Raw genomic sequence first — 72,089 nt, forward strand, 5'->3', positions numbered from 1 at the left:
AGATGCTCCAAGCTGTGCTGTGGAGGTCGATAATAGCTTGAACTACTAGCGTGATACCTCAACTCTGTAGTGATTATTGCCTCTATTGCCTTAATGGGTGTTTTCTGAAAACTGCTATGATGTTTATGAATCTATCATTTTGTACATTTAACCTCCCTCTAGTCAACAAACTTCCATTTATGTACCATAATGCACAATTCTCAGCTTTCCTTCTCAAAAGCACTTAAAACCCAAAAGAGGAAATGAAATTTCACAAATTTCCAAAGCAAACGTGTACATATTTTCTCTCCCTCTCTCTGTCCTTGTAGCTACAGTGCAGACATGCGTGGGCGGTTATTGTTGTTTGATGGAGCTAATTTGAATATACGGCTGCTGCTTTTGCCTTTGGATTTATGCGATTTCTCCAAACAATAACGGGGGCATTTGTTTGCCTCTGAGCAAGAATGACTTTGAGCAATCATACTGACAGTTTTTACTTTACTTCACAGCACATTATGAACATTCAAGCTCTGACAATTACAAAACCTGTTTCTGCTGCATGCTTCAATTATTTGTTCTACCTTCTCTATTGTAATTCCTCATCTTCCTTGTTTTGTGTGACTCTTAAGGAGTTGCAGGACTACTGCATACTATAGGGTGTAACAGTATGTTGTATTTGCACGATACTAATTAAATATGTGAGGAACTCGACAACTCACCGCTTGTTTATTCAAACTCTGTTGAACAATGCAATAACCTGTTTGCTCTGGTTGTCACGTTGGGAAGTGTTGCATTTGTTTTGTGCTATTCTATAGAGCTAACTACTAGTTAGGGTGACCTCACTGAAAAAGACTACAAACAGCAGAGAGGGACAGTATGAATGTTTTCAAAAATCACAAAAACACCACTATCACACATGCGGGAGACTTACACCACCCACTGCAGAAGGAAGTATCATGGAGGACACCAGCCCCACCCATCACATGATCTTTCCTCACTCATTCCCTCGGGTAGATGCTTACAGAACATCAGAACTCAGAACAATTACTAGTAAGCACCTTACATGACTCGCAATGATTCATTATTTTGTGGGATTTCTAATTCTTGTTGTTAAATGTATTTAAATAGTTTGAAGGGAGTCTGAGAGAGCCAGAGCACATGCTTTACATTGCATATAAAGGGAGGCCATGGCACTTTTGAAGTAAACTTGAACCTGAAGTGTTAAGTTTACTTAGTGAGTGAGTAGCAGTGAGTGGTGACTTTAAACTCAAACTGACAATCAAACTTGTGATCGGTTGGTACAGCAGATTGTTGGTCTGATACAATATTCTTCATACTCTGGGAACATTAATGAGCATCTGTAAAATTGTTTCACATTTCTCTCACCTGACAACATCCTAACACAACAAGCAAACATGAATAGTGAGGATGGTAAAAGTTTTCTTAAATTAGACCAAAGATGCTTCCTTTGGCATCAGTTGGACATCAATAGAGATCAGCAGCAGGCCATTATATTCCAGCTATTCAGTTACAGTTCAGGTACATTCCTGTTTAGGGCAGAAAACCGTGGGCACCAGTCATCATCTGTGTGCCAGCCCAACAGGTTTGACTTTCCTTTCAGCATTTCCTTACATGAAAAATACTGCAGGGGTTAGAGGAGAAACCCAGAGCACAGTTCGGTTTCTAGTGTAACTTTCGTCTGCCTGCAGGCTTAATAAGAGATCCTTTTATATTTTATTCAATAGTGAGGTGTATTGTTACAAACTTCAAAAAGAAAAGAGTCTTACTGTAAACCACTGAGAGCTGTTGTGCTATTTGATATAAGCACAGGGTTTACATGATCAGTTGCAGCTCAGCAAAGCTCCGGTGAGCTTAGTGCAGCAGTGTTATACAGACCAAATCTGACTTCCTGTGTATTGACTCCTGACCTCACACTTGTGTAGCCTGTGTATTGTACTGAGCATTTGTTAAGTTCGTAGATGGTTTTTATGCTGCTATTGTTCATGTGCAGCATGGATTTCTGTTTCTTTTCAACAAAAATCAAAGGCATCCTTCAATAGATAAGCCTAACCCAGGTCTACTGTGTGTGTGTGTGTGTGTGTGTGTGTCTGTGCCAGTGTCAGTGTTAGCGTATGTATGTGTGCTAGAAATGTATGCTGATTTGCACATAAGTATGCAGCTGCAGTGACATGCACCAGCTTTGAAAGGGATAAATGAGCAAGTGGTGCCTTTGAGAACAGCGCAGCATGCGATTTCATTGACCTTTGACCTGTGGCAGTGAGTGTGTGTTGCACATAATTAATGTATTACCGTACACACATCTGTCAGTGATGTTGCCTCACTTGTTTGGGGTTAGAATGACAGTGAAATATCTTGCAAGCCACAAAGCTTCATATTAATTTCCCACACAAGTGCATTAACGTATATGCATTGAAGATAGAGGCCCTGTCTGCCAAGCACACACACAGACACTCAAAGTGAAGGTTAGCCAAGGACTGGGAGATATCTGATGCTGCACTGTGATTTTTCTAACCTCTTTGTTGATTTACAGCAGCTGAAGTGGGCACAAACACTCCGCTACGAAGCAGCACGATAAACTTATGACCATATCTCATAGCGTTGCCAGGGCTCAGCAAATGAAATGGATTTATCTCTATATCAGTGACTTATACTTGTAATGCATCATTGTATCTGGCTAAGGCAAAGTATCTCCATATCATCCCTCATACATTTATGGAATCTCTCCAGAAGGGCAATACTGTGAGAGAAAGGCAACACTGACAAGATGAGTTTCTTTGGTTTCAACTTGTAAAGGATTACTTTGACTGTATCCACTCTCTTGTTTCATGGAAAGATTGATGACACGTTTACGTCACTGCAACAGGGCTGGAGTCAATTAACTTAGCGTAGCATAGCAAGACTGGAAACAGGGGGAAACGACCAGCTAAAGCTCACTAATGGATACACTGTGTCTTTGTTTAATGTCTACACTTGAGGACTGCTTTGGGATTGGGATCCCCCAGGACCAGCGGGACCCAACACAAGTCTCGTGGAAGCAGGCAGTCAAAAAATAAGATGCGGGATTTAGGTGGGATGAAAATTGTAGAAATTAGTCGTTTATGTCTTGAAATAACTGCTGGTTTATTAAGAGGAAAACACCACATGAGCAGATGGGACATTAGGCAAGTCCCTTTACATGACTGTGAACTAGACTGAACTCCAGTTAATCCAGCGTTGCCATGGATACACATACAAGGTACAGTGGCTCAAAATGACCAAACAACAAGCGTTCACATTATTTTGCCACATTTTTATTAAAGACAAGTATAGATCTCTTCACTAATTCTACACAGTGTGTCTTTTTCCATTCCGAAGGGATACAAAATTATCTCAAAGTCAATGGAGCTCTACTGTGTGGGCAAGGGTGATGAGAAATCCAGTGGGGAGGTTTGGTAAAGGATTAAGAAAACAGTCCTGCGCAGGGATCTAGTGTACACAATGTTATTAAACAAGCAAGATACAACATCTTGACTGCTAAGCTTTAGAGACACAGGAAGGCACATTTTTGCCTAGTTAGGAGTGAGCCAGGCTAACTGTTCCCTCCTGACTCCGTGCTCTATGCAAAGCTACGTTTATCGACTCTGGGCTCTGGCACCCGCAGTCAATGCACAAATGTAAGAATGGCATCAACCTTCTCATCTAACTGTCAGGCAAAAAAAAATAATTTGCTTGTTTACCAAGATTCTTCAAGGGCTAATTGAAAATCTATACTCAAAGAGAGACAGTATTACTGTATAGCTATTCATAAATCCATAATAGAAGCCTTATTTTCAAACAAGAAAACACTTGCAGACGGGTGCTTTCTATAGCTGTGGTCAAGTCAGAAGAAAAATAAAACCCCTGAAAAACAACCCTCATTTTAGTACACAGCAGGCTTCTGGTGACGAATTTGATTTGCCTCTAATCAAGACAAGACTGCAGCAGATTGATTAGGATGGATGCTGGGGTTAAAAAAGAAGTGAGAGGTATTTTTATGTCTATTTTCTATGTGAGTGCATGTGTGACAGCTTTAACCCCCAGCTGCTGGAGGGACAGGTCTGTTTTTGCAGGTCTAAATTGGCTGTCAAAGCTGCCACAAACGACCCTTCACACCAGCGGTCCTCTCATATTTCTCATGTAATATGAACTGGGGAGAGAGGAGAGGGAGAAAAAATGCAATTACCGCTCCCTTTTGTATGTCATCCCTGCCATGTATTAAGGCAAAAATACAGAGCAGCTCTTGTTATAATGACTACCAAAACTAATTTGCCACTTGCACAACAGACACAGGTGTGTGGGATCCTATTACCTGAACCACATAAGATGTCAGAACTCCTCTACATGACATGCTATTACTCTCTATTCTGTAAAATTTGATAATAAGGGTACAAATCATAAACATAAGTAATGCTTAACTGATGAATGACTCATGATTAAATTCATGAATTAATCCAGGATGTATTATTAATCCCTGTGGCTCAGCATTAACAAAGTCAGTCTGACTTTATGTGATTAGTTTATATTTAATAGATCATCAATTGAGGAATGTTGATTCACAGTTACTTCATATACTCATTGATTTGCAACCAATTCAGCTTGATTCCTCTACAATAAACATTTAAGGCAGGACCATGCATTTGCTCAGGCTTTCTGATAAAAGAAAAGAAAAACATTTCCATAAGAATAGGTACTGCTGCTGCTATAAAATGTCACATGAAATGTCAATTAAGTCCATGAGAAGCCCAAAAGTGAAGCAATGAATTGATCCTACTAACAAGTATTGTCTTTTTTTAGCCTGATATATTTGATTTCTCTCTGTCATAGAGCTCTATTGTTGTCTAACAACTCCTGAAAACAAATGGCATTTTCACCCATGAACACAGGAGCTGTAGTTTATATTGAGTTTATCATGTGTATTGTCCTGCTGTCGTATATACTTGCTTGTGCACCAAATCTACAGTTGAAAGTATTCTCCTGTAAACACACTATTTAGTCCTGTTTGAGTATGATTCTCTAAAAACTGCAATGCCCATTGTTTCACAAACACATTCAACCTTTTTAAAATACAAAATACAATACAGTGCAACAGACAAAGAAGTCTGAAAATAATGAGACATTGATGCTTTTGGTCTTTTTATGGGATTGCTTGACAATAAAAATATAGACTATCACCAGCCCAAATCTTATAGGGATAATTCCATTTAATTTCATTTTAGATCTTTGTATAGACGTGACGTCCTCCATCAGCACAGAGTTCCATGGACATCTTGGCAAACAGCTCAAATTTCATATCCAGTCTTGTTTGATTTTGATCCTATATATCTGCTTTATTTTAACAAACAAAGGCATTCAGAAAGACTACTTTAATTCTAATTGTATGCTAAATTGCTCTGGATGAGAGCGTCAGCTGAATGCTTGAATTTGAAATTGACTGACAGCCGCCCACAGTGACAGACGGCTGTCTCCGCCCCATGTCTGCCCAGATTTTCTCATTATATGCGCCGCTATGACACAGCAGAGGTGATCGATGGCACCGCTCCCTCATCCTCGTGTGCTCCTGACAAGATTTATCATCTACCCTCCCCCATCTCCCGACTCCACAGCAACACCTCTTCCATCTCATCTGTGTATGTGTGGATAACAGAGGTAGGTCAGAATCAGGTGTGGAGCACTGCACATGTAAATAAAAGGTCTGAGGTAAACCTAATTCTAAAATGTTTGGGGTAAACCTCTTCGGAGAGTGGAAGACCACAACTGAGGACATTCCCAGACATGACGCTCTACAGTGTAGAGAGTCACTCTTGTGTGGTTCCTAAGCTCCATCTGATATTTGGCAAGAGTCCGAACGTCAGATGGAGCTTAGGAACCAGGAGCTTAGGAACCTGGTGGAAAGACATTTCCACCAGCTGATAGATCATAAGCAACGCTCTCGTTCACAAATTGAATAGGAGTGTCTTTCTTCTGCTGCTTTTCCTTCTCCCTTGACACAAGAAAGGGTGATTCACCAACCCAAGGGAGGTGGAAGAGGACTGATGACTTGTATGACACATGAACTTCTCACACTCTCATTACCCATGATCTATCATCAGCACCCAGCCGGCCTGTTCTCTTATAGCTGCAGTGTGGAGCCTCAGCTGATGAGTGACCACCAGATGAATCACAATTAGGCGCTTCTCCCCTCTCCTCTGTCGCCACAACGGCAGCTATATCACTGAGGTTATCAGTGCGAAGCAGCCCGGCGTGTAAATTAAACGCAGACAGAGACAGGAGCTGTCTGTCACCCTGTTCAGAGTGAGTGTATCCGTCTGTATCTCCACCTCCGAGCCATGGAAGCACCAAGGACGCACAGCAACCCATCACCATTCAGGAATCGTTCCCATTTCCCATCCCCTCTCCTTTCTTACTGTCTGATGATTATGTTCTTCATGAATAAATTTGGTTTTCACTGCACTGCTGTGCCACTTACTTCTGTCCTGGTTAAAGGGAAAAAAACGGCAACCATTAATAGGGACACAGGAATGCAGGGCACATAAAGAACATGCTCTTCCGCACTGGCAAACAATTGTCTGTTTGCTGTTTTTCTTAACAAGCGCAAACAACAAAAATATGTAATGCGTGCCAGGTGTGTATGTACATGTAGACACACACACTCGCTCATGCACACTCTCAGAGGCACAACTGCGATTGGATTTCCATACCTTCTTTTGGCATAATGAAATGCAGACGTGCTTTTGTGCTCCAGACAACTCAGCGCTGCTTTCCAGCATGCGATCACGGGATTACCATGTACTGCAAAGCAGTGCTGGTGCATGGCTGAGTCGTCTCAGTTGAAGGAGTTGAGAGACAGCATTTGACACAAATTGTAACTAATGTGAGACTCGTGATAACACATTTCATAGCTCTGAGAAAAACATTTTTACCATGTTCTTTTCAGTTTAAATAATGCCTACTTCAGCCTCAAGCAAAAATATTAAAAATGCATTTTGCCATTTACCATCATTACTTAGGTTGAGTGATGTCTTTGCAGTTTGGGTGAACTGTTCTTCCCACAATCAAGTGTGTATTAAATGAGAACACTTAACAACACTTTAATTACCTACAACCTTGCACATCAAAGTTTCTTTTAGAATATTTTAAGGGGATCCAGTGAGCATTAAATGCTTTTCCCTCATTAAATGTCACTAAGTTAAGCGCACGTATGAGTCATGCTGGGAGGGTTTAAATCATGTGGTAGCAGAAGCGTTGTCTCGCAGTAAACACATGCATTTAGAGTCTTAGCTCATTGCCATTAAAATGTATTAAAGTTTCTGACTTGCACTTTTATAAAGTAAATTTAAGCAATAGACATGAGTGGAGAAAAACATTTTACTGTATCACACATTTTAAGCAGTCACATTAATTAACCAAAGAGGGTGTATAGCAAGCTTTTTGACCTTTGTCACACGCCACTTGTCAGCAAAAACAAGGCCTAAAAGCGGACTCTTCCGCTGCTCTTTCTGCTACTAATTGGGCCCCTGAAACTACGGCTAGCCTGGTAATTGTGGCATTGTGCCTGAATTTACACTTCAGTGCTTTACCCTCCAGTGATTAAAATTCATACGAGGCTCAGGGGTTAGCAGTGTGTCTAAGTGGGTGTATTGGAGATAGAGGGCTTGTGGTTTCTTCTTACTATTGCCTTTTACTTCTATTTACGTGGGACACAAGAAGAGTACAGACCAAAGTTAATATTATGAATTATTATCCATTATCCTCATTTACATGTTTATTTGTCTGTTTCAAAATCTTTAATTATAACTTTTACTATAGAAGTAAAAATGTTTCACACGCATCCAATGTTTACTGGATTTACTTTACTTTACTTACTTACTACCTGACAGATGACTACAAGTTGCAGTACTACCTTATTAACAAAAGTTATTGTCCTGTATGCAACTTGTATCTTTTGTGCAAAAGTTAGTATCTTCTGCAAACAAGTTAGTGATACTAGAGATTTTACATTGTAGCAAACTCAAACATTTCACGTATCAGCAATGTAACTGTAGTGTTCCCAGAATTAGCCTGGCCCCAATACCTAGTTAGGTATTTAAAAATGGCTAGGCATAAAAGGATTTGAATTAAAGGAAAATTTGTTTGAATAAGTTGTTCTCAACAGAGCTGAAAGCAGCAATACCAGCCGAGTAATAGGCCTGTTCCCAGCTGGTACAGGGTGGGTTTTAGTGTCTTGCTCAGGGACAAATCACTAACACTGCCATTAATGGATAACCCTCCTGAACAACACTTGCACCATTTCCAGAGAAACAACAGAACCTTTCTTTTGGTCAAATGCATTGAAATGGCTCACGTTTACATTTTCAAGTCGTGCCACAAATTACAGCACTGAAAAGCATCCGAGATGACACATGCTTAGCAAAAAGTCTTAAGGAGGAGGTTGGATCAGTGGGTGTAATCAAAAGCCACATTTCTACCAACAGTGAATCTTGATTTCTTTTCACCATGAAGATTACTTCTCCCGAAACGTAACTTCTTTTGTTTGCTTCTTCCTAAGAATGGTGGCTCCGGGTGAGCAAATTGTTCATGATTCATTTAACAAATGTAATATTTTGTTTTTAAGGTACTGAGACTTAGTTTCCAAGAACATTTACACTCTCCCAGCTGGTAAAGTGATGAAAAGTGTAGCTTTCAACTAATTGACAATTGGAAATGTGGTGCAGAGAGAAACTTTTAAACATTTTAATATGGAGAAGAAATGGGAGTGGAATCCAAAAACAAATAAAATTGACATTTTGAGTGCTGTAATGCTCCAAAATACAACATAAACGCCCTAAACTATCAGATCTGACAGGGTCCTGCAGATGTTGGCAATCCTACTCTAATCTCAGTTTACAGTTTTCTGTCCAGGAGATTTTCTTTTTGTACCAAATTATTGAGGATCTATTCAACAGCTCTCACCGTCTCTCTCTTTAGGTTTTAGCGAAGCTGCCAAGAACTACTGGCTAATTTCCCACAGAAACCCACTGTTGGTCTTCAGCGACCCTGAGAAGGATTCTCACAGTTCCCTAATCATTTGCTCATCGCTTTTATCCTGTTAGCTGTTTATCTACTTCCGAAGCCAAATTCTCAGGTTGACTTTAATTTTTTCATCCCACTTGTGGGGAAATAAAGCCAGGCATTGTAAATTCCACTTTCTCTTTCATTCACTTTCTTTCTTCTCTCTGCTGTTGCAAGGAAGTATTTGCCAGCGTGTGATTCACAGCCCTGTAACTTGATTAAAGACAACGTTCTCAATGAAATTGCTTCAGGCAGGTACAGAATTGGCCTCACACATTCAAAAACAAATGGAACATTGTGTGCTTGTGTGTTTTTAACACTGGTACCCAACCAAGATCATTTACTAAGAAAGTTTCCTTACACAATTAAAGCATTCATAAAAACAGTTTTAACGTTAATTTATCATAATAGTGTTAAAGCAGTGCACAAGTATGTCAAAAATATTTCATGTGACTAATGACTTTTATTATCAAAAACGTTGATTTGACAAGGGATTTTTGGCCCATTTATGTAAGAGGAGGCAGATTCAACGTATTTATGCATCTAAGGGATAAAAACAAAACAAGTATGTTGGTTAAAAAAACTATTAAAATATTTTCAGTGACCTCGTGTCAAGAATCAGGAGATCTAAGTAAAGTGAAATCTGTGTAGACCCGCAGGATGAAGTGTAATAAATTCATTCTCGCTGGCTGCATCTCAACGACTGCTGATAGATGACTGATGTATAAATGCATTTAAAATACCGCTTTCTGTGCTGCGAACGTGTTTTTAATTTAAGAGAAACAACATTTGATTATTGCCTCACTGCGCAACGCTGCCATATCAATCATAAAAGGCAGTGTGAACAACAAACAAACATCAGCCTCAGTAGCTTAGCTGAGGAGAGGGGGAAAGCTAATACAGAGAGAGGCTGTGATTTTAAAGCAATTGTTCTGTGATTGAAGTACTCCCCAGCCCCAGGCTATCAAATAAAGTCTGATCCCTCTTCCTCTTTATCCCCCAAAATCTTTTAATGAGACCAAATCCTTTTAAATCATGCCCTAACTGCCAGTTATGGATATAACTGTGTATGTGTTTGTCAGTGTGTGCGAGTGTGTGCAGTCGAGCTCAGAGCCGTTTTCTCCTTCTGTCAGGGCGGAAAGGGAAGAGCAGCAGTTTCCTCTGGAGGAGAAATCACATCAAAGACATCAAAAGACTGAAAACATTCGGCCTGATATTGACGCTCCATGAGTATCATCTCCCAAGACCGACCAGAGTCTATGAACCGTGGCTAGCATAACCCAAATGCGTTTGAGATTATTAAGGCTGATCTGTAGCTGAACTTTAAATGAAACGATCTTTGTGTCCAATAAATTGCACTTGACAGACTGTAAGCTTTTACTAAGAAATAGCCCCGGAGTGGAATATAAAACTATGACCATAATATGACCCGAATATATACTCTAGATGAGTTTTAAATTCACATTTTATATTCTGAGTTTCCAGGCTGGTAATCATCGTTAATAAAAGGCAATTTAATTTCACCGCAATGGTAAATTGAGTGCCAACAACCAAAGTAATTTATCTTCCGGGGAAGTGTCCACAATTATTTAAAATGCATCAGTTAGCCTTAACGTTGCAACACGCTCACACACACACACACACACATTGGTGTCACTAGTGTATCCCACAGAAGGTTAACAAACAAGTGCTACTGTATAGCACAGAAATACAACTATATTTCATGTAGCATAATATAAATGTTGCCACACTTCAGGTGAGGAGAGGAATATTCAGAGGAAATGTTGCTGAGCAGAATCGCTTATCACTCTGATGAATTAGAAGGTGAAAGTAATGTTCCGATGATGAACACTGATGTACATTTTAAAACAGTTGTAATACTGATAAAGCACAGTTAAGGTGGATACAGTCCCTTTGTTACTTATCTTGACTGGTGGCAACACTGACGTACTGTTGTGGTGGAATGTACCACTTTACTTGGGGCGGCACAAAAATGGTATAATAGCCAGAATACTATCAGATGTTATCGATTATCATTTGTTACAGACAGTCATGTTCCCTGGAGGATGAACAATGATAACTTTGCTCCCCTACATTTCCCCTTACATCACAAATTTTCAGTTTTTTGGGAGAATGTATAATAACACTATTCAGTACTATACTTTTCTGTTCATATGTGTCACACTTTTCACCACTAATCTGCCAGTTTACAGTATAGACATTTATGGAACACTTAAATCTTGTCTGTCTGAGAATTTCATCAAATATGGCATCACAGCCTGATGAGTTTCACTTTGGGAGTCTTTGACAAGAATAAGGTTGAGAAGTCACTCAATTCAGTTTTAAAAGCCATCAACCACTGACATATTGTCTGCCCATCTGTATTCCATGGGAGCGATGAAGAGACAGAGGTTAGAATGAAGGCCATTTGCTTAAAAAGGGAGCATTGCATCATTCAACTTACTTTGCAATCCAAACAATATGCAAGTGATCTGTTTGGCTTTGGCTGCCTGTCCTTAGGTGACATTATGTTGAAGATCAAACTGAAAGGTAGTGATTTCTCTGCTTGCTCATTTCCACCCTGAAATGAAAGATGCAGCTTTTAATTTAACATTAATCACCTGAAAGATGTCAGAGGCTTTTTTATCTTGCTCCCCTGCTATTAGTCTTTTGTTTGGCTGATGTAAAGCCAGCATGGCCTAGGGTGACACATGATGATCTAAGCGCCAGAGGTAGTGTTGCATCTCCAACATCAAGCGTGCATAAGGTGTGTAGGCACAATTTGTTACTGAGAATCAAATGACTACAGCATAGGTGTTAATGCAAACGTTATATAATATGCAGAGTATCATACGTGACTTATAAACAGGATAGTCAATGCGCACTGATGAAATGACCTCCACATGAACCTCTATAGTTCTGACAACCATGATTCCCTTCTGTCTCTTCTTGGCAGTATGAAACTGGGAGGAGGATGAGTTTCTTCATCTGACCACTGGGTCAAAGGAAATGCATGATGACCCACATCAGCCACGGGTGTCTAACCCGTTTAATCTGTTATATCCTAAATAGCTGGTGTACAGGGCATCACTTCTCGGCTGATCACAAGGCAGAGCTGCTGTGCCTGTGACTAACAGCAAATGACCCCTGAAAGCTATAATTGTCTGTTCCTCTTTGTGCACGGGCAGATGGAGGTGTGGACTGACCTTGTTTTCACCTGTTTTAATGACCAAGTGTTCATCTAGGAGGGCCAGCGTGCTGTCTTTTAACTGCTGCCACCTCTGATGTCGGGAAGGACATGTCGGGAAGTTGAGGGAAAGGCTGAGTTTAAAGAGCTCAGGAGCCAATGAGCAGAAAGAGAAGGAAAAGGAGAAACTGCTTATACACATGTGAGCAGATGAGCCAACATAGTGGATAATTTCAGTTAATGTCACCTGTATTATTGCCTTACTTTTGTAGTTTTTGCAATCATTTCTTTTTATCATAATAACCTTGCACCTCCTAAATGAATTGCTATGCAACGTGGGATTATTACCAAGATTTTGGATGCACTCACTTCCGGTTTTACTTCCAAAAATGTGGTCTAGGTAATCTGGACAAAGGTTGTCTGATCTAACCAATCATTCCTTGCACTGCTGATGAATGACGGCATCATTTCCCCACCATCAGTGACAGAAATATGTCAATGAGGATTCTCAATCTAGAAGAGGTGCGATAGAGGTGAAAGGTCAATCTATAGCAGCTCCAGAGGCCTTTTTGAGGTCAGGTATTAGATCTAAAAAATCAAATTTTGTTTTATCAATTCATAATATTACAAGAAATTAGACATAATTTTTCAAGAACAAAGTTGTCAGTTTTAGAGAATGAAGTCAGGATTTTTTGAGGAAAAGGGTCCTGATAGAATAACTTCCTTCTAATGTGAAATGTCATATCTTATGCTTATAGGTTGATTTAATTACATGTGCATGTTTTAACATATTATTACATTTTCTCACTAAATTATGACTTTATTCTCATCATATTACAAGTTTCTCTTGATATATTATGACTTTGTTATGACACTGAATTATGGCTTTATCGTAATTATACATAGTGTTTTTTCCCACAATGTGGCCCAATATACAAGGATATTCATACTAATATATGAATCTATTAATAAGGTTAATTTTTTTGTGTTTTTTTTGTGCGTCTGTGTGCAAAACCTCAGCTCTTTCTGATCCAACATTGATCCAGTGTTGAAATAAATGAAATGAAATCTAGTAGGCTCTTCTGTGTGTTGGAAACAGATTGTTTACCATACTATTCAGTGACTGCAGGTTAAGTTACATTAACTTATCCTATGTCTCACAGCCCACAACACCCCATATCCATTATCCATTACCCAATACTTATACTGCCTCTTACTGACAAGCATGACACACAGACACCCGACAGTCCTCTATAATTTAGAGGGACAAAGGAGGAAAATGAGGGTCCCATTGAGAAGCAGGTGGGTGGGTTGAACTAATGAGTGAGCCTATTGTTGAGGATTACCACACTGTCACGGTGCAGGATCACAGTGAACAGCTCATCCCCAAGTTCTCACGAACGGCATCACCTGCATGTCACACACTCCTCAAGTGCTGACAGGCACAGACCTTTGGCAAGTATCGATATGTCTGGAAAACGCTTACCTTACCCCCCAGTGCAAAACCACTAAGACTGCAATTAAAGGAGGCATTTAAAAATGGCTGCACTCTGTCAAGTCACTATTTGAAAAACACCCTCTCTCTCTCACCCGTTGTGAATTTCTTTGAAAGCTCTGTGAGCTGTAGACAGCTGATGCTTTAATGTTGGCGGGCTTTCATGGCCAAACCAGCATGATGAAATACATTTTTCTCCACCACACACAAGTAAACATGCACATGCTCCTGTAATGCTGTTGTGCCGACAACATCACAGGAACAACTGATGACACTGACGAGAGAAAGAGTTGAGCTGCGCTGACAGGATGGTGAACACACTTCCACACCAAACAGCACATCATGAAAAATGATACACCATTCATGGCAGCAAAGCCTCCAACAGGTGTTATGACAGATGCTGCATGCGTTTATATAGTATCTCCATCCTTATTTCTTACAATCCCCTCAATTCAAAATAAAATCATGGGATAAATCATAGCATAAACGCGCACTGTAGGTAGGCTAAGAGAAGGATAGAAGGAGAAATGCAGTATTGACATGGATGGAAATGGATCATTTTTCTATTGATTTGTGCTCGCCTTCTGGCTGTGGAAGTCCATGGATTATCAGCTCCCTGTTTTAACATACACAGACCATTAATATGAAACATTTTTCCACATAGAAGAAATGTATCAACTGTGATTCTGTTTTACAATGAAAGTGAATGTCAGTGTTTGTGTTCCTTCTCGTTTAAACTGTGTCATATCAAGGTATCAATGCCATATATATATATATATATATATATATATATATATATATATATATATATATATATACACACAATATAAACTACAGTTTAATTAGAGAAATGTTTTCTGTGATTGTGTTTTATACTGTGTCTATTGTGAATACTATGTCTGTGTTCTGAGTATCTCTACAGCAGGGCTGTCCTAACTTTTTTCACTGAGGGCCACATACAGAAAAACATACAAAGGGCTGGGGCACTCACTAGAAGTGAGCTATATTGCTAACTTTAATCCACTGGAGGTGGCAGCACCAGAGCACCAGCATCAGCATCAGAGAGGGAAGCTTGAAATAGTCTGTGCTGGAGCCCTGGTTATCGAATCAACAGTCTTACCTCCACTTTCTTGACCCTCGGCGGACACCATAGATTCCTTTGCGCTCACCTGTCCCAGCTGGAGCTCCATCCATTGTACCTCCACACAGCTCGTCCCATGTAAGTCCCATCATGCCAACTGCATCTGGCACAGCCTCAAAAACATCCTCACCTGTCCTGGTGCTCTTTACACTGCTAACATCAAGCAGCTCCTCCGTAATGCAGAAGTGATCGTCATTAGTTATTAGCTGTGCTCTCATCGCACACCATGTCTGAAACTTTCTACACTTGTTTGCTCTCTTACGTTTCCTTAATTCCGCCATTTTGGGTCACCTGTAGCACATTTCTTCTTCGGTTACTCATTTTATAGAGAAGCTGCCTCGCTCAAGACCGTTACTCCACCTAGTGGTGACACTAAGAAGTACAATACAGTCCAGTGCAAGTTCCATGTGTGGGCCGTGTTACAATACATTTTTAGAATTTCCTGGACCACGGGCCACAGTTGGCCCGCTGGCCGTAGTTTGGACACCCCGCTCTACAGTGTCATATCATCAGTATTACTATGTAGGTTGGATGATGAATATATATGTCAAAAAGTTACATAAGTTACTTGGAGGTCAGGGGTGGCTCTGGATGAATGTGCAAAAGAAAGCCAATTGATAACATTGCTGATAAACTTTTAAGTTTTAGGGGGCTTATGTGGGCTATTAGAAATGTGCAAAGCAGTCTCATAATAACAATGTTGGCAAGCCTATTAATGCTGCATTCACCTCACACGGAAGGAACATATTTGTCATTTTCCAGCATATAAAACCAACTTCCAAGTCCTAACTCTGACCAGCTGATGGATGTGATTTTCTCAAAGCTCTAATACATCCAACTTGGCTTTCCACAATGGGGAAATGTCTGAAAAGCAAACAGGAATAACATTTTAATGGATGAAAAATTACCCATTTTTTTTATTGTAGCCCTTTTTTGCTCAACTCTTAATTCCTGTTTCTGGACTGGACTAATTAGCATTTATCTGCCTTTTGATGTTCTGACGAAAGGGAAAGCCAGCCAAACTCTGTTGGGATTTTATTGCAGGATCCAGCTCGTAATGGCATTTTAGGGCCAACTGGAAATGCAAAAAATTTAACACGCACAGTGAAAAAGTTACAAATTCAATTTTCCCAGACATAATGTGCTACTGTAGCCTTCAGTGTTAATATAAAACACTGCCATAATTGACCTGCATGCCATTGCTTTGAGGTTCTGAGTTCTGACTGTATCACCAAAGCTGTCCAATGTGTTAGTGCTGTAATTAGCACTTATTTTGGGGTAAACAGCATTGCACTTGGCTTTGGCACAGCTGCAAGAGATGACTGTGACTTTAAAGGGATGTGATGAGTTAGACCAATTAAATCCAGGGTCAAAAGTAAAGATCAGAGGATGTGTCACTTAAAATGTCACTTTGAAAGTAACACTGTGTTCTTTGCAAAGAGCGCAAAGGCTGCAAAGGAGTGTTAAATATTTAGTTCCACGAAATATACTAACAGAAAAAAAAAAGAAAATCTGGCTAAATTTAAAGTCAAACAAATACACAGTAAGTTATTACAGTTTTCTCCTGTGGCTGTTAAAAGTCTGTATATATATTGAGTTTACCCTGTCACTATATTTCACCCCAAGAGAAATCTAATAACCCGTATATATGCTGTATATTGTTCAGGTTTCTCATAAAAGCATTCCTCACTGGGACAAGCTTTAATGGCTGTTATTTATATTTGGGCTGGGCAGGTTTATTCTGTGCACCTACAGAAATCATTACACTTCCCCTTGGGAAAGGCTTTAGCAACGCATGTTTCACCCTGGCAGATGACTCAGCGATAATATGTTTCCCCTTTATCGGTTTTTTCCTTTGGTGTTATTGGTTACCTTCCACTGGGGTCATTAAAAAACAACTAGAGGAAACAAACAGAGGCCATATACTGGGGTTTTCCTTGCTGTGTAATGAGGAAGGAACTACTTCTAATTATGGAATCTACACAGACTGAAGCTTAGGGTGTGAAGCATTGATGAGCTATTAAGTATTTAAAACTACTTCAGTTGAAATGTGGAGCATATACGGCTTATGGAAAGAAAAATGAACTTAAGGATATTTACACTTTTGGTTCCAGTTTGTAAAGTTAGCAGGAACTGATATCGGAGGCTGCCAGCTAAAATGGCTGAATGAATATCCAGATGGCTGATTGGCATTTACATCATAGCATGAGTGCATGTGGCTGCGTTCGCAAACACAAAACAGACAGGTACATACATAGACACATCTCCATGAAATAAGCTTGTATGATGGTAAAATGCACTCCTCCTGTCTTTCTCCAGACCTTTCTGCCATCTCTCTTTGTCAAACACAAACACAAATGTTCCCTCCTCAAACAGCTGTTTCCGTGCCACAGACAGGTTTCCTTGGACCAAGACTCAAAGAGATGCAGAGACTCATAAGACACGTGAACATTTGGATTATACGCATCCATTAAAATCATGGCAAAAGCTACTGCTCACTGAAGCGTACACTGAGTGTAATGGATCCTTGAGGGGCTACAAGAAGTACAAAGTGGATCAAACAGAGGTTGGATCACATGCTCATCACATGCTCACACTCACTTGCTCTCTTACGTTTCCTTAATTCTGCCATTTTGGGTCACCTGTAGCAAATTTCTTCTTCGATTACTCATTTTATAGAGAAGCTGCCTCGTTACTCCAGAAAGGGAAAGGCAAGAGACAAAATGCTCGTATGAAGACTGAAAATTCTCTGAAAAAAAATCTAAATAAAATAAGTTAAGAATGAATTATATGAGATACTTTAAAATTAAAATAGAATATTAGCCAAAGAAATAAAATTTATAGCGTGGTTACAGTGCAAAAATAGCCCCAAACTTAATAAAGCAGTGGTAAACAAAAAACATTAATTTAAAAGAGGTTAGATTTAGTACAGACCTCAGATCTACCAGAGGTTTGTTCCAGATTTGTGGTTCAGAGGAACTAATGACTACTTCACTACATTTAGTTTAACCCTTGAAAGCAAAACAGTCCCAGATGACCAGAGAGGCCTGGAGGGTCAGTAATATCAGTGCAGATTAAAAAGGTATTTTGGGCCTTGAGAATTTAAAAATGAGTCCTTTTCTGAAACAAACAAGAGAAAAAAGATGCAAAAAACAACCAAGAAGGTATGAATAGCATTTTCCACATTTACAATGTTTGTTTGCATTTTCCACATTGTAATTTAAATGAAACATAATGTGGGTGCGAGCCCCCAGCTATGCTTTGTAAGAACTCTATTGGCAGCTATCTGCAAGAACTACAGATGTCAGATTACTATGGAGTCCAGTCAAATATAAATTGACTGTCTTAGTAGTAGGTTCTTTTTGCACTACTGCCTTTGGAGTATGATATTCATCATAAAATCCCAAAGAAACATTTTGACTGTCAGAGTCAATGCATATAATAGAAAGTGTCATTCAAAGTTGTAACGTTTTAGTGGCCTGTAGATGGATCAGAGGGTGATATAAATAGAGAGAGAGAAACCCATGCATCTGCTTTAAGAATGGCTTATCCACCTCTGCTCTCATTCACTCTGCCTCAATCATTAAACTTAAGTTGGGAGGGACTGATTAGACTAATTAAGAGTAAGGCCTAATCAAGTTTTAGTTAAGATGTTAAATTCCATACACAGTAATTGGTATGCATGGTATTAAAGACATTACACTGGATTTCCTTGCAAATGCAAAAGACTGCCAAGGAATAGAGTGGGTGTCTGTACCAGCACCCCAGTGAAATAATAAGGTGCACATAGGGGGAAGAGCAGGGACCCTGTTGATCTCAGGCATCTGCTCTATGTTTAAAATGGAAAGAGCAACAGAGGTGGAGCAGTTGGAGCATATAAAGTACACTACTGCTGTCAGAGAAAGCCTGGGAGCTCCAATTGAGGTGTTTCTGTTTTTATTTTTAGCCTGTGCTTGAGAGACAGGGTTTAGCTTATGGGAATCTTATAAAAGTGTATTCACAAAGTGTAATGACCTAAAATGTGGTCTCGGAGCGGTTAGTTGCTAAACAACATATCATGTTCATCCAATACTGATGAAGTTTTTGTGACTGCAATTCACAGGTGCAGTCAGACAGGAAATCATTGACATTCATGCACCTGGTCTACCACCTGTCACTGCTGGCAACTGAACAGGCAGCTCACTCACACATCTGTTTATGGTGTTGCAGAAGCTTCACATTCAAACCAGTGCCATAAAACTGAAGATTGTGTTTGTGTTTGCTATTTTTATTGAATCGACACCTTCACTGAGCCCCATTTAACAGCCTAAAGAACAACAATGCAGTGTTTCAAGTTCAATAAAAGTGATTTTATCAATGCAGCCATGACTGAGCACACAGCACGCAGGAAAACACACACGTTCACCAGTTCACATAGGTACACTTACATGTACAATACAACCCTTCACAAAACACTGTCAAACATTGAACTTCTTTTGTATTGTAATAAATAAATAAAAACACAAACATATATATATATATATATATGTATATACACATGGTACACATCAAAATACTGCCACTGCCTTCTTTTCCCATTAGGAAACTGCAACAGTAATTAAACCAATTCATCTTTCATAATGTCTGTACAAACATCAAGAGACACCTAAAGCATTGGCACAGGGACTTCTTTGCACATAAAAATGCCCATGAGAGATAATATGTAAATATACTAAATATACATGAATATTCAAGTGTAATAGTTTAGCAATAAGCATGATAGTATTAATAAGGCAACTTCATATTGTTCTGGGTGTTTGCAAAGATAATGTTAGGATCTTGAACCGTTTATAGCTTGTGTAAAAGTAAGGATTTTTATAAAGTAATGACAGGAAATAAAGAAAATAAGAAACAGACTAAGAGTCTACAGCCATGCTAGCGGCTCGGTGAGGCATACTAAGGCACAATGGTGCTTTGAGCTAAATGCACATGTTGACATGCTCACAGTGACAATGCTCACATGCTGATATTTAGCATGTGTAATGTTTGCCATAGGGTGTTAGCATGCTAACGTCTGCTGATTAGAACCAAAACAACTCTGTTGGTGGAGCTAGATGGAAAGTTCAGGGATCACCAAATTTATTATGATTTATCTCCAGGGGGGCATGAATGACATAAAAATGTTATGACAGTCCATCCTATAGTTGTCGAAGCATTTCATGCAATAACATAAATGCCAAATTCATGGTGGTGCAAGAGGAAAAGTCATTTGGATTAATCCACTTAAGACCATATCTCACATCCCATTCCACTGGAAAATGTTAATTGTTAAAATGATTACATAAGCACTTAAGGTGGTTTAACCCAACATGTTTTCTTTCTGTCTATTGTCCTGCACCACAACTTCCTTTCACTTTTTACAGAAAGAGTTGTGCTCAAAACATGCTTTCTTCAGGCTTTTGTAGTTGAAAATCACATCTGTGCTTATTTCTCTTAACAAGAAAGATGTGCCTCAGATAAAAATAAATAAATGATGGCTGCACACAGCGAGTCTGGAAAACATGGGGCCGAGACTGTCGCACCTCATCTTTCAATCCTAATGTGCTTCACGTTATGCTCGCCTTTTACATAAACAGAGCCTGTCTGATAAATGAAAGAGGAGCAGTTTACTCCGTGGCAAGATCATCCTCCACGAGACAGATGCCGCCTGATGTTCTGTTGATATTGGCAATAGACGGTTTCTCCTTTTGTGGTAAATTTAATAAATATAGCGCTCGAGGGACAAGATATGTGGGACCTGAGAAAGCGAGGCAGTGAGGGAGGGACAGTAAGAGGTAGAAGGGTGGGGGGACTGCAGGGACCCAGTCGATAAAGACCACACACACACACACACACACACAGACACAAATAACACAGAAAATAAAGAGACCTTGAACACCCAGTGGCGCCTCAAGCTAAGGTGCATGACACATGTGAGATGGATTCTGAAACAACTTCAATTTCTTTATCTCTGTCCTCATGTTTCCAGTAACTTTACAACAACGAGCACAAAAACAATCGCTAGAATATTTAAAAAGGCACGACAAAAGACTGTAAAATAGACAAATGCTTTCTGAAGTCAACCTGGATCTAATCCTGATGCCTCACAAATGTCTTCATCGTATTCCAAGTGCTGGGTTGGCTGTTTTAAAGTCTGCAGTGTATCAACATTCAGAGGTACACAATGGTTTCTTCACTGCCGTCCTCGCCACCGCTGTCAGTCTCCAAGGAAACCAGTGTGCTAAGGTCCACATGAGGGTCACTGGGATGCGGGACCACTGCATATGGGTCAGCTCCACTTGCTGTTGATGACCAGGCCTCCCCGATGTAGCTGTGACTGTTATGATCTGAGTGGGCACACAAAAAGCACAGTTATTGTACTGTGTAGAAGAAATGCAGCTCACACTGATAATAGAGTGACCAAATATAAACTGAGACTAAACAGAGACTTTATCATTTACTAACCACTGCTAAATAATCACCAGGACTTGTAGCCACTTCTTTAATGAGCTCAGTCTAATTGTTCAACCCACTCATCTGATCTCTCTAACTGCATATAGATCAACCACAGCTGCTGCACCTCAGCCTGCCGCTCCCTCCTGCGCCGGAGCATGAGACTGGCAGTGACAACAAAAAGATTTTCAAGCTATCAATCATTCCCCCTCTACTTACAGGTGCCACTTTCATCATTATCTTTGTCAACGTAATCAATCGTCACGGTCAGGAGTCGATGACACCTGCCTCCTCACACTTGAGAAGCAGAGATGGGAAACGAGGGTCCGGAAACAAGGTGGGATGAACAAAAATGTCAGTGTGAGCAGCCTTCAAGCAGATAACAAGGATTCAAACTCGTGAGTTGGCAAACATAAGGCCTGCTGAAATGTTTCTGAGCAAAATATATCCCTAACTTCAGGGGTGTTCCTTTTAAGAATCAATAACATTATTATTCAATTAAAGGAGATCTGAAAGAGAGTGTGATATTATGGGTGGCATCTAGTTGACGATGAATGTGTGTGTGTGTGCTTGCATTCTTAAATTTGCGTGCATGGTGGGTGCCGTCTAGCATTAGGGCAGGTGCGCTGTCATGGTAACAGATGGCGTGAACTATAAATTGCCTCATTGTGTCCCTGTAGGAAAGTGTCTCTGTCTGATTAATTATATAAGAGTCTGTTAGAGTAGCTCTGTTAGCCACTATATAGGCCCGTGCTCTGATAGATGAGACATTGGTGTGCAGCCAGATGATAACACTGAATCTCTGTCTTAATCCATGAAGTAATGCCACTTTAGTACTATTAATTTGTTGCAATATGCATGCTATTTATAGAAATAAAAAAAAAAGAAATTTCAAATAAATTTGAAACCAGTTGGCTAGAGTCCTTAGAGCAACTGTTGTGTTTAATATTTTTATTTTATGTCTTTTATTGTCTTGGTTGATGAGACAAAAAAGGTATGTTTTATTCTATTCTACACTAATCATGACAACATAATCATTAGTGTCATTTAGCCATTACTGCGCAGCCCGATACTTTGTTAGGAGGTCACAGATCAGGTTTGTGCATCACGCAGCATACTATACAAGGTGTGAATTAAACCACGTCCTGTAAAGAGCACACGTTTCATCTCCCTTTTCTTCCTCAACACTCTCCCTCCTTTGTATGAAAAGGTGAGCAACAAAAAACCGACGCGACTCATCAGATGAAACGTCATTTCTGCAAATTCCATCCAACTGGTTCCCCGAGATTACATTGTGCAAGGACAAATTATGGAAATCCTTTGAATGAAGAAAGGGTGTGTATTTGTGTGTGTGTATGTGTGAGTGCATGAGAAGAAATCTTCACATGCTCAGGTGAGGATGAGAAGACAGATCATATTTTGATCCATGTGACTGGCGGTACAATAGAGAATTTGCATTTGAAAGGGTTTCCTGTTCTTTTCATATGAAAAAAAAACGAGATACCAGGTTCCTTCACACACCATGTAGCGTGTGATTCAACATGAGGTCATAAAGCAGGTCTTAAAATCTGAGATTGCACATAAAATACTAAAATGACTCCTTTTAGACGTTTAACTCTAACGGTGAATTATTATGAAGATTGAGGAATATTATTCAGTGTCATCACAGGCCCTCATGGGATCCACTGAGGAATGTATTGTGGGTGGATAGCAGCTGTAAAGCACCCCTCGTTGTAGATTGCAGCCAAGTATACACCCCAGGCTTGTTAACAAGTGACTCCAGTTTCACTGGGGCTTGTGTGTGCTCAATAACGAGGAAAGGTTAATAAGCCGATCAATGAGGAAGAGATTGTGCTGCACGCTGTAGCTGGTAAACAATACCAGAAACTCTCCATCAGCTGCAGTTCACTCCCTTTTTTACGAGGGCTGAGGGACGAGACATATGTAACCTGTAATTTTCCCCGCATTCTGTGAATATGAGAATGAGCTTGTGCATGAATGGATTAGGGAATGGAGACAGGCAAACGTGAGAATGTAGCTGACAGGTTGCGAGAGAAACACAGATTAATATGTGTCTGCATCTCTCATTCCCCCCGCGCACCCCCTCCCCTTCGGCTGATGCGATGACAAGTCATGCTGTAATGAGTTTTATAAAGATTCTTTTAGATCGATGTCCCAATCAGTCAGCCATCGCCTGTGAACTGTGATTCACATGCTGTTGTCTGCCCTGCCAGTCGATAGATAGAGGAACCATTGATTTTCTTTTCCTTTGGCAGGCGAAGGCCCCGGCTGGCTGCTGGTGCAGGTGGAGGTGGTGGGAAGAAGCGGGGGTTTCTTTGTCAAGAGACACTGATTAACTGAGAGGAAGGACAGATAAGGCCTAACCAGGGATACAGCCTTGAGAGGAGTGTGTGTGTGTGTGTGTGTGTGTACAGTACGCTCTTGCATACTTGGGTGAAACGAGTGCAGGCAGAGGGTATGTTTACATTCTCACAGGTAACAGATTTCTCATTTACGTTGAGCTGCAGAGACAATACAATAACAGTGAACTACCGTCCAATACAAGAGGCACTTGAACTGTGTCATATCAAGCCATTAGCAGTAAGGTACAGGATATTAAACATAACCACTCAATTAGTAATTGCGCTACTTGATGCATTCGTTAGCAGAATTTTTTATGCCAGCTTACTTCCCTTCACAGAAGGTAACGAGCAAAATATAGCTTTAATAGATCTTAATTATTATGAAAATGAATGTAGTTACGTGGAAAAAGATCTAATCAGATAAGTTATTCTCTAGCTTTGGTTTCTTTTTTCAGTGGCTTTTATTGCTGTAACAGTTACCGTGTTAGAGCTCCCTATTGGTTGACCCACCCAAACAATATGTATTACAGAAGCAGGAGACAACAAATGGAAAAAATACAACAAAAAATGAAATATGAGTCCTCATGAGCCCCTAGTTGCCATTGAATTTGTTTTTTTTGCTGTGAAATTTCCCTCTATAACAGATGATAAAACATGAACTCATTGGTAATTCTTACCGCTGGGTGTATGCTGCAGTCCCAGCCTTCCTGTGGGGCTGTAGAGGTATCCTGTCCCCATCACCCATCCCTGTGAGTCAGAGTGTGGACTGTGGGGAGTCTTGGCTATGGGGGGCTGTCTGCTGTTGGATCTTGCCAGCAGGGTGTTGAGACAATTGTGCGCGCTGGGGTCGTTTCTTTTATGGTGGATGTGGCGGTTGTTGACGCTGGTGCTGGCGAACGCAGCCTCATTCACAAACACGGAGCCGTTACCAGCGTGGTCTCTGGACTGGCTTGGTGCTGAGTCCTGTGTGAGAGAGCAAATGTCACGCTCACATTCAACAACAGAGATGAAAGATATAGATGAAGCCACTCAAATGATGCTCATATTCTCTCGTATCTTTGAAATGCACTGATGCATTTGCATGAAGGGAAGAGGAAATACATTTCGTAACTGAATGAGCAAAACCTATAAAAGCCTCTGTTAAGAGACCTTAAGATGAAGTGCTCTCAATCGGTAACTGAAAATAATTATAAGGGTGTTTCACTTACAATCAAATTTCCCACTTACGTCTATTGGTATCTAGATCCTGGAAGAATATAACTAAAAGTGCTCGGGCAGATTCCGCTAGAGGTAAGTGGGGAAAAAAGGTTTAATCATTTCAGTGAAGTGACCCTTTAATATATGGTGAAAGGTGTTACTGCTGCAGCTTGCTTAAGGCTACAGCCCTTCCTCCTGTACCCTCCTAATACTCAGATGACCCATCTTCACATCATCATGGCCCTTCCTCTGCTGAGGGGAGGCAATACAGCTAATTAGAAACGACCCGAGAGCCGGTGTGTGTGTGTGTCTGTGCCTACGCCATTCGATCTGTCTCTGACCCCGTGAACTGCTGCCTCTGGCGAGAACATTAGCAGGGGAACATTAGGACCTCCACTGCCTCCGCACACCTTTGTGAAACCACTGCTGTTAATGCAGCCTCCACACTTACTAAAATAGATGAATGGAAATAAACAAGTCCACAAAAAGCCGTGAGAGCCTCATCACGTCTAGCCTTCAGGAGCCCAAGGTGCTGTGTAAATTAATGAGGGAGAGAGGGAATATTGTAACATGAGCCTGCTCATTTGTCTGCCCATTCAAGTGCTCGCTGTGTGCGTCTTTTGAACAGTCACACCTGCTGAACTGAGCAGCACAAAGCCGTACCCAGCAGAGGCTCGCATGGATGTATGTGCTATATTAGTTTCACCGCTGCTGCTCGTGCATGTGAGGTACAGTGAGACTCAAAGGGCACAGGGAACAGTGCTCCCTTTATCCTCCATGCCCTCCAGCAGCAGGGAACATTTCACCATAGTGTTTTTCAAGTGTCGATAATTTAAGTCCTTTCGGACACGATTGATTGGTTTCTTGGGCCGTGTGCCTCTGGTTTTAATTATTTTGTCGGAGCTTTTATTTGCAACGGTTTAATTATCATCAATCATTAAGATGTTTATTGGTAAGTGGGGCTGCTGGAGCACTAAGACAAATGATGCTGAAATTGCTCTCATTATCGCAGGTCATATATCAAGAGGGGATTGAGCTGCTCTGTGTAAATGAGTGAACTAACGTAACTCAGGCTGATAGCTGTGACTTCAGCCATGGTGCACTCCATAAACACTGCATATCTACCTCACACTCATGTCCAGGGTCGAGAGATTTAGTCAGGAGCATTGCTGAACTTTTGACTAAACATCGGAAGTTGTTTAAAAATCCAATGACAGTTGTATAGTTGTTGGTTGTGTGCCCCCCTTACCTGCTGCCCATCTAGAGGGATGACCATGTGAGGGATCACAGTGGGCAGACTCCTCTGCCGGCTGTGCCTCCAGGTCTGGACCAGCTTTTCCTGGTTCTCCAGCCGTTCGCGCTCCCTCTCCACGTTCCTCTGGCCCTCCCTGAGCCGCTCCAAGCTCTGCTGGTACTCCTCCAGCTGCTCATCCAACTCTTCCCTCTCACGCCGAAGCCTGTCGGCCTCCAGGTGGCACTGCCTCTCCCTCACCTCCAGCCTGCTCTCCTGCTCCTCCTGTTGGCTCTCCCTGGCCTGACACTCCCTCTCCCAGCGCTCCTTCTCTTGGCGCAGACGGTCTTGGAGCCGCTGAGCCGCCGCCACCTCCTCCTTCTGTTTCTCCAGGTTACGCTGCTTCTCCTGTTCTTGAAGGGTGTTGCAACGGATACTTGGAAGATGAGGTCGCTGGGCACGGGGGGAAGGGCGCCCGGTCTCTTGGAGAAGGAGCCTCTGGACCTCATAGCAGCTGTCCTGGATGGTCACCGTGGCCTGGCACAAAAAGGCAAATGGCACAGAGATGGGTTTCACAGAAATGCAAAGGCTCAACTACCACTTTAACCACATGTGCATCCTCACAACATTCAGTAAGAGAAGGTGATTTGAATTGCAAAAGTGATCCTGATCAGGCTTTACTGGGGGCTTTGACTTCTGATGTGTTAAAGCAAAAGCATCTCTTTAAATGGTGAAATGTTACCACCACCGGGAGTAGAATGGAGATCTTCAGATATGCAAGAAGAGATACAGAACTTTTCAAAACATCAAACTTACACAGATAGGCAAAAGTCCTCATGCAAATACACACACGTTCTGTCTGCACAAATTTACATTTTATACCAAAAACCTGTGTGACTAGCAGAACAAAAGGCCTTCCTATGTCTCTCAGCAGAAAACGATCAGTAGGATTCCTGCTCCTATAGCTCGCTACTTTTGGCTTCAAACAGCTGAGAGTAGTTGTCTTTTGCTGAAGCTGGAGTGTGCAGGCATAATAAAGCCTTTATCTTGACTGAGCATGACACTAACATAGCACATATAAGCTCCCTGTGAGAACAGAGGAGGTTTGTTTGTTTGCTGGCATGCTGATCAGATAATAAAACAGATGACGGCCATGAGCATGAGAAAAAGTAGCTGGTGATTAACTGGATATTGTGTGATGAACTCACCTGCAGACTGTAGAGTAACTGGGTCAGGCTTTGGACACTTTGAGCGACCTGTCAATGACCAAAATCACATAAAACATGCAGATTAAAGACCCTGCTGTGCTGCATACCTTTATAATTCTGAGGACTTCATGTAAATGTCACCATTTTCCTGTTAAATAATGAGGCAGACTTTACAAACTACTCACTGGGAAGTCGAAATAACTTCCTCTTATGGCAAATTAATGGAGAGGTTGCATTCATGCAGCATGTGCGCCCCCTTGAGGCCGCCTGGTGTCCTACCACACTGTTTAAGGTTAAATTATCACATTGAAGTCAGTAAGAAAATTATTCTCTCTTATTGGAGTCGTTTACCTCACAGGTCACCAAAAGCTACAAACAGCAGAACGACTGTGGCGCGGTAATTCGAATATGTCTCCATATCTATTTTTAATGGCGCAATACCTTTGGGAACTAAATGGACCTCTTCCCTTATTATGAACTTATCAATGATTCATCACATTAAGGCTGAAATGTAATTCCAATAGACTGTGCTGAATTATTAAAACAACTGCTGGCGATCTTGAACCACACATCTGTGAAGAAATGCGAAGAAGTGACGTTCAGATGCGGGCTGTAAGAGGCTGTAATGACCTATAATACCTCTGCAATACCACTGCGCCTTCACCATCACAACTACAGTAATGGGAAAAACATTACATCATATTGCTGCATCAATATTTAACTCCACAACACCCATTTAATTTACAATCTTTATTTCTATCATGAGGTCATACAAAATTGCCATGAGCTGAATACATATTGTATACCAGAGACTGTGCTGTACCTCGAGGTCGATGTCATTCGGGCCTGTTTTTTGCAGGAGAGTTGGGGAGTGAAGGACGAGGGCCTCAGACCAACTCCCCTCGCTGGCCTCAGCATTTTCAGGCGAGGCCTCAGAGTCTGTGGGGGGCTGCACAATTGCAGCAGGGCTGACAGGAAACACAGAGTCTGTGTCGGAGTCCAGGCTGTGACTGGATGGAGAACAGGCCTTGGATGACAGAGTAGCTTTCAGGTTCTCAGCTGGGAAACAAAAACAACACAAGTGTGAAACTTCGTCTGCTGCTCAATCAATTAAAACCATGAGAACAAAAAAAAACATGAGAGTGGGAGCTCTGTTGGAAGAGCATGATTCAATATTTTGTGACATCAAGGACAAAACAAATGCTGGAGGCAGCGTGGTAAAAAATATGGCTGACCATTTTCATATTTTCTGGGCTTGTCCCTTTCATTTTTCACGCTGGCAAGAGATTTCTAAAGAGATTTGGAATAGAGGTTATTTGCTCTTTTGTTAAATCAAACCTGAGAAAAATCCTGGATGAATTTGTACCACAGAATGTACAGCATATGTGCTTTAACATCCCTTTACTACTTGTTACTACACTTAACCACCATTTAGCATTTATAAGAAATACATAAACATTTAATAAATGGTTTACAACAATGGTTTACACAAGTATAAGTAGTTGTAAGTTGATATAAGTGTTAATTAATGTATTTGTCAAAAAATAGAACTCTAACCAGGAGGCTGGTTATAGACAAATAATGATGAATAATATAAAATGTCCTTATCTGCTTACATTATCGTTCGTCATAAACCTTTCATTAGTGTTTCATGTAGTGCCTATAAATGTTAAACAGATGGGTAAAGAAAAGTGTTGCCCATTACTTATTCATTTCTATTGATACTTTTGAATTCAATGCTAATATGCTCTATCTATTTTTTCTTTACAAACTTTTTTTACTGCACTGTATGCCTGTGTTTCCTCCTGCAGTGAACACTAAATGTAAAACCCTCCCTCACCCTCTTGCAGAGCTGCAGCCAGCAGCATGGCAGCCTGGGGCAGCTCCTCTGAGTGCGGCTGGATGAGCAGCCGCGGTCCGACTGGTGAAGCGTCCGCCCTCCCACTCAGGGCAGAGAGCTCCGCGTAGATCTGCAGCTTCTCGTCCAGGCTGGAGCAGATCCGCTGGTCCTGGCTCATCAGATTTTCTGATACACAAGTTCATAGGTTAAGTATTGTAAAATGGTAATTCAGGGGTAAAAAAATGATGTGGAGAATAACAAATAAATTATGTACAAGATTTCCAAATACCTTGGAATTTATGGATCTTCTGAATACGAGCCTCAGCAGCTCGTTTTTCCTCTTCAGATTCACTTGCGCATTCCTCTTCCTCTGGACAGCTGAGCAAGGAAAGCAGTAATTGAAGGTTAGACTGTTCACAAAAGTTGAAATCTGTAGTTCTCAGCATCTCTTCAGTTTACACACACACAGACAGTATAAACCACAGACTTACACACACCTCTCTACAGCCTCTCTAATGAGCCTCATCCAGGTGTTTCGTTCCTCTTTGGATGATGTGTGGACCTCGTACATTTCTGGCCCGGCGGCTGATGCACTGATCAAAAACATTCCTCTCTCCTCATTTGCAACTTCTCGCACTATTAACTTCTGCAGGGCAATGACTGGAGGCTTCTGATCCTGAAGCACGTAAAAAATGCAGAGGAATAATATATTACATGATGTGATAATGGAAGGATAAAAAACACAGCTGATTACTGCTGCAGCTTAGTTTTCTATGACATCAAACCGTACCACAGTGGCGAATGTATACTTCTGGTCCTTTTCTTGCAGAAAGATGAGTGTATCTGTGAGAAGGAGCCCCAGGACATCTGCGGAAGTGAGGATAAGCAGGAAAACATGTGTAAAAGGATGCACAAATATCATATTAACTGAACATCAAAGTAGGTGTCAGTGTCACCTTTAAGGCGCCCAGTGGCAGTCTTCCACAGAAGCACGCCCTGGTGTCTGAGCGTCTGTCCCGGCCCCATCATGTCCTGCTTGCGAAAGGTGTGGCCGTTTTTCAGCTTGGTTGCGCTGCGATTCTCCATGCGGTTCCACACCTCCTGTAACTTCTGATGCTGCTCATATTCACTGACGCTCAGGTCCACGGCTGCGATCACCTCTCGAATCTGAGCCAGTGCTTTTGAAAGGTCTGTGTGCTCCTCTGTTTCCTCTGAGGGATCAGGAAAGAGAAATATGTGACTACTGACAGGCACATCTTGTTTGACTGTGTATTTTAAATGGAATTATTGTGTATTATATTATGTTATTGAGAACGGCGTAGCTTCGGTGACCATATGACCGTGCAGCCACCAGATGGCAGTGCATGACTGACCTTGCGTGTACTGAAGGATCCTCTCCAGCAGCACTGGGTACTTTGTAATCCTTTGGGTCACGAGCAAGATGCACTCTGGGATCTCCCTCCGTCGCACCAAAGAATTGTTACCTTGTTGCTTGAAAAAGTAACATGAAGAATTATGCTACATCCCCCTGGGAGGGTACTGATGCTGTGGTTTAAATGCATTTCTAAAAAGGATGCTCTGAGACAGTTCTGTACCTTAATGAAGCTCTGAAATCTCTTGTTATGTTGCTGGAGCTCTTTGAAAAAGCTGACTGCTTCATTGTGGCGACTGCAGAATTCTCCATATACCTGCTTCATTTTCTCACTGTTCTCGTCTGAAAACTGCAGAAAAACACACACCTCCAGTGATTCACAGCCTTTCTGCTTTCCATCGATTGCACGATTCCATCGAGAAACACGCAGTAGACCAGCTAACCTGTTGGAGCAAGACGTCCCCTATTTGCTCGATGAGGTAGTTCCTGTGTCCATGCGGCAGGGCCGAGCTGTGTCGCCGCTCCTTCATGGCAGCAAAGAAGGCGTGGTGGAAGAGAAGCAGCTGGTCCAGACAGGGGAAGACCCGCTCCACCGCTTCTGGATCTAGCTGCACTTCCTCCTTCATACCTCGCCGGAAAACCTCTGCCATGATGTGAAGCGTCTGTAGATGGTGAAGCTCAGTCTGCATCAGCTCTGCATCAGAAGTTCAACATACACGTATTCAATGTGTGTGTCACATAAAAACATGTAATATATCACACCAGAAAGCCTTATCTGGTATTCAATCATAGCAATTTATGACAATTATATGTGATTACAGCAGTTTCATAGATGAAATACTGACATTGGCAGAAAGTGACACATTCCAGCGGTCTTCTTTCACAACTCTGACATCTGCTTACCATAGATAACATCCTGCCTCTTGACAGCTCGTTTGTCCTGCTTCTTGCAAAACTTGTGCTCTACTGTCAGACTCCACGACTCAGCCTCGTAATCGACAGCATCCACCGAGATGTCACTGTGGACATACGCGTCCACGCAGTCTGCAGAGAGAAAGAGGTATCGCATCAGAACTGCCAGGGTTCACTTCCATTGATCAGTGTTCATAACATTTACTAAAAAGAAACAGCATTTGCATTTACTCACAGATCACATTGTGCTGATGTGCACAAAATCTGATTTAAAAACTTATAATACAACCTGGGAGAAAATGGCGTTTTAAAAATGTTCAATGCAGCTAGTCTGTTTTCCAACCTTAGTACTTAGAGGGAATCTGTTGCATCGTCAGCAGTTTATTTGCATTTTCTGAGCTGTGCTGGTTGCAAAAGCATTCTGTGTATTTCATCCCTCAGCACCCACTCCCAGCAGGCAACAAACACATCAAAGTTTGTGTGCAGGACAAAAATTCCACGTCAAAATCAGAGTTGAGCTAATTTTTAGGTATTTTTCTGTGGAAATCTGTTAAAAATTGAATAAAATGAGCATTATGCATCTCACACCTTCTCCAAAAAATGAGTCAGTGGAGGTGGAGGACACTGGAGTCGGCAGGAGCTCATCTGATCGGCTGGTGACCTTCAAAGCATCAGACTCTGTCTCTGAGCTCTCGCTGAGCCGACTGTTAGACAGAGGAGAACATGCACAACCATTATTATTTTCATCAATATCCCCACATCATATTATGTTATTTTATCAAGAGCTTTGTGACCTGTCACTGCCTGGGAAACTCCCAGAGATGGGGCATGACAGGGTCGCTGTGTCTTTCTTCTCCTTAGCGGTCACGACAGGCAAAGAGGTAGAGCTGGGGATGGCACACTGAGGAGGACTGTCTCTCACTGTGAAATCTGTGAGAGAAGCAAAGGGAATCAACAATAATCATGTCTAGTTCAAACACAACAAAACATTACAAACAGGACATTTCACACACAACATGGTTAAGAGAACCTGACGGCAAATTTTTTAGTGACCGTAGACCCTGGTGCTGCAAACTCACTCTGTGGGAGGGATGCTGTCCTGTTCTTCACCATGGTAACCGCATACTTATCCTGAAATTTCTAAGTAATACACATGGGAGAGGCTGGTTACAGCACATAAAAAACTGACACAAGGACAGGTTGCGGTTGAGATGAGTAGTTCTGGCCATATTTCAAGACAGTACTCACTTTCAAACACGGGGGGACTGAGTCTTTACAGCCCTTATGGGCGATAGCAGTACAACCTGGGAAACACAACAATATTAAGCTTATGCGCATTTTTTCACAAAAAATATAATTGTAGGCTTCTTGAATTTAGACTATTACTTACTTGAGCAATGGAGCAGGTCTTTTCCAGAAGCTGGTTTCTCACACACCACACACACGGTGGGGCCTAAACAGGAGCCTGTGTTAAACCGATGTCCATTCAGATGCCTATCCTTGGCCTCTCTGTCCTTCCCTTTCCCCTTGGAAAACCACGCCAGAGACATAGGTGTGAATAGAGCAGCCATACAGAGAGAGGCAACACGTGCCTCAATTCATATACCTATTAACCAGGGTGAAGATCACTCTCAAGTTTCCATCTGTAGATGTGTGATCCTGGAATGAATCCCTGCCTTTTTCCAAACCGTAAGACAGTTCACTACCAAGGAAATGGAGCGCAGCATAAACAACAGATTCAGCTCAGGGAAAGCTGCCATTCTCTGTGCTGACTCAACAACAGAGGATTAATCATTAAAAGGAAAGAGGCCGGAGGCAGCTTGTTTGGTCTGTCACTCTGACCTTGAGTTGTTCCCAGAAAGATTTCCTGGTTTGTGTCTCACAGGGAGCAGAAAGAGTCACATGTTCCGCACCTGAGTCTAGACGTCAGATTCTGGCCTTTACAAAAGTCTCTACTAAATAGTGAAATTTACACACCTGCATTTAAGCTTTCAAGCTAAGCTGATAATGTAACATAGCATGTAAAACTGGTTTGTATGTTCAGCAAGAGCAAGTTTAATTTTTGTTCAGTTATTCCTTTTAGATGTTTTTGCCGAGTGTAACAGCAGAAGCGTTGACTGTTCGTGGTTTGGACTTACCTTGGTCTTGTTGCGCGTACTGGACATTCTGCTCTTGAGGAAACTGAACGTTCGGATGACTTTGTATTTCTCTGACTCCACCTTTGTTGGGATGTTGTACTTATCCAACTCCTCTTCCTCAATTCTGAAGAAAAAAAACAAATAATGTTGGTGAAATGTTCTTACATTACATTTGCGCTCTCTAACGTGTTAGTTGGTAAAGTCATCCTCATTTTCTTCTTGGTGAGTCTACAGAACATCAAAAGTTGGAGAAGTTTGACGGGCTTGTGTAAGTGCAGGCAGCAGGTCCATGTGAGTGTGAAATGCGCAGCTGTATATTCTTATATGCTCAAAGTGCTGGAGCATATAATGACCTGGGTCATTAGTTTAAGCTGCAACTTCCTGCCATGACATGAAAAACAGTTCATCCAAAAATATCATTTCAACCGATACTGCACAGCCAGTATTTTCTGGTCAAATAAAGGTTAGTGGAATTAATCAAAGAGAAATTCTCATCACATAAAATCCTTTGTTAGTCTCTAGAATGAGGTAAAATCATTCTCTGCAACTCTGTGCTGTGAAAGTAAACAAAAATTAGTAGGACTGTTAGAGGATCGATACATGCAAGACGATGATGACTTTTGATGCTGTTCAAAGACAATAACTTCATTATTGTTCTGCTGAGGAGAGTCAGGTGGTAAGCGTGCTATAAATATTGGTTAGGATTAGTTTGTTCGAAGTTGATGGTTAAGGATGCCAAAACTGTTAAACAGGGGTCGGCCGCCCCCCACATACTCTTTGAGGAACTCAGACAGGGTGAGATGCTGGAGGGACTCTGCCAGCTCCATGCTGCCCTCATCATCTGCAGACTGGGCTCGCTTACGGAACCTTATTTCCCTGTAAAGAACAGCGCACACACACGCACACACACTGACGTTTTAATGCTGACGAGACGCCACGAAGGCGAAGGAAACATGTCTTGATTTAAGATGCATATCCTGTTGTTCACTTCATCACAACAAAACAGGCACAGACTACTCAGCCTTTAAACTATCCTTGATTATCTTTCACTAGGGGGAGCTATAGAAGTGTGGCAGTTCATCAGGGTATTTATACATGAAGTGGCAGAGGAAATACTGTATCAGATGGAATCTTTCAGCAGTGAAAATAGGCTGAGTGGAACAGGAAGGGGAAATGATATCCTTCTTTCAATAACTACTACCTGTCTTAGAACAGACAGAGTCCATATAAAGCAACAATGTCATGTTTTGTGATCACTGGATGCTAGATTCTGCAATCTTTCAAATCATGCTTTGTAACATACAGTGCATTTATTATACATTGTAACATGTAACATGATGCAACAAATTCTAAAAGTAAGCTACACAGGGACGAGATGACACTTGGCGTCACAGTGACGTCTGTAAGTCACTACCTTTCAAGGAAAAAAAAAAAAGCAGAAAAGATCAAACACCAGTAACACACACGAAACCAGCTCCAACCAGGACAAAAAAGCTTTATAAAAGGCAGCAGCAAACTTCACAAAAAGCTTTATAAAAGGCACTTCACAGTGTTCCCGCTGTCGCCAAGCAACGTTGTTGTCATGGTTACCCACATATGTTGCTCCTGGCACTGGGGATTACATATTTGATGAAACATACTGTCATTTTAATTAAGAGCAAAAGCCACAGTGAGTGAGAAAGGTTGAGTCATTTAGTATTAGGACAGAGAAACACTGAAATTAACTGACAGAAAAAAGGCATCTAGAATACAATGTAATCCAAATTAGAGACTTGAGTACATTAAAATCAAAGCATAAATACCTTTTTTCATGTGACTGCTCTGATATACTGGAGGCTCTTTGCTCTGTGAACATAAAGAATGAGGAGAAGCTGTTAAACTAGTTGCTCAAGAACCTGGCAGCATGTTTGAAATTGACAGGAAAAGCACATGTTCCACCAAAGACTCATCAGCAAGATTGCCAGAACAAATAACTTTCAATAAGGCTGAGGAACAAAATCATGAAGCTTCATTATTAACTTGAATGAATGTTATATATCCATATACATATTTCATATAAAATATGAAAAAGGTCAGGTTTCATTTACATGCAAGCGGAGCTGCTCACCATCACAAGAAGTTCATATTAATCTGAATGCAGCCACTATTGATATGCAAAGTAAGATGAGAGATGATCTGCAGGTGCATAGCCAACACAGAACAATACATATAAAGGTGTAGCGCAGACAGACACGTGCTGAGAGACACCCCTCAGAGACATCTCATCTCTCCCACCGGGTCACTGCAAATGTGATGCACTCTCATCACCGCTCTTATTACAGTAAGGCTGTGTCATGATGAGGAAAGCCATACACAGACACACCTACACACACACAAGCCACTTTCATTGTTTTGATTCAGTTATTTTAATTCGAACTTCAAACCTTCCTTTAGTTTTCCACAGATTTGTACTTCAGGATAAGCTTTTTTTCCCCCCACATAAATATTCACAGACTTTACATTTAAGGTGACAAGGGGAAAAAAATACAAATTTGTATTTTTAATGTTTGGCAGAGAGAGGATCATTTGTGTTTTCAAACTTTATTTATCTGTTTTTACAGCTGCAAAATAGATTTTTAGCCACTTGGGAGCACCAAAAACAAGTTGTAAACACCTAAATTGATAAGATGAGCCTCATTTACAGAGCAACATTAGCATTCATCAGAGTCGCATTTTTGGCCACCAGATGAATGTAAGTCCAATATTCACTCTCATTCTAGCTATGTTTTGGCAGTTGAAAAAAATGCATGGCTTGCTTCTAAATGCTCCACTACCTTCACCTTGACTCCCCCCCTGACACAAACACACACACACACACATACATACGCACTGACACCGACAGCAGCATGCTGGCTTTGCTGAGCCTTAGCGCAGTGTGACGGCTGCAGGTTTGCAGTACTTACTACTAGGGTGGAGCAGAGACAGAGATTTAGACAGAGAGAGGGCCTGAAGGAGAGATCGGCTGTGGCTGACACTGTGGAGCGCGGCATCTACAGGGCACATTGGACAGAGGGCTGCTCACACATCGACTATCACCACGTACAGTCAACTCCAGACTGAGAGCTCTTAAATCACAACTACATGCAGTGGTGGAGGCTCATTTGAAAGCAAAACTAGAATCAAAATAGAAATAGTTTCGCATTTTGGGAACAGTGCTTATTTGCTTTCTTACCAAGAATGGGACTTTAAGATCAATACCACTTTCACTCTGTCAGGGGTTTACATGCTGGACTTCCTGAACAGGCCTGACAACCTCACGTGGTGAGGTTCCCAGTCTTTATGCTAAGCTAAGCTAGCCTTCTTGTGTAGCTTCATATTTAATCGATATAAAAGAAATTGGTAGACGTAGTGGTTATAAATCGGTGTATTTCCCAAAATGAAAACCTATCTCTTTATGCACATACATTTATTGGGAGTTGACTGCACTTACATTAGTAGTCAGGTTATCTACAATTGAAAGCTGGTTTAAGATTAACAGAAAAAGTCAGCTTGTGAGACTGCCCCATTTGTCAATCAAGTGAAGTTAGTTCATGGAAACATTGTTAGTTATGTGTTAGACTACATTTCTAACTATGTGAGGGGATAAACAGTCCTAATTTTACTGACCAGGGCTGATAGCTGCAGTGGGGTTGTCCCGGGCGAAACGAGTAGGACGCAAACTGATTTTCGGGGAAGAGTAGGAATATGAACGCAGTCGAATCCCATGGTCACTGGTTTCCTGGACAAGGGGATACAAATTTCAAACAATACCTCCAGTGATGTTAAGAGAAGTGGAAATACTTGTGTGTGAGCTGGTATTTTACTTTTGTGGTTGGTTCACATGCTGAGGAGGCAGATTGGCTCCGAGTGCATGTAAGGTCAGGGGAGGGACTAAAGGTTTCCCTTTTGTCTTCTCTTTTCTCAACATCCGATGAGAGCGGGGAAAGCAGAGGTTTTGGCTCAGGGCTGTCCTCTTCACTGTCCACTTCCAGAGCCACGAGACTGGGATTGGAGCAATAAATGACCGGTTAAACACACCTGGGAAGTACTGCCTTTTGATTGAAGAAAACTAGATATTTAATACCTGAGGTCACAGGTGTCCATAGGAGGACTTTCTCTCTGATTGGTTGTCTCAGAGGAGGCGGGGCGGTTCAGCCTAGCAAGGGCCTGGTCAGCAGGTGAGAGTGGGGGAGAGCAGGGTACAGAGGGAGGGTAAAAATCCTCTGAAAAGGGTGGAGGAGTGTCGGTGGCTAACAGGAGATCTTCTGAGTCCATCGTGTCCCATAATCCGCTGTCTGTCCCTGTGCTGTCCCTGGTCACTCCACCGAGGCTGTACTTGATGTTGGCATCTTCCCCCTAAGGTACAAACACAAGATAGAAGAAAATAAAAAGTAAATACATTTGAAAAGTAGCAAAATAGAAAAGATTAAATGACAATTTAACAAGCGACAGTGATGCATGACCTGTGTCTGTTCTGTGATGGTCTGATCGCTGCTGTTGATCATGGAGAGCAGAGGATCCGTAGCATGCTGGGTGAACTGGCTCTGGACGCCACTGGACTTCATGGGATGCCCATTTACTATGATAAACATACAGCACAATTTCAGGACAGCTTTAGTCTAGTTTATAATAATTCAAACAGACTACTTCTCTTTGTCTCCCCTCCGTTTTCCCAGCTTAGATCAACTACTCTACAGTACTGCACTGTACAAAATGCAGATGTCTACCAGGAATTTGTTTTTATCCCCCTTAGTGATTGATTGTCACAGACCACTGTGAGACGCCACTTTTCATTACCATTAATCACCCCAGCATCAGCCAGATACTTCGATATCTGGTGGAAAACAGAGAACAGCTTGCAGAACAGAGTGAGTTAACCAGACATCTTAACCAGGCAACTAGAAAACCTCCAAAAGTTATACCAGAAAAGAGAAAATAAATGACCAAACACAGGCTGTTTTCAATTTGATTTCTGCTCTGCTTCATTCTAGTAACTTGGGATCGTTGTGCCATAACTCACTGATCTTTCATCGCTTAAATGTCAGAGCTTAGAGTAAAGAAAGGAAAATGTGATGAGACACTGCATACCTACTCCCTGTTTGACCTTTAAAGGTTTGTTTTCATAGAAAACTCCATATATCAGCCTCACTGGCAAAAAAGTGGATTATTGACTTGTGTTGAGTCACGCTCTCTTTTACCGCGTCTGCTTGACAACATTTATCTGCACCATGTCTTTGTAATGTTCATAAATGGAATAAAAAATACCATCATTTTAACACCAGAGTTCGGTTTTAACTTTTTAAAGCCAGCCTTGAACATCATTACTGGAAACACCAGAGCCTTCTTTATTTTTAGGAACACTAGCAAAGGGGATGGCATGCTCCATCATCAGGTTTTACCCTCCTCCTTTATGAACAGTGAATTTAAATTTTGTATTTTCGTTTTGTTTTGTATATTGTTCTGTATATAAAACCTTAATATGTAAAGTAGCATAAATTAAACTTAAATCACCTCAAAAATGTATGTAAAGCTTGAGTAAGGTGTGTACACTGATACAAAAACAATCCTTCTCAATCATTATCTATGACCCACTAGAAGTGTGTGGTGGTGTCTGTAGTCACAGAGCTCTCTGCCTATCTTTTCTTATTTTGCTGAGTTTGCAGTGTTTCTGGGCGTCAACCTCCAACCAATAAAACCATTCAGGGTGTAATCGCATAACTCCATAAAAACCAGGTGCCAGATCATAAGCACATACCGGAGAGGAAGCATGGCGAGCCACGGAGGCAGCGCCAACTTTGAATCCTACTCATTCTGCCATTAAAAGGTGCAGACAGTAGAATTTAGTAGCATCTACCAAGGAGATTGCAGATTGCAACAACTACTACCCTTCGCCTCACCCCTCCCGTTCCAAGCATGTAGGAGAAGCTACGGTGGCCGACAAGGATTCCTTTGCTTTTCCTTACAAAATGGTTCTCCTCATCTTCTTCGTCTTGCAAGTGGTGCACTCGCGCCACCAAATTCAAGCTGCCACTTTAACATAAAAACGCAAAAGGTCTTGCTAGTCTGTTCTGGACTTCAGTGGACTCTGTGAAAGAGGACCCACCCTGTGGGCACATACAAAGATCTCATTCTAAGCTAACAAAAACACAACAATTCTTAGTTTCAGGTGATTATACACTTCTGCAAGCATAGTTATGAATATCATACTCCATTTCTGTCAATAGATCCCCCTAAGTCCTACACAATGGTCCTTCAAGTACAGTGAGTGAATAAAGTAACAGTAACAGTATATGCACATTTATATGTACCACTGCTGATGTGACTGCATGTCCGCACAAGTGGTGGATGGTATTAATACTATAACAATGTGGAAAATTACCTCTCTTGATAAGAAGCCAATTTCATAGCTCTCTGTGCACTTTCCACTCAGACTTTGATGTCTGGACCGGCCATGCCTACACTAATGTGAGGGAAATCCTGGGCATCACAGAGGCATTTCCTCTCTGCTGCTCTCACACAGTGAAGACATTAGCGCACAGCTCAAACATACAAGGCAGACTTCTTAGATCCATTTGTCCTATATGTCTTGTTTTCTCTATGTGTCTCTGTCTGCCCGCTTTCATTTCATTTGCTCAAATCAAACTGTGTATGCAGATTCACCAACACACGTGCAAAAATCTCCTCTGTATTTAGAGAGACACCAGTCTCAGCTGGTAGATGAATTGTCACATCGTCTAGCTCCAACAATAACTGACACTGCTGAGTTATGTCAGTGAAACCAGAGAAACCGTATGATCATTTCGACAGATCTGGAAAAAACAATAAGTCTTAATGACAACTTCGTACCACAGCAGCCTTGAAGCGCTGTCATCACAACAAAAATATTCAGCTCAATAGTGAGTTTGATGACTTGACCAATACAGAAGAATCTGGTTAAGGGGAAAACACTGGGATCAATGCCCCTGTGTTGTCACTCAACACTACTTCACGAAGACATATTATCATGCACACCCTCACGCACACTTCAGTTTATGGTCACAAAGTTTATTGGCTCCATTCAGCAGCACCAGAGCCTCACTAGAGTTTACAACAAACTCTTCATTCTTTCACAACAGCACACAGGAAATTAGCATTCACAGTAACCGTGGCAACACCTGAAACATTTGAGCATCCTCTGCAAAGTTTTTACAAGCCAATGAGTGTTTGTGCTAGCTGTGCTTATACAATCTCATGTGCACGTGTGTGTTTAAAGAGATTGACGGTTAATGTATGTGGCTCACCTAAAATGTCAGCTTTTGTAAACCTGCGACATTTGAGCTTGTTAACACCCCCCCTTTTCAATTCAAGTACAGAGCTCCACTGTCCGATCCAGGGGAGTCGGGGGGAGGGGACGGCAGGGCGACGGGCCAGAGGGGGGGCATCTCTCGGCTCAGACAGAGTTTGAGTGGGACAAGCCTGACCCCATTCCTGTCTTTGTCCCAGTGACGGGGCAGATTCCTGCACTCTCAGACCCAAGCAGCACCGCCTGAAGACAAACTCCAGGAGGATAAAACATCTATTTAATCAAAAAAAAACCTCAGACAGAAGTGAATCCCTGTCTGTGTCTGTGAAGCAGTACCTGTATTGATTTCCTATGATGTGATTCAAAACAGAGCTCTGCACATAGTGTCAGCGCCACAAGAGAAATGATTCCAGTCAGGGCTTCTCAACCAGCTTATTATGCGTTGTTCCCACACCCTGCCGTTCAGTACAGCCACAAATATGTTGTCATGTTTTTGTTTTTTATGAATTACCCATTCATCATTCAAGCCACACGGAGCTCCTTGCTTACGTCTGTGTAAAACAAAAATATTTGACCAGAAGTTGATTCCTGACATACTTAGACCCTCCTCCTCTTTCCAAGAAGAGTTGTGTTGACGGCACAACATCAGGTCCTCTGGATATGATTCTACTATCCAGCAATTGAAGCCAGATTTCAGTAGTATTAATGCCATAATATTATTGTGGAGACAATATTTTGGTCTGGATAGGTTGCTAAGGTGTTAACCAAGCCAAAATGTTAAGAAAATAACTCATTCAGTTATCTTCTAAGTCCTTGAAGTAGAGGATCAGATTGGCATTGATAGCTTGAGAGAGAGGAGAAGAGAAGAATTACCAGACAATGTGGATGGATATCCTTCTTCTTCATCGTCGTCATCCAGAGACAGAACAAGCTGTTCTTCAAAAACCTTTCACACAAACCAGAAGAAACACACACAGAGAAAACATGGCTCTTAGGAAACTTTGAGTATTGTTTACTTGAAAACAACACAGATAAAGATACGTGCACATTCGCACGCAAGAACCAGCAACAAGCTTAAGAGGCGAATCTATAAACATTTACAGCACACTCAGTACACTACAGCACCGCAGGCTCACATATGTATATCTGTATGTGTACTCACATTGTCCACCAGCGCGTACTCGTCCACTCGGAGCTCCTTGCTAACGCCTGTGCAAAATAAAAATATTTAACCAGAAGTTGATGCATGACACAGTAACACTCTCCGCCTCCTCCCAAGGAGAGTCGGGTCCTCTGGATATGACTGTGCTATCCAGGAATGGAAAACTGGCCAATGAGATGTTGTGCTTGCGCAAAGCAGCAGGTCCAGAGGAAGAGCACATACTCCCTACTGTGAGGCTGTTATTTCGAGAGGATTAATGGACGGCTGCTGAAGTGGGGACAGGGTTAAGGTCAATATCGAGGTACACTTCCTGCTTTCCTTTATGAGTCGATACTGCCGTCTGCCATCTCTATGGTTACCAAAAACAGTGGCCACAGGTTAAGTGAGAGCTACCAAATGTGTCTGTGTGTGAGGTAGTGGCAGTGCTGAAGATCTGCGAGGGTCTATCTCTGTGTGTGGTTGCATGCCAGCCTGAGCATGTCACCCCTGGAAAAAAGAGAAAAAAAAAAACAAACCAAAAAAAACGATCTACCCCCTAAGTTTTCTCTGTACTCTCCGAGGAAGAACAAACACATGTGAGAAGGAGAGTGCGCCTTTTATGGTGTCTGTTGGAAATGTTTTCTTTGTCTCTTTAGGTTGAAAGTGATGGATGTCTGACCATGCAAATGTTTGCTCAAATGGATCTTTGACGGTTCGTTTTCCACTGCTCTTCAGTCAAGTCACCACTCTTCACGCTTCACATCCAGACAGACAGCAAATAAGAGCTGTTTGTGCCCGCAGAGACCACTGTGATGATAATACTAAATACTAGGGCTGCAACTAATGATTATATTCATCATTGAGTAGGGGAGACCGGGGTTTGTTGTCACACTTGTTACTCTCATGTGAGTTGCTCATCATCAACACATCTTACACTAGTTATTCCTACATTAGAGGGAAGATGAAGGTCTTATTTTAACAGCAAACAACAGTCCAAAATCCAGATATATTCAATTTTGGTGCGTGTCTCAAACTGTTTAAAAGTGCTCATGTCAGTGTTTGTGTGTGTGTGTGTGTGGCTCAGTGTGTGACATTTGCTTTATTTACCACAGCTCGTGTTACACAGCTGGTACATCCATGTGACCGCTAATGTGTGGCACATGGGGGAGAACATGGATAGTGATTGTGTATGGATTGAGCTCACAAAGGAGAATCATTGGAACTGATTACAAGTGCTTTCTTACAAGCAGTGTAACTGAGTCAGTACTTCTGCTCATTTGGATGGTGGTAAACAGTATCTTGTGATGCATCTCTGAGATACTGATAATCAAACCTCATTGTCAGATGACTGCAAATAAGTCTGAGGGTAATAAATTGCCACTGTAAGCAGGAATTCATTACTACATACCACACAGAGTTTAATTTAATAAGCCACCTTACCTTCGTCATTAAGAAGGAATTCATCTTTGTCTCTCTTGTCTACCTCACTATCAGCTTTGAACACATTGATCTGGAACAAAAACATATCTTATGTTAACACTGCTGTCCTGTAAATTATACAAGAAAATCACCAAATCACAACTAAAAGCAAAAGATTATGATACTATGCAGCTATGTGGCCATTCTGCCATAATTATTAAGCAAACAGAGCTCTCCTCAGCACAAGCCTGTAGAGTAATTGATATTCCAAAACATAATGCTCATTCTGCACCAGCACTGCATCCTGACTTGTCTGTCCTTCTCATGTTACCTCCTCATGCCCTCTGATTTACAAGCTGCAATAGCTGCAGTGTTTTGTTAATGTTACATGCTCAATCCTTATCAAAGTGTCTGATTGCATGTTAAAGGGTGTGAGAGTCAAGGGCTTGCTGTTTACACAAGCCCGAACAAAACCTGTGCAAATGGCTTTATCTCGAAAGCAACAACACATTACATCATGTAATGACACGAATGGGAATATCAGTCATTTCAGTCCTATATTTTATTGTACATGTGATTACAATATGGATTTTTTTTAAAAAGGTTGGTTACTCTCACCATTTTGAGAATGCTTTGGTCTTCCAGTCTGTCTCGGAGGATCGTGATGCCATCCTGAGGGCAGCTGCCGGGTGTCTGCCGCACAGTCAGGGTCAGGGAGTCCGTCACAGGACAGAACCTGAGCATGCAGGAGCTGTCCGACCACACGCACCACACACCTGGAACGGGGCCGACTACAGGACCTGGAGGACTGACGAGTAGAAAGAAAGAAGCATCCATGATTAGAATAAAGATTACAAGAAGTGAGATTGACACAAAGTGTATTTAATGAGAACAGGAGTGAGCCTCCCCTATGAATCAGCCTTATCACAGGTCTTCATTAGTCACCAAGTGCTCTTATTGTTATATCATTTGTATGCTTTTTCTCCACTGAAAAGTTCTCAAGGTCTGTCCAGCTTTATCACTGTGGGTGGAAATGTTGAACAAGACTTCTCATACATCAAACACATTTTAGGAGTATAAATGAGTATTTTGTGTACATGTTTAGTTCTTATTAAACTATTCAACATGTTGCTCATTCTACCTTCTGTTAAAATATGACGCAATATGAAGCAACTCTACTTCACAGTCTATAAACAGTGCTATTCTCCCTTGCTGTTTGAGTACATTGCTGTAGTTGTCTATTAAGCAGAGATGGTTTTATCTTATGGCTTGTTGAGTGGATTTTTGTAGAAAGTGACTTATTTTACCAGCAGGAAATAGCATGTGCATGTGTGGTCTTCTAAGAAGTGGCAGGCCTCCCTGTGCTGATAATACTGTTTGAGTCATGACTAACATGGTCTTGGATCATGTGTTCCAGCTTATTAATATAATAAGGAGCTAATAGCATGAGCCCAATTAAAAAAGGCTCCAAAAAGCGTAAAAACCTAATGGTTCAGGAAATTCGCTTCAAGAAGCCTCATTCGAAGCAAAAGGTGTTTGTCTGAGAACCTGAGGGAGAACATATTATGTTACTACACATTATAGTGGCATTCTCTCAAATGAGAGACGACAGATAAAATCACAGCCTTACGCTGCCAGCACCCTGAACATGGCATGCTGTCCGTCCTTCTGAGCCAGCTGGAGGGGTGTGTCTCCCTCCTGATTGGGTAAGGTCAGTGCCCTTTGACCTCTCGGTTGGTGAATCAAGAAACGGGAAAGATGGACCAAACCCAAACGCACTGCGAGGTGGAGGAGGGTTTCTTTGGGCTGAAGCTCAGCAACTACAGACGAGAGACGAAGAATGAAAATGGCAACAAAAGCTGGCAGAGACAAGCTGTATGATGCTGTTTTACCTGGAGGAATCATATTGAATCATTATTAGATTTTCAACAATTTTTTTGTGCACCTTCAAATGAACATATAGGGCTTCAGTGCCTTAATCATTCTAACTTCAGCTGACAATGAACTAAAATACTGCATCATCCTTACATCGTATGTAACCAAGTTGCCATGCAATACCATAGATCTTCAAAATTTTACTTTAGAGCTAGGCCGATATGTATTAGCTTATCAAGTAGTTACAACAAATTTCACTTCAGAAATGCTAAAATAAGTTTGAGGTAATTGAGAAGCAGTGTCTGCACTACATAGTTTGTTCATCAGAGACCTGACAAATTCAGCTGTAAGACAGCCTGCTCAGTATGTATCAGTATGTCACAATTCTTTAAAAAAATGATAATAAAAAAAAAGCCTCTGAGCTCTTTATTTTATGTGTTTTCATAAAAAAGTTGATTTATCTTAGTTGGAAAATCCCAAATATCAGCATCAAAATGTCCACATTGTCAGGTTATGCTATACTTTCCTTACTTAAAGTAAACCTTTCCATCAACCTTCAAATTGATCATGGTGTGGCATTCTACACATGCTCTCTTGGCTCTGTGCACATGAACAGATCATCTGTTGCTTATGTGTGGAATGTGTGACAGCAGCAAACTGTGCAGGTGAAAGAACGAAGCGCTCTGCGTTACGCAAGATCTGCAGTATATCAATAATATTACTACCTTGAAAAACTGGATGCTTCACTAAGCCAGCACCGGCTGTAAAACGGTTGCTGCCGTTTGCCTCGTGTGCAGTGGAGTAGAAGGGAGTATAAACAGTAAGTATAAGGGAGTGTAAACAACCCTGATTCGCTGTGACTCTAAATGATGATTTAACATGCACTTGGCTCATCATGCAGCAGCACAGGGTGGCAACATTTCTCCTGAGCACTGCTCAGCACAAATCCTCCATATATACACCCTTATTGTTTTGTAAGCATGGGATGAAAGACAGTTTTAGAGAGGACCAGAGGTACTTCATCTTTAGGCCTTTCCCTATAAGTGTGGGTGAGAGGCTGAGGGTTGCCATGGCACTATCTTTCAAACTGAGAAACAATCTGCAGAAGAATTCAACTCCTATTTTCTCTTTTCCCTCCAATTTGTTGCCAGAGCCCTGAGATGAACTGAAACTCCCCGTCACCTCCACAATGGCTCCCTTAATTGTGACCCAGTTTCGACCGACTGAGAGGAGTGAATACTGAACATGCTCTTCAAGCAAAGTTCAACAAACAAGAATGTCATTGTCAAATAGAGCAGTAAATAGTGCACAGAGGGACAAGGGGCTTACAGCTACTTTGCATTTGCACCTCGCCGGTGTTTTGCATGGACATTTGCTTTTTTCAAGCAAGCAATGAACATATACTGCTTTGCTCTCTAATTAGACAGCACCCACTAGAACTGTATGCATCTGTCACTGGTCTCATTTCCTTTCTCTTGCCCTGCTGAATAAAAAGCAGTCTGGAATTGATCTCCTAAATCTAATTGAAAATGCACCTATGCTCAAACATATAACAATACCTTGGCATGCTGTGAGTCTTTTGCCCTCATTTCTTAATAATGAGGACAGACTTCGCTGCTTTGAAATAATGAAACATCATAAATAACCCGATCTAAGGCCAGATACTAGAGACAACTCTACCACAGCTGTGGTGTGAAGGAGTGGGAGTGCAGAGCAGAGGAGGATTGTGGGAGTTGATTTAATAGACACAGAGGTCTGCAAGACAACTCTAATCTGACTGGAGAGGAATAATGGCAGTAATTGCTCCGTCTTTGGAGCACACCGGCCTCTGCCCGGCTGGCTGGCTGGTCCTGCACATCATGTGATGAAACAGTTGGGCTGAACAGTCAGATCTCATGTCTGGTTTGAAACCTGCTGAACACCAGAACACCAATGCAATGATATTAACACAAAGGACTGATAGTGTTTGTTAAAGGGTCAGTTCTCACAAACAAATTCATCTTGTGGTATCAGCCATGATGATGGTTTTGGTTTCAATTGCCCAGGTTTTCAGATATCTGAGGTTGTGAGACCTCATATGGAAATGTTTTAGTGATCACTTAACAACTAAAAAACAAATGCAAGATGTACATAAAAGGAACAACAGCTAAAATAAAATATAAAAAGAACAAAACAAAACAAAAAACATGGGAAAACTGCAGTCTTTTTAAAGGTTTTCTCATATCTGCTGAGCAGAGGGAAATCCCTGATATTTGACCTCTGTGGATAATCGTACAGGAAGTAGCAGAACACAAGCTATGACAAAATGGATGAGGCCTCTAGGATTTGTGGCTAAACATCCCAAACTTGTTTAAGAGACTGACACACAGATACAGACGTCCTGAATGTGCTTTGTCGTAGTTAAACTGGCTTGGTTTTTGAAATTTAAATGATTCATACAGCTTGATATGCAAACCTATCTGTGCTTTAGAAGTGCCTGAAAACTCTAATAATAGGCAAGGACTGGGGTGGCTACAAAACTACTTCTGGCAAATAAATACATACAAAACAGCAGCTTGTGAGTTACTCTCTCACTTCTTATTTCATTACCTTCTTTAGGCTGACTGTCTGTGTTTTTCCAGGGCTGAGGGTAATCCATGTTGGCCATAGCCTGTGTGATCCTCTCATCCAGCTGCCTGAGACCAGCTTCATCACCTAAACTTTGCCCGAGCTGCACATCCTCTTCACTGCGGTCTAACCCCTTCGTGGGGAGCTCCTCTTCAGCTGCCTGCTGCGTGCACGTGGAAAACCTCTTCAGGACTTCTAGGTAGCTCTGGGGGCCGAGGAGGTCCTTGTTTGCACTCAGGTACTCTGCTGCTTCCTGGGCGACGTCCCTGACGTATTCAAGAGATGCGTCACCCTCACATGGCTTGATTTGGTTGTCTGCATAAAAGTAGGACGTGGCAGAGACAACTTCCTCAAGGGCATGGCCTGTGGGAGGTCATGACAGGAGGTAGTGAGACAATGACAGGCAAAGCAAGAAAATTTGGTTTTATTAGAGGGCAACTGAAGGACATACCTGGAACTGTGAAACAAAAGGTCAGCCCATCATCTCCTTTTTTCGCTGCAGTCACATGTGTAAGTCCAGAGCCTTGCACCACGATATAAAACTCTGCGTCTTCAGGGGCGTTGGCTTCTAACCTTACCTGGGCCTCCACCTGTCCCTGAGATGAGAAAAAGAAAATCCATCAATTTAATTACATCTATCTCACTATCGACGCAAAACATGTATCAGTGTGTGTTGAATTATTGCATTTATAAAAGCTCAAAGTGGAATTTAGAAAGAGGTCTTGAATAAAGAGCTTTCTCTAGAAGGAAAATGTCTTCTCATCACCCTGCTGACACACTGAAGTCAGATCCACTGTACTCATTGTACTGGATAGAAGCAGCAAATTGGCAGCAGAGAAAAAAGAAGAAAATTATCAGTCCTTTTCTCACAAGGGGAGTGAGCTGCACCCTACTGAGCATTCATTATTTCTGTTACATCATTGACCTTTTTATTGACCTCATCTGACCTGCGCTTTTTCCTGCATCACCCCAAATACACCCACATCTCATGAGTGGCTACCATCTTTCTGAAGACATGGAGGGCCAGAGAAGCAGAATGATTTTATTGAGTAGAAGCTCATGTTCTGTGTACAGTACACAAACCCAATCGCAGACAAAGAACAAGACATTCTCTCCTAGTGTTTTCTGCCTGTCATTCACATTATTCACTGCATCTGATATGTTTCTGCAGCATATAACCACTGATGGAGGGACGCTGAAGTATTACCAATACATGCAAGAGGATAGAATGTAGTGCCTCTTAGTAACTGACATAACAAAGTAAATGTTTTTGTCCTCAGTATCAATATTATTTTCTTCCAGAGTCTGACCTTTACAAGGGGGTTAGTTCAGAGTGTATCCTTTGAGTTCAAGAGGGATTGCATACTTTGAGTTCCATTCTTGTGCAATATCCTTATCTTCTGTTTTCTTGTGCTTAAGCTTAGGGTTTTATCTAACGATTTATGGAGCCATCTTTAATTTATCTTTATTGTTGATAGTTTAGGCTGCAGCATCCATCATGTTATAATGTATTTTTAGGGCCTATATCAACTTAACTTTACATAAACAGTGCTCACATGCTGATTCTTAGCAGATATAAAGTTTACCATTTTCACTGGTGTTGTGCGCTAAAGTGTTAACATTTGTTAATTAGCACTAAACACAAAGTAAAGCTGGTGCTGATGGGTATGTCAGTGGGTTTGCAGGCATTTGGTCATCAATCAAACTGCATAAATTCAAGTTTCGACCTGATGATGGCAGTAGGCAAAACGTCAGGGCATAGCCAAACTTATAACTATAGCCTGACTAATACTGGAGCCAAAAATATTGGCCAATAAATCGTCCCAGCTGATTTATCATTCTAGGACTACTTACTAGTCGTCATCCTGAGGAAAGCTTGAATGTACCAAATTTCGTGACAATCCATATGACAATTATCAAGGCATCTCACTTGAAACCACAAGCTAGCATAAACCCTACAGTTTTGTCTGAACCCTCAAACTGATATCCGTTTTCTTAGCCTTAAAAAACTCTTCAATAGTTCCTATTGAGTCCAGCCCACAGTGGTTCAGAAGTAGAAATGCTACTGACCTTTTGTGTTAACTGGTAGTTGGTTTGGTCCGATAATAGAGGTCTGACTCAGTTTCTCAGCTTGTTGTGTGCACTAAGTGGTAGCTGCAGTACCACTTAGTGCACACTTAACACTGTTAATGTTATCGCTGATTGTTTTTCCACCTAACAAAAAGATAAGATGTCGGCCTGAGGTTCGTGCAGCCTTCCTGGTTCCTTACAAAGCTAGCTCGCCACAGGGCATCAATAGTTATTACATTTTGAAAGTAGTAGAATCTCATTCATTTTAATAAAATGAGACAGAATATCTTTATGCTTTTCAAAACTATCTTTTTTTTTCAACTTTTGCACTGGGGAGACTTTGCCATGTTTTGCATAAAGATCACAACCATTTTCACAGGATCCTTTCCTATTTATTGCAACTTTATCATGTTAACATCAAGGAGCTTTATCTATTCTATATCTTTGGTGTTTTCTTGTTTTAAATTATCTTCTAGCAATTAGATTTAAATGTCTATGAAAGGCACAGAAACACATGTGAACACTTCTTTTTAATATCTTTTGATTTTATTTTCACTCCTCCAAGGGGGCTGTACTTCCCCACTTAATTGTCCCAAAAATGTGCAGCAGCCTCAGATAATATTAGCTTACACAGGTAGAATTTGATCAGACAGGATTTACTTTATCCTAACTGTATCTCCAGTGCCTTGGGGAAGAAGAAGGAGGATGGCTGGCTGGTGATAAGACGTCAGACTTATGTGATCTATGGCCTTTTCTCCGGGGCTTTATCATGACACAGCCTGATCCAGTAACAATGAAATATTCAACACCTTGTGGTTTTACCTCATGCCTCCCATATGGGCAGTTCTCAGGTCAGGCACAATGTGTTAATTATGGAACATATACATGAGGAGGTTTGTCACATGTGCAATAGGAACTTGATACAAATCTGAAAGCCAACTGTGCTGTATAGATTACCTTAATATGACGTAGAAACTGGTGGATACCTGCTTTTGTTGTAATTAGAACATTACATCTAAGGATACACCACTGACATGATTTTATAATCGCCCCTTGTTGTTTTCCATTCAGTGGGGAAAAACAACATCATATCAGCGGCCTGTGGTCTCCAGGAAACCAGCAGTCATCAGCTTTAGAGCTCTTTGCCATGATCTCCTGAGTACAGCATGTAGGTGACGTCAGGGGAGCAAGATCACTGCAACAACAAAAACAGCTCCAATAACAGTCAGTTCCCGTAGTGAGAAGACAGCCTGATGTCAGCGGGTACCACGTTTTTTTCTTGTTTCTTTTAAATATTAATTATTTTTTGCAGTGTAGTATTTCAGTTCGGAAACTGACACAGATGACATTTTTGTCTTATTGAGGAAGGTTACTGAATGAAGTGATAAATTAGTCACTATAAATCATTATAACTCTCAACAGAAGGTTGAGAAAAGGCAAACGCTTGGACTATTCTACCAACTTCCACATGCTCAGTCAATTACATGAACATTCAAAACGAGCTAATACATCAAGCAAAGTCTTTTTTTGAACTCGTCTCAAAGTTAAAATACTTCAAACATGTCTTCGTCAAAGAGAACTACAGTGAGCAGCATACATAAACAGAGCTAAAAGAAACTCAGTGGAGCGGATTCTCATTGGAGTCTTGAGGTTAATACATGTAGCTAAAGCTGTGCTGTAGGCATTTTCTCATACTCAGCTGAGACACATACCTCTGATTTAATCTGCTGTGCAAATGAGATACTAGTCTACATGTCAGAAAATGTTGTCAGTGAAACTAGAGTGGTGACACACACATTTCATTTCAAAGGCCAGGGCTGTCAAGTATAGATTAATTGTTATATATTATTGCAAAATGTTTATGGAAGTTAGTCATAATTAAGATTCATTTTGATATCTTAGGCCTACAATATTTGAGATTGCTGCTGTTATAAGATCCCATGTCTTTTCAAGGAGAAGAGATTTTTGTTTTATCTTTTATTTTACTGGTTAATTGAATGTCACTAAACAACAGTCAGGGGGGAGGTTTTCTGTTGGTTTGGCATGTGGAAAGCATGGCAAACACAATCAGCACAGCACTTAAAGGGAAGAAAAGTCATAAACCAGAGCACAGAGATACCCTCGAGCTCAAAGAGCAGTGTGACAACTGTCACTATCAAACCATAGGGACAATTGAACAAACATGGTACAACAAGGATATTGCTAATCTCCATTTGTGAACATGAGGTTGTACTGTGGAGAGATGATAGCTTCTATACATGATACTGTATTTAGGCATGGTGATGCTTGATGCTAACAATAACGTGCCAACATGCTGATGTTAAACAGGTGTATTACTTGCAGTTACATCATCTTTGTTTAATGTGTTTGCAGACTAATATGAACTAATTAGCATTAGCCTTTTATTTAGCCTTTTGTTTATTAATATAAACCGAATTACCGAACCAAAATTCTGACCTAGTGAGGTAGAGGTATTTCACTCATAATCGAAAAAGTCTACCTTGTGGTGGTGCTAGAGGAAAAACTAGGGCATCATCAAAATCCATGGGGTTCATCCTCTGGGAACTATGACGGACTGTATGAAATTTAATCAGACCGTTGTTGCACCAAAGTGGTGGACCGACCAACGAGCTGACAGTAAGAAAGACGTAGAATACCATGCCACTAACATTGGCTAAAATTGAGAAACACATTTATATTTGAGCATGAGCATGAGCATGGGGCCTTCTTGCAAAGGGAACTATTTTGCTCATACATACACACCTGGACGAACAAAATCACTGTGGCGTGAAGGCCTGCACTGGAGCTCAATAAAACCTCCTGAAACACGGGAACTCCCACACTTTCAGCACGCAATTCAATGCAGCCATTTATCCATTGATCTGGCCTAACAGTGTCTGCTATGGGCCTGGCACTACATCGTATGCATGGAGGTGCACCATAACACTTTACCAAGGGTGTTACAATAACAGCCTTTATATCACAGCAGTGCGCCGTGGCTTGCCCACACAAAGCCCGGCATTGAAATCTGGATCTCATTCAGCAGTGAGAGTTGTTCCTGCTGAGCTGTGACCTTAGAGGGTGGAGACGGCACTTCCTCTTAATGGAGAGGTGCATGTGTAAGTGGTAGAGCCCGTAATGATTCACATGCCTGGGTTTCAGACCGGTCCTCAATCAGCCTCTATGAGCGAGTGGAGGCAAAGGTTTTGGAGCGAGCCCACTCCCTCCACCCTCCACCCTCCTCCCCCTCCCCCATCTGAAACTGGTGACACAGCAAAACAAGCAGACACTCTGCTTACCAGAAATCTGGCAACGCTTCAGTGACTGGCCCACCCAGGCTTCCACACACACGGGAGAATAAGGGTAAGAGAGAGTGAGGGAGAGATGGTGGATATGGAGGATTGAGGGCGAAAAGGAAGACAGATGGAAGAAATGAACGTAGCAGGGGGAAACAGAGCTCTACTATGTTGAAAAAACAATAATTCAAACACACCTGCGCACCCTGAACTCTAACATGTAACAAGAGAAATGTGTATTTATTCAGTTCATACATCGGTGTGCTACTTAAGTAAAAAGCCAAAAAACAATTGGGTGTATTCTCTCATTCTGGCCCCCAAAAGCGGTGCTTTCAGAGGGCCTTGTCATTTGGTGAGCAGGCTGTGTAAGTCCTGGCTTCCCCAGGGACTGAAACCCTCCTGGCTTGGGTTTCACCTGCGACACAAGGCTTGCCAGTCAACCACTGCACAGAGGGAGAGCGGGTACTGAGAGAGAGCAAGGGGAAGGCTGGAGGGAAAGACAAGAGCGCTCTAATTCTGGTGAGAAAAAAACAGAATTGGGTCTAAATATGGGAGACCCCGCTCCTCAGGGTTCATGTATTCAGCCAGACACACCCAAAAGATGTCCAAATAGACTCCTCTACTAGACCACCAGCACATCAGACATTTACAGACTGGAGAAAAACATACAGGCACTTACATATAGAGGCACCTCTCGTCTCTTCACCTCCATTTTCTCTCCATCCACCAGATGCCTGGAAGGGAAATAGTCATGTTACTGTAACGACAACTGAAACTTTATTACTTTACTTGAATTGTATCTACTTTTTAAGTTTCCCCTTGTAATATAATGTTATCTATACCCACCTTTAATTACAAAACAATACAGTATCAAATGTGTCACCATATAATCACTCATTGCATTGATTTCATTATAGTTGAAGTGTAAAAACAAAGATTGCCTCACATTGGCAGAAACAACAGGTTTAGCTGCAGCCCCTAAACTGGGATGCTCAATAACTGATAATTATTTCAAAACTGTACATACAACACCTGATGTATTTCCTTTTCCGTTGTAAGCATAATAAATACGTGATGCTCTGCTTACAGCCTATAGGTGACTGGGATGACCACTTGTTGGGGTAAAGCTACACTTGCTACAGCACAGTGTCCGACCTTAAAGGCAGGATGCAGTGGTGTAGGAAAAAAGGGTAACTGTATCATCCACACACACCTGATCCACTCTGACTTCACTCTCAGCTGTGAATAGTGCATGACTTCAAAGGTGCACAGTGGTGTCAGCTCTGCAGACTGCACTTTGTCTAGACACATATGCATTTGCATGAGCTGGTGCCCAACAGACATGCCAACAGTTTTAATTCTGAGGCTCAGATGATCATTATATTTCTTTGATTTTGCGTATATGCGGCACATTTCAACCCCATTTAGGAATGACAATACACAATATATTCATATTCAGTTCATCATTTGGTGCATCCATTACACATCCTCATAGTTCATCGAGTTGAAATGAGTTGTTTTGTCTGACCAACAGTCCACAACTCAAAATATATTGTACTTCCAATAAACACAGTAAAGTGGAAAATCCCCCTCCCTCTGTGAGAGGCTGGAATCTGAGCATGTTTGGCTTTTCTGTTTGAATGATTACATAAATTATTAATTAATTATCAAAATACTTTCTGTCAATTGAGTAATCAATGAAACAAGCAATCATTTTAGCTCTAATCCCAATATTTCCAGTACAAGCTGTTATTCCACAAAGACAATAAACCATTCAGTGGTTTTTGATGCACATACTGTATATGTAGTCAAAGTGACTTTAAACTCATATTCTAACTCTCCTCTGGATCTGGGTCAAACCTAAGATTACCTTATCTTACTTTATGAAAATAAAACTGTAAAGTGACACAGCAACATCAACAAGACCATCCAGTGTCACGATATACTGTAATAACATTTACTGATGTCCTTTGTCTCTTTGTAACAATAATATCCCTATCACGTTTGTGTGCTGTAATATTGTGCGTAAAGGCCATCTTATCCATAGAAGAGTGCATTGCCACAGGCCTGGGCGTCCATCTCTGTTTTTAATCCCACTCATATCAGTGGTACAACACTATTGTAGAATGGAACAAGAGAAGGTTTTCGTGTCATATTGTAGAATAAACATTGCCCTAGGTCGACAGGTTGCGCCCCATTATGTCAACAAACGTGAATATTCTGTTTTATCAAGGTTCACAGCCGAGATCTGGATCCACCCAGAAGAATCAAAGTCCATCTTGATTTGAGTTTCTTGGGATCAAAAACAACTTTTGAATCAAACATGAGCAGAAATAACCAAAATGTGATCAGCTAACTGAAATAAGACACACAGTACTCATAAGAATAAATTGACATGCCCTGTTTTTCTAGTCCAGAATTTGTGTCACCCATTGTCCTCGGCCTGACTTCAGCTTCTGACACGTTCAATGTGAATGAGAAACCTGACCTGGCTCGTGGCCACGCACGCCAGAACAGAGCGTGAGAAAAGAGATTACACATAAAAAAAGAGAACGCACGCTGTCAAGCGGCATTTGGGAAAGTCATTTTGACATCTGTATATGTGATGCAAGTACTTTCGGACGTGAGCAAGTTGATCCTGTTGTCCTGAACATTTTTTCAGGTGATGCATGATTGAATAATCTAATTCCTCTCACATGACAAGCTGCAATCAGTTATAGGCTGTAAGAGAAGGTGCCCTTTCCTGCTTTCAGGCCTCTGGTTACTTCACTTTCATGTGCAACATGTTATCATTTGACACATGGAGGTAAATAAAAGTAGATGTTTGATGTATTGGCGAAACTAAAAGCCACCATAAGAGTCACACTCACGCAGCACTATGACTCCATATGATAAAAAAATGTGAAAACTTGCTTTTCGGTGATTTAATGATTGCAGTGAACATGAATATGAAAAACTATGGGAAATTAGGTTTGTCACTAAATCAGGGTGTAAACAATAAACAACAGCCATCTTTTCTAGACCCTTTCAGTAGGAAATAATGGAAAATAACCTCCAGGTCAATAAACTGTCACAGGAAGAAGTGAAACGGGTTTTAAAAAAATGAGTATACACACTATCAGCACTCAAGAACAATGAATGACCTCTACTGACTTCACAGGGAAGTGAAACTCATGCAGAGGACAGTCAGTAAAAGCATCAGAGCCAAACAAAAAAGACCTCAACTGTGAAACAGGATGCAACAGGAGCATGAAACAATCAGTGACTCTGGGAGTGAAGACAGTGAAGTGGTCGCGCTTTTCACGTCTTACCTGTGAACGCACCAGCGCCTGATCGTCAATAAATCAATAAAAAAGAAGACAGGTTATGTCACCTCACTGCACGGTGCTGTTTGCTTTCTGCTTTCATGTTAAGTTATTTAAAGCACACGTATTTCAGCAGAGGATGAATCAGCTTGCCTTTACCTGCTGTCTTCTCTCTCAGCTCCTCTCGGTCCGATCTTTCGTAAACTCAACTTGTTACCTTTAAAACTAACGTTTCCCTGTCGGCTCTCCGCTGAACAGCACTCCTCACACCTTTATCCCGCATTAGTGTCAGTCTCAGCTGTACCCGTCTCTTCTCTCCGGGACACAGTCGGTTATGAGTGTGTTTGCAGGTGTCGCCAGAGTAGTTTCTCCTCTCTGCAGCCTTCTCTCTGGTCCAGCCTCCCCTCACACACACACACACACACACACCGGGCTGCAGAGCCTCTCAGGGAGGCAGGGACATTCCCATGATAAGACTGTGTGCTTGTATTATCCCCATATGCTCAATTCACCCCTGTGTGATCAGTTTAAAGTGACATTTAATGCTTTTTATTGCATTTCCATGGGGAATATATACTGTATAACAGGGGTGTTCAAACTCCGGCCTGCGGGCCAACTGCGGCCCGTGCTCCAATTTTCATTGGCCCGCAGGAAATTCTAAAAATGTATTGTAACACGGCCCACACATGGAACTTGCGCTGGACTGTGTTGTACTTCTTAGTCTCACCGCTAGGTGGAGTAACTGTCTTGAACGAGGCAGCTTCTCTATAAAATGAGTAACCGAAGAAGAACTGTACTACAGGTGACCCAAAATGGCGGAATTAAGGAAACGTAAGAGAGTAAGTTAGTGTAGAAAGTTTCAGACGCGGTGTGCGATGAGAGCACAGCTAATAACTAATGACGATCACTTTTGCATTACGGAGGAGCTGCTTGATGTTAGCAGTCTAAAGAGCACCAGGACGGGTGAGGATGTTTTTGAAGCTGTGCCAGATGCAGTTGGCATGATGGGACTTACATGGGACGAGCTCTGTGGAGGTACAATGGATGGAGCTCCAGCTGGGACAGGTGAGCGCAAAGGAATCTACGGTGTCCGCCAAGGGGCAAAAAGTGGAGGTAAGGCTGTTGATTCGAGCACCAGGGCTCTAGCACAGACTATTTCAAGCTTCCCTCTCTGATGCTGAGTCAGAAAGCGTCTGAGATGTTTCTGTTAGAGACAATAATAGTATGAAACTTACAGCAGAAGTGTGTTTCGCACAATTCAGAGGTGTAAAGCACTGTTATATCAATATGTGGGTGTTATTATCTCCTGTGCATTTATGGCGTCTCAGGTTTTGTCTGTTAACAGATCACTCTAATTCAGTGGGCTACAAGACAAAAAGATTTGCTTGTGTCAGAGGTCTTGTGTTGATTATTTCAAATCAAAGAGTATTGATTTCACAAAATGCAAATAGAGCAAATACCTGTGGCTGCATAAAATATGATCTATTCTATTGACTTTTTTATATTAGAAAACATCTATCTTAAAACAAAACTCTGTAACTTTTGAATATAGAAATAAGAAATAACACACTCTTCCCTTTAAAACTGAGAGCTGAGTTCATTAGCTATAAAACTCACACTTGATCAGGGAGTTTTGCTGCTACAGACTTACTGGGTCTGGTGGCTTATGGTGGCTAATGTTAGCTGTTATATGTTTTAACATTTACCATTGTTCTGTGGGATCACTTTGACTGTACAACTATTCAGCCATTACTGATTGTATCATTATAATACAAATGTGACTGTGGTACTAAGCATTCACCTTTATCTAGTTATCTAATCCCACAATTTATTGTAGGATTGTTATCATAACTAATTATAACTACAGTGAAAGGTTTTTTTAATTGGAACAAAGAAGTGAACAGTGAAGTCTAAATGCCTTGTGCTTTGAGGGGGAAACGGCAGCACTGTTCCATACCAGAGTCCAATTTGCATGAAATACTTCCTAATGTTCTTCTGTTGGATAGAAATCTTTCGTGTCTCCGTTGGATTGTAACCACAATCACACACAGCAGAAGACACAGACATTCACACAGACATATGTCAGTGACAGGAAGTGAGAGGAAGACTTTCCCACCCTTCCTGCTACCAAACTTATCCCACTGACTGATAATGAGCAACAGATTAAATGTGTGAAATTAGGTCACAGCTGACAGTCTGCAACAATACTGTCTTGCTTTTAACACAGTCAGCAGTCTGAATTCATTTTACAGTTTCCCCAGGACAGTGTTTTCTTGCTTAATTGGGGAGATGAGAGGATTATGGGCCATGTGGGAGAAGAACAGAGCCCAACCTAATGGTAGACTGTAGTGCCATCTGTTGGTAAAAGTATGTCAGAAACCGAAAAAAAGATTGATTCTACAATACTGCCATCATGAGGAGCTTTTCCACATCACATTCCACATGCATTGGATCTAATCTCACACGTGATTTTCTAAAGAAATTGCTAAATGTACCACAAAGTCTCCACAAGCAGCTCAGGTATAAAGCAGGCATTTAACCTGTTGTATTTTCTGTTCATCTTGCTTTCAGTGCATGTGGTCCAGGTGTCCCGTCGACAGCGAAAGCAGCACACTGTGGAAATCATCATGATCTTGGAACAGAAAGAGGCAACTTGCAACTGAAGCTTTTTTTATTTTCCAAAACCCTGTGGTGTCATCACAGAGGCACAGAAGGGCGGCGACCTTTGACCTGCTCATTAGAGGCATCAGCAAGCAAACAAGTAAACAGCGATAACAACTGCGCACAAACAGGCCGCGGGATAAACATCCCTGTGTCTTTTTTGCAGTGCCTGGTGGCGTGATCCCTGCACGACTGCAATCAGACTGTTTCAATTCAATCCTTTTTCTCAGAAAAGACATTCCACGCACAGTCCAAGAATAACAGCTTACAGATCGCTGTGTGGTAACTTTTACTTGAACAAATTTAGCCTCGAAAGCTCCTCTTGACCTCTCACACACTAATAATAAAAAGTTCAGCCGTTAAATGGAGACTGAGGGATTTGAATTTTGCAACACATACTCCTCAGCCGGAGCAAAGTTTTAAATTCTTTCTTTGTTCTTTAATGAGGGAAGGTTTTCTTCTCCCAAAATGCATTGAACATTTTTGTGGGTTTTGAGTGTTTTTCACAAAAATGAAGAAAAATCAACCTCATGGTGATTAATTAGGGAGTCTTAAGATCATTTACCCATAACAGTGAGTGAGGAAGGAGGTCAAACAAAATCAGTATCAGGATGTGAAATTACTGAGATAAAGCACAACACAGGAAAGATGGCAGAGGTATCCGATTAAAGATTTTATTTATAGGGCTAATCAATGGGATAAATACTCCACAGGCTTAAACACTGTTTATCCTGCAAAGCCTAATCACACCATTAGAAAATCACTACTTGGCAGCTTTTCAGGCCCTAAACAGTCACATCAAAACAAACAGAAAGTCAAACAACCTGAAACAGTTAAACAAAAGAGAATTTAGACGGACGGACAGATGGATGGATGGATGGACGGATGGATGGATGGTTTTTGTTTGGTGAAAAGTATATGAGTTACTCACACAGCAGAGCCATGTTTATGCTTCTCAACAGAGGGATTTGACAGATTCAGATTAGGATGTTGGAACTTTGAGCGAAATTAAAAACCACTGCTGGAACAAGTTTGTAATTCCACTCATTAATGCGGTAAACTGATCTAAAAGAATATTAAACAAGCTTAAAATTGTTCTGCTTTGTCTAAAATTTGTATATAAATGTAAGCCCCTTTTCAGGGATAAGGTGTCAATATGTGATTATTATTTGGAACATCTGGCCATCACTGATCTCAGGCACAAGGTCAGTGATCACTTCTACACAGCAGTTTGATGGAATTCAATGAATTAATCATTTGAGTTTGTTTAAATCTTGAGGCGATGCCTGCCACTCCATGTCCCACACTGCTGTAGGCTATAGGTAAGTTTATTCTTTCACATGATAGGTGGTGACTGAGTGAATGAACTATTACGGAGTGAATTTTCAAATGTGGCCCTATAAACATAATTTGACTGCATCCTTGAATTTAAGAAAAAATGCCCATATATGAAGGTAAGGAGCTGAAATGTACCAAGCAAACAACTTTTCATTAAATTCAATAAGATAATGGCAATACATAATGCTGGAGATCAGCATTAGATCAGTTTTCAGATTACGATTATTGCAATGTTGTTTTTTTTATTTTACATTTATGGCCACTTACTTATTTCTTGATATTACTCTGTAATTAATAGTAAGCTAAATTAAATAACTTCTTCAATTTTTTTGCATGTGGAATTTACAGAAAAAATGCACATGTAGGCTAAAAACTTGATGTAGTTGTGTTTAAATGATAACATTTCTTATTGTGCTCTGAAGCCACTGAAAATGATGCACATCACTAACTTACACATACATCAGTCCAGCACTTCATACCATCTGTAACCCAGACCAAATAGGCTACTCTGTAAAGGAGGCCTAGTTGTGTTTGATTGGATAGTTGGGCTGTCAGTCTGAATTCATGGGCCAATGGAGGCGCCCCTTTGGCCCCGCCCTACACCTGTGCAGCAGGTGAATCCAAGCATGCATGCACTCAGACATGAAAGCCCTGGAAGAACACACACTAGCATCCTCAGCAAAGAATTGCACCTTGAACTGGAATCCATGTGCAAATACCAACCGAAGTGGTGAGTGAACCCTGTCATCTCATACACCAACCAAACCCTGCAGATTTATTTCACATTAAACCCAAGTTTAATGTCTTTACCTGTTCACCTAAACAGGTCAGGTTTTTTGGTGGACCTGGTGGACATGATGGCGAGCTAGAGAAGAACCACTGAACAAACCTCCCTGGTCTGGAGTAAGCTTCAAGCCTGGTGTTTGGTGTAGGCCTCCAGCCTGGTCTGGAGTAAGCTTCAAGCCTGGTGTTTGGTGTAGGCCTCCAGCCTGGTCTGGAGTAGGCCTCAAGCCTGCTTGGGTGCTGGCTCAAACCTGGTGGTATTAGGACTGCTGTAATGGTAGCGTACTGTGCCAACGAACTTCTTTTTCCCCCTTCTTCATTTTTTCCTCTCCTTGAGATTGAGAAGGACTTTAAAAGGATATTATTGCTTTTTTTCTCTTGTGTGAATTTTGTTTTTTGCTGTTGGAACTTATTTATTTTTACTTACTTATTGATTGTGTAATTTAATTCCTTGCAAGGTTTTATGTTTTGTACATTTTCTCGTTCAGTTTATTATTTTTGCTGTTTTCCTTGATTTACATCAAGCTCTTTCTGTTTTAATACAGTTGATAAAACCAAAAAAGAAATGGTTTGGTTCATTGGTTTTCCTCCAGCTCCATAACCGTACCTTAATTATCCCTGTTCTTTAGTTGATGATTTATTTATGATTTAATAGTGTATGTATATATATATATATATATATATATATATATATATATATATATATATATATTTACATTTATAAGTAAAATACACAATTTAATTTATAATATTTCATCATATGTGTTACACATCCATTTAGTCAGTAACAGCCATGGATACAGAATGTTGACGTTTGACAGAGGGGTTATAAGACCTGTGGGCCTTTTCAGGTTCTCTTTTGCACTCAGACTTGACACAAGTTGACCTGATGTGAAATACTTATAATCTTGGATACCCGATTTACTGAGAACTTCTCCTGGCAAACTCACCTTCGGTTTACTGAGCTTCAGAAAACCTCCCTGCTGAAAAATGGCATCTAATGAACCCCCTGTCGTGGCGCGCCTGCTGACTGGACTCGGATGATGGATCACTTCAGTTGCAGGTAGGTCTTACCTGCTACCTTAAGATAAATACTTAATAAGATGTTAGTTGGCCTGTTTTTATTGAAATCGACAGTTTTTTCTGTGTAAAATGATATCAGATGGTAAGAATGTACTGTGTAACCTGGGAAATATGAAGGAGGTGTCGATAGTTAATATGTAGTGATTTGAAAACATTGTTATTTTTGTTTGAGGACATTTCATTTCTCAAATGTGTGGTTGACAATTAAATAGGAATAAAGAAAAAAGATGGCGACTGCGGACTTTTTCAATTAATACCATAAAATATGTTTGTCTTGCGCACTATTGAGACGATAGAACTTTTGGTAGCCGACGTCAGGACGTGCAGGTGTAAACAAACGAGGCGCGTTCCTGTAGTATCTGATAGTATCACCTATATGGGTTTAAATTGGTTAGACTATTGTGGTTGTTGAAGTTTATCTTATAGAGGATTTTCCATTATACATAATTGGAACATCTAATATAATGTGACTTCATTTAGGAAGTTTTTTCCAGAAATTAAACCCTCCTCTGCTCAGGTTTATCTGACATCTAAACTGCAGATGCCCAGTTTTCATCAAATATAGCAATGGTCATGTATACTTTAGAATTAAAATGGTTTTAAGAGGTTCATTGGAATATATCTGGAATTTACACGGCTCTAAAATATTAATTGGGCCTTCAAGCCTTCTGTTTTATTCAGTTTTACAGACATGCAGTGTGACTTTTTTATACCTTTTTTCCTTCCACAGGTGGCTTATTCTGGCCTTTCAGAAATGCACCACCCGATGCCACTGCCCCCCCTGATAATCGGCCGAGCAGCATCAATTATGGCAATGAGAGAGAGGAAGGCATTAATGGTAATGCTGATGAAAATGTCAGGCCTCCCTCTCCTCCATTATTGCAGCCCCCCCATGGCCAAATGGGATGGAGTGGCAACCGGGTCATGCTGTTGCTTTTCCTCTTTACCACCCTGCTCCCTTTGCTGCACCGCATCCTCTTCCCTACGCTTATCCTTTCGCGAATCCTTATGCTTTCCCTCCTGCTTTCCCTCCTGCTTTCCTCCCTGCTGCTCCTTTTCCCTTAGCTGCTCCTTATGCTTTTCCTTTCGCTTATCCTCATGCTTTCCCTCCTGTTTTCCTCCCTGATGATCCTGATGATGCTCTCGGTCAGCTGATTGCCAGGTACCGAAACGCTCAACCTGAAGAGCGTGCGGACGAGAAAGTTAATGTGGTAAGTCGGCCAGAAAACAAGTGGCAGCCAAAACAGTGGAGGAGGGGGGATTGGCCAAAAACGCTGACCCCGGGGTCAAGGAAATGGATGTTTTGGGAGCGGACGCAAAACTGCCTCTTTTTTGCCTCATCCACCTCCAGACCTGTTGGCAAACAGTTACTGATCACTTTTAATGTGGTAAGTCGGCCAGAAAACAAGTGGCAGCCAAAACAGTGGAGGAGGGGGGATTGGCCAAAAACGCTGACCCCGGGGTCAAGGAAATGGACGTTTTGGGAGCCGACGCAAAACTGCCTCTTTTTTGCCTCATCCACCTCCAGACCTGCTGGGAAACAGTTACTGATCACTTTTAATGTGGTAAGTCGGCCAGAAAACAAGTGGCAGCCAAAACAGTGGAGGAGGGGGGATTGGCCAAAAACGCTGACCCCGGGGTCAAGGAAATGGACGTTTTGGGAGCCGACGCAAAACTGCCTCTTTTTTGCCTCATCCACCTCCAGACCTGCTGGGAAACAGTTACTGATAACTGTTTTGGCTGCCACTTGTTTTCTGGCCGACTTATCACATTAAAAGTGGAGGAGGGGGGATTGGCCAAAAACGCTGACCCCGGGGTCAAGGAAATGGACGTTTTGGGAGCCGACGCAAAACTGCCTCTTTTTTGCCTCATCCACCTCCAGACCTGCTGGGAAACAGTTACTGATCACTTTTAATGTGGTAAGTCGGCCAGAAAACAAGTGGCAGCCAAAACAGTGGAGGAGGGGGGATTGGCCAAAAACGCTGACCCCGGGGTCAAGGAAATGGACGTTTTGGGAGCCGACGCAAAACTGCCTCTTTTTTGCCTCATCCACCTCCAGACCTGCTGGGAAACAGTTACTGATCACTTTTAATGTGGTAAGTCGGCCAGAAAACAAGTGGCAGCCAAAACAGTGGAGGAGGGGGGATTGGCCAAAAACGCTGACCCCGGGGTCAAGGAAATGGACGTTTTGGGAGCCGACGCAAAACTGCCTCTTTTTTGCCTCATCCACCTCCAGACCTGCTGGGAAACAGTTACTGATCACTTTTAATGTGGTAAGTCGGCCAGAAAACAAGTGGCAGCCAAAACAGTGGAGGAGGGGGGATTGGCCAAAAACGCTGACCCCGGGGTCAAGGAAATGGACGTTTTGGGAGCCGACGCAAAACTGCCTCTTTTTTGCCTCATCCACCTCCAGACCTGCTGGGAAACAGTTACTGATAACTGTTTTGGCTGCCACTTGTTTTCTGGCCGACTTATCACATTAAAAGTGGAGGAGGGGGGATTGGCCAAAAACGCTGACCCCGGGGTCAAGGAAATGGACGTTTTGGGAGCCGACGCAAAACTGCCTCTTTTTTGCCTCATCCACCTCCAGACCTGCTGGGAAACAGTTACTGATCACTTTTAATGTGGTAAGTCGGCCAGAAAACAAGTGGCAGCCAAAACAGTGGAGGAGGGGGGATTGGCCAAAAACGCTGACCCCGGGGTCAAGGAAATGGACGTTTTGGGAGCCGACGCAAAACTGCCTCTTTTTTGCCTCATCCACCTCCAGACCTGCTGGGAAACAGTTACTGATAACTGTTTTGGCTGCCACTTGTTTTCTGGCCGACTTATCACATTAAAAGTGGAGGAGGGGGGATTGGCCAAAAACGCTGACCCCGGGGTCAAGGAAATGGCCGTTTTGGGAGCCGACGCAAAACTGCCTCTTTTTTGCCTCATCCACCTCCAGACCTGCTGGGAAACAGTTACTGATCACTTTTAATGTGGTAAGTCGGCCAGAAAACAAGTGGCAGCCAAAACAGTGGAGGAGGGGGGATTGGCCAAAAACGCTGACCCCGGGGTCAAGGAAATGGACGTTTTGGGAGCCGACGCAAAACTGCCTCTTTTTTGCCTCATCCACCTCCAGACCTGCTGGGAAACAGTTACTGATCACTTTTAATGTGGTAAGTCGGCCAGAAAACAAGTGGCAGCCAAAACAGTGGAGGAGGGGGGATTGGCCAAAAACGCTGACCCCGGGGTCAAGGAAATGGACGTTTTGGGAGCCGACGCAAAACTGCCTCTTTTTTGCCTCATCCACCTCCAGACCTGCTGGGAAACAGTTACTGATCACTTTTAATGTGGTAAGTCGGCCAGAAAACAAGTGGCAGCCAAAACAGTGGAGGAGGGGGGATTGGCCAAAAACGCTGACCCCGGGGTCAAGGAAATGAACGTTTTGGGAGCCGACGCAAAACTGCCTCTTTTTTGCCTCATCCACCTCCAGACCTGCTGGGAAACAGTTACTGATCACTTTTAATGTGGTAAGTCGGCCAGAAAACAAGTGGCAGCCAAAACAGTGGAGGAGGGGGGATTGGCCAAAAACGCTGACCGCGGGGTCAAGGAAATGGACGTTTTGGGAACCGACACAAAACTGCCTCTTTTTTGCCTCATCCACCTCCAGACCTGCTGGGAAACAGTTACTGATAACTGTTTTGGCTGCCACTTGTTTTCTGGCCGACTTATCACATTAAAAGTGGAGGAGGGGGGATTGGCCAAAAACGCTGACCCCGGGGTCAAGGAAATGGACGTTTTGGGAGCCGACGCAAAACTGCCTCTTTTTTGCCTCATCCACCTCCAGACCTGCTGGGAAACAGTTACTGATAACTGTTTTGGCTGCCACTTGTTTTCTGGCCGACTTATCACATTAAAAGTGGAGGAGGGGGGATTGGCCAAAAACGCTGACCCCGGGGTCAAGGAAATGGCCGTTTTGGGAGCCGACGCAAAACTGCCTCTTTTTTGCCTCATCCACCTCCAGACCTGCTGGGAAACAGTTACTGATCACTTTTAATGTGGTAAGTCGGCCAGAAAACAAGTGGCAGCCAAAACAGTGGAGGAGGGGGGATTGGCCAAAAACGCTGACCCCGGGGTCAAGGAAATGGCCGTTTTGGGAGCCGACGCAAAACTGCCTCTTTTTTGCCTCATCCACCTCCAGACCTGCTGGGAAACAGTTACTGATCACTTTTAATGTGGTAAGTCGGCCAGAAAACAAGTGGCAGCCAAAACAGTGGAGGAGGGGGGATTGGCCAAAAACGCTGACCCCGGGGTCAAGGAAATGGACGTTTTGGGAGCCGACGCAAAACTGCCTCTTTTTTGCCTCATCCACCTCCAGACCTGCTGGGAAACAGTTACTGATAACTGTTTTGGCTGCCACTTGTTTTCTGGCCGACTTATCACATTAAAAGTGGAGGAGGGGGGATTGGCCAAAAACGCTGACCCCGGGGTCAAGGAAATGGACGTTTTGGGAGCCGACGCAAAACTGCCTCTTTTTTGCCTCATCCACCTCCAGACCTGCTGGGAAACAGTTACTGATCACTTTTAATGTGGTAAGTCGGCCAGAAAACAAGTGGCAGCCAAAACAGTGGAGGAGGGGGGATTGGCCAAAAACGCTGACCCCGGGGTCAAGGAAATGGACGTTTTGGGAGCCGACGCAAAACTGCCTCTTTTTTGCCTCATCCACCTCCAGACCTGCTGGGAAACAGTTACTGATAACTGTTTTGGCTGCCACTTGTTTTCTGGCCGACTTATCACATTAAAAGTGGAGGAGGGGGGATTGGCCAAAAACGCTGACCCCGGGGTCAAGGAAATGGACGTTTTGGGAGCCGACGCAAAACTGCCTCTTTTTTGCCTCATCCACCTCCAGACCTGCTGGGAAACAGTTACTGATCACTTTTAATGTGGTAAGTCGGCCAGAAAACAAGTGGCAGCCAAAACAGTGGAGGAGGGGGGATTGGCCAAAAACGCTGACCCCGGGGTCAAGGAAATGGCCGTTTTGGGAGCCGACGCAAAAGTGCCTCTTTTTTGCCTCATCCACCTCCAGACCTGCTGGGAAACAGTTACTGATCACTTTTAATGTGGTAAGTCGGCCAGAAAACAAGTGGCAGCCAAAACAGTGGAGGAGGGGGGATTGGCCAAAAACGCTGACCCCGGGGTCAAGGAAATGGACGTTTTGGGAGCCGACGCAAAAGTGCCTCTTTTTTGCCTCATCCACCTCCAGACCTGCTGGGAAACAGTTACTGATCACTTTTAATGTGGTAAGTCGGCCAGAAAACAAGTGGCAGCCAAAACAGTGGAGGAGGGGGGATTGGCCAAAAACGCTGACCCCGGGGTCAAGGAAATGGCCGTTTTGGGAGCCGACGCAAAACTGCCTCTTTTTTGCCTCATCCACCTCCAGACCTGCTGGGAAACAGTTACTGATCACTTTTAATGTGGTAAGTCGGCCAGAAAACAAGTGGCAGCCAAAACAGTGGAGGAGGGGGGATTGGCCAAAAACGCTGACCCCGGGGTCAAGGAAATGGACGTTTTGGGAGCCGACGCAAAACTGCCTCTTTTTTGCCTCATCCACCTCCAGACCTGCTGGGAAACAGTTACTGATAACTGTTTTGGCTGCCACTTGTTTTCTGGCCGACTTATCACATTAAAAGTGGAGGAGGGGGGATTGGCCAAAAACGCTGACCCCGGGGTCAAGGAAATGGACGTTTTGGGAGCCGACGCAAAACTGCCTCTTTTTTGCCTCATCCACCTCCAGACCTGCTGGGAAACAGTTACTGATCACTTTTAATGTGGTAAGTCGGCCAGAAAACAAGTGGCAGCCAAAACAGTGGAGGAGGGGGGATTGGCCAAAAACGCTGACCCCGGGGTCAAGGAAATGGCCGTTTTGGGAGCCGACGCAAAACTGCCTCTTTTTTGCCTCATCCACCTCCAGACCTGCTGGGAAACAGTTACTGATCACTTTTAATGTGGTAAGTCGGCCAGAAAACAAGTGGCAGCCAAAACAGTGGAGGAGGGGGGATTGGCCAAAAACGCTGACCCCGGGGTCAAGGAAATGGCCGTTTTGGGAGCCGACGCAAAACTGCCTCTTTTTTGCCTCATCTACCTCCAGACCTGCTGGGAAACAGTTACTGATCACTTTTAATGTGGTAAGTCGGCCAGAAAACAAGTGGCAGCCAAAACAGTGGAGGAGGGGGGATTGGCCAAAAACGCTGACCCCGGGGTCAAGGAAATGGACGTTTTGGGAGCCGACGCAAAACTGCCTCTTTTTTGCCTCATCTACCTCCAGACCTGCTGGGAAACAGTTACTGATCACTTTTAATGTGGTAAGTCGGCCAGAAAACAAGTGGCAGCCAAAACAGTGGAGGAGGGGGGATTGGCCAAAAACGCTGACCCCGGGGTCAAGGAAATGGACGTTTTGGGAGCCGACGCAAAACTGCCTCTTTTTTGCCTCATCCACCTCCAGACCTGCTGGGAAACAGTTACTGATAACTGTTTTGGCTGCCACTTGTTTTCTGGCCGACTTATCACATTAAAAGTGGAGGAGGGGGGATTGGCCAAAAACGCTGACCCTGGGGTCAAGGAAATGGACGTTTTGGGAGCCGACGCAAAACTGCCTCTTTTTTGCCTCATCCACCTCCAGACCTGCTGGAAAACAGTTACTGATCACTTTTAATGTGGTAAGTCGGCCAGAAAACAAGTGGCAGCCAAAACAGTGGAGGAGGGGGGATTGGCAAAAAACGCTGACCCCGGGGTCAAGGAAATGGACGTTTTGGGAGCCGACGCAAAACTGCCTCTTTTTTGCCTCATCCACCTCCAGACCTGCTGGGAAACAGTTACTGATCACTTTTAATGTGGTAAGTCGGCCAGAAAACAAGTGGCAGCCAAAACAGTGGAGGAGGGGGGATTGGCCAAAAACGCTGACCCCGGGGTCAAGGAAATGGACGTTTTGGAAGCCGACGCAAAACTGCCTCTTTTTTGCCTCATCCACCTCCAGACCTGCTGGGAAACAGTTACTGATCACTTTTAATGTGGTAAGTCGGCCAGAAAACAAGTGGCAGCCAAAACAGTGGAGGAGGGGGGATTGGCCAAAAACGCTGACCCCGGGGTCAAGGAAATGGCCGTTTTGGGAGCCGACGCAAAACTGCCTCTTTTTTGCCTCATCCACCTCCAGACCTGCTGGGAAACAGTTACTGATCACTTTTAATGTGGTAAGTCGGCCAGAAAACAAGTGGCAGCCAAAACAGTGGAGGAGGGGGGATTGGCCAAAAACGCTGACCCCGGGGTCAAGGAAATGGCCGTTTTGGGAGCCGACGCAAAACTGCCTCTTTTTTGCCTCATCCACCTCCAGACCTGCTGGGAAACAGTTACTGATCACTTTTAATGTGGTAAGTCGGCCAGAAAACAAGTGGCAGCCAAAACAGTGGAGGAGGGGGGATTGGCCAAAAACGCTGACCCCGGGGTCAAGGAAATGGACGTTTTGGGAGCCGACGCAAAACTGCCTCTTTTTTGCCTCATCCACCTCCAGACCTGCTGGGAAACAGTTACTGATAACTGTTTTGGCTGCCACTTGTTTTCTGGCCGACTTATCACATTAAAAGTGGAGGAGGGGGGATTGGCCAAAAACGCTGACCCCGGGGTCAAGGAAATGGACGTTTTGGGAGCTGACGCAAAACTGCCTCTTTTTTGCCTCATCCACCTCCAGACCTGCTGGGAAACAGTTACTGATCACTTTTAATGTGGTAAGTCGGCCAGAAAACAAGTGGCAGCCAAAACAGTGGAGGAGGGGGGATTGGCAAAAAACGCTGACCCCGGGGTCAAGGAAATGGACGTTTTGGGAGCCGACGCAAAACTGCCTCTTTTTTGCCTCATCCACCTCCAGACCTGCTGGGAAACAGTTACTGATCACTTTTAATGTGGTAAGTCGGCCAGAAAACAAGTGGCAGCCAAAACAGTGGAGGAGGGGGGATTGGCCAAAAACGCTGACCCCGGGGTCAAGGAAATGGACGTTTTGGGAGCCGACGCAAAACTGCCTCTTTTTTGCCTCATCCACCTCCAGACCTGCTGGGAAACAGTTACTGATAACTGTTTTGGCTGCCACTTGTTTTCTGGCCGACTTATCACATTAAAAGTGGAGGAGGGGGGATTGGCCAAAAACGCTGACCCCGGGGTCAAGGAAATGGCCGTTTTGGGAGCCGACGCAAAACTGCCTCTTTTTTGCCTCATCCACCTCCAGACCTGCTGGGAAACAGTTACTGATCACTTTTAATGTGGTAAGTCGGCCAGAAAACAAGTGGCAGCCAAAACAGTGGAGGAGGGGGGATTGGCCAAAAACGCTGACCCCGGGGTCAAGGAAATGGACGTTTTGGGAGCCGACGCAAAACTGCCTCTTTTTTGCCTCATCCACCTCCAGACCTGCTGGGAAACAGTTACTGATCACTTTTAATGTGGTAAGTCGGCCAGAAAACAAGTGGCAGCCAAAACAGTGGAGGAGGGGGGATTGGCCAAAAACGCTGACCCCGGGGTCAAGGAAATGGACGTTTTGGGAGCCGACGCAAAACTGCCTCTTTTTTGCCTCATCCACCTCCAGACCTGCTGGGAAACAGTTACTGATCACTTTTAATGTGGTAAGTCGGCCAGAAAACAAGTGGCAGCCAAAACAGTGGAGGAGGGGGGATTGGCCAAAAACGCTGACCCCGGGGTCAAGGAAATGGACGTTTTGGGAGCCGACGCAAAAGTGCCTCTTTTTTGCCTCATCCACCTCCAGACCTGCTGGGAAACAGTTACTGATCACTTTTAATGTGGTAAGTCGGCCAGAAAACAAGTGGCAGCCAAAACAGTGGAGGAGGGGGGATTGGCCAAAAACGCTGACCCCGGGGTCAAGGAAATGGCCGTTTTGGGAGCCGACGCAAAACTGCCTCTTTTTTGCCTCATCCACCTCCAGACCTGCTGGGAAACAGTTACTGATCACTTTTAATGTGGTAAGTCGGCCAGAAAACAAGTGGCAGCCAAAACAGTGGAGGAGGGGGGATTGGCCAAAAACGCTGACCCCGGGGTCAAGGAAATGGCCGTTTTGGGAGCCGACGCAAAACTGCCTCTTTTTTGCCTCATCCACCTCCAGACCTGCTGGGAAACAGTTACTGATCACTTTTAATGTGGTAAGTCGGCCAGAAAACAAGTGGCAGCCAAAACAGTGGAGGAGGGGGGATTGGTCAAAAACGCTGACCCCGGGGTCAAGGAAATGGACGTTTTGGGAGCCGACGCAAAACTGCCTCTTTTTTGCCTCATCCACCTCCAGACCTGCTGGGAAACAGTTACTGATAACTGTTTTGGCTGCCACTTGTTTTCTGGCCGACTTATCACATTAAAAGTGGAGGAGGGGGGATTGGCCAAAAACGCTGACCCCGGGGTCAAGGAAATGGCCGTTTTGGGAGCCGACGCAAAACTGCCTCTTTTTTGCCTCATCCACCTCCAGACCTGCTGGGAAACAGTTACTGATCACTTTTAATGTGGTAAGTCGGCCAGAAAACAAGTGGCAGCCAAAACAGTGGAGGAGGGGGGATTGGCCAAAA

General features: G+C 42.5%; 1 protein-coding gene across 1 annotated transcript; it reads right to left on the bottom strand.

Moving 5' to 3' along the window:
* Positions 1-20,223: 20,223 nt before the first annotated feature.
* On the bottom strand, positions 20,224-56,899 carry arhgef28a (Rho guanine nucleotide exchange factor (GEF) 28a). Its single transcript, XM_070850217.1, has 36 exons — positions 56,794-56,899; positions 54,009-54,063; positions 48,415-48,559; positions 47,946-48,326; positions 45,112-45,301; positions 44,100-44,289; positions 43,503-43,572; positions 42,084-42,130; positions 41,795-41,867; positions 38,103-38,218; positions 37,724-37,995; positions 37,464-37,641; positions 37,267-37,378; positions 36,564-36,650; positions 35,424-35,466; positions 34,396-34,497; positions 33,622-33,745; positions 32,874-33,009; positions 32,732-32,787; positions 32,563-32,623; positions 32,278-32,413; positions 32,072-32,187; positions 31,475-31,615; positions 31,015-31,265; positions 30,795-30,920; positions 30,573-30,690; positions 30,156-30,410; positions 29,990-30,066; positions 29,697-29,875; positions 29,489-29,577; positions 29,200-29,385; positions 28,183-28,418; positions 27,360-27,407; positions 26,170-26,688; positions 24,401-24,686; positions 20,224-21,254 (listed from the first exon to the last, which is right to left on the bottom strand). Exons 2-36 carry the CDS (start codon positions 54,039-54,041, stop codon positions 21,079-21,081), a joined length of 5,355 nt encoding a protein of 1,784 aa, XP_070706318.1. The 5' UTR covers positions 54,042-54,063; positions 56,794-56,899; the 3' UTR covers positions 20,224-21,078.
* Positions 56,900-72,089: the final 15,190 nt, after the last annotated feature.

This window comes from Pempheris klunzingeri, chromosome 19 (assembly GCF_042242105.1).
Source record: "Pempheris klunzingeri isolate RE-2024b chromosome 19, fPemKlu1.hap1, whole genome shotgun sequence".
Taxonomy (NCBI): Eukaryota; Metazoa; Chordata; class Actinopteri; order Acropomatiformes; family Pempheridae; genus Pempheris; species Pempheris klunzingeri.

Bases quoted from the DNA above. Each gene is read 5' to 3' on its own strand.
- arhgef28a (XM_070850217.1), bottom strand. From the start codon at position 54,041: ATGGAGGTGAAGAGACGAGAGGTGCCTCTATAT. The intron at 41,868-42,083 runs GTGAGTACACAT...TTTGTGTGAAAG, and splicing joins AGTACGCGCTGGTGGACAAT to GTTTTTGAAGAACAGCTTGT. The intron at 28,419-29,199 runs GTGAGGGAGGGT...TTTGTTTCCCAG, and splicing joins GGCTGCAGCTCTGCAAGAGG to CTGAGAACCTGAAAGCTACT.